Source organism: Corvus hawaiiensis, chromosome 4, assembly GCF_020740725.1.
Source record: "Corvus hawaiiensis isolate bCorHaw1 chromosome 4, bCorHaw1.pri.cur, whole genome shotgun sequence".
NCBI lineage: Eukaryota > Metazoa > Chordata > Aves > Passeriformes > Corvidae > Corvus > Corvus hawaiiensis.
In genome coordinates this window covers 17934705-18000185 of record NC_063216.1, presented here as the reverse complement: position 1 = coordinate 18000185, position 65481 = coordinate 17934705, and the positions used below count along the sequence as shown (strand labels likewise).

Sequence of the window (65481 nt, the reverse complement as noted above, 5' to 3'; positions counted from 1 at the left end):
GAGGTGAGTGGAATGAAAATAAACACTGAAGAACACCCTGCAAATTAGCAGAGGACATTTTAGATTAAAGCAAGTGCTTTAATTGTATTTGGGGAAGTGGGGAGGCAGGAAAAGGGAGGCCAACAAGAGTTTCAGCATTTCTGTGAGCCTACAAGAACAAAACCCCCAAAATCCAGTGTTTCTTCTGCTAATTAGCCACAGATGTCATGGTGCCACACTGGGAATTACACAAGAAACACATCCCACAGAGGAACCTCATCTTGTTTGTATTTTTATTATCTATTCTCCCAGGCAACATTCAAAAAAGACATTTCCTACAAGATAAGCATGTCTCTGTGTGACTAAGGCATGGGAGGTTCATTTTGCCAGGATAAATCCACATTCCAAGTGAGGTTTCCATGTCTACCCTGCACATTGCAACCACCTGAACCAATCAGCTGGGAGCTTTCAAGGGACAATGGGGACTCTGAGCTTCTCAACCCACCAAAGCAGCATCTGCTAAAACATCAGCACCAAGAATGTTCACTGGGGGAGGCCCTCAGCAGGCCTGGGACAGGCACCCACATCTTGGCTGAATCTTTGTCATTGGGAAGAAACAAGAGGTGAAACAATTCCAGTTGGAAGCAGCATTGAGATTATCAGGCTATATTATTAAATAATAATAACATACCAGATGAAGCTGGCTGAAGCTCCAAAGAATGAGATTTTAAGTGATTTTTTTAGGCAGAAAAATTAATTCCTTTCCCCAAAACCAGCATCAGGCTTCACTAGCACTTAACACTTGCATAATATTTTGAAGCAAGGAATAAAATCATATATAAGTATTTATTAATCTAGATTGAAATAAACATAAATACTAAGTACTTTATTTAAACTGGTTTATTACAAGCTGCCTGCATGGCAGCAACTTAGTTTTATATAAGCAGAGGCAAGGGCTCCAAGTTTATTTTTCTGATATTTCTAGAAGTAGCAATATTTATGTTAATGAACACATCTCTAGCCACAGGAATACTTCAGGAAAACCACAATAAGGAAAAGCTCAGAATAATTTTACAGAAGAGACTACTTTTTAATTATGGCTGTCTTAAAAGATTTCATCCTCAAATAAATGGCAGGAAGTTGAAGCAATCTTCTGTATTAGGATGCATTATTACAGATGCATTATCTTTAAAGAGATAGACAAATTAGCTTTAAATTAAAATTTTTAAAACACTGCAATTAGATTTAAGACTGTTCTTAAAGTGCACAAGTACCTTCAAGCAGATACAACTAAAACTCTATTAAAGGGTATTTCACCAGTAAAAAAAATAACCAAACAACAAAAAAACCCAGCCCAAGAGCTTATACTTACACTAGCATGTGGAAAAATAACTTCTCTTCCCTCTCTGAGGGAGCCAGCACAGCTATTTTAGCTGTTCCTCTGAGGAGCAGTAGCTGACTGAACTTCAGTGTTCAAATGAGCAGAGGGCTCATCTGCTGGAAAATCAGCTTTACAAGGTACAACTGCTGCCACTCAGCCCTCAGCTGAGAGGGTCCACCAGCTGCAACCAGGTTCTAATCTAGCATCAGGCTCCAGCTTTCTGGCCTTTTTACTTTCTTTTTTCCTCACATCTCTCCTACAACTGTTAAATTAATTGCCTGGGAATTCAGTGCAACTTGAAGTCTCCCTGATCTTCTACTTGTTTTTTAAAACAGCAAAGAACATTGTGATATAGGTTATTGTTGTGTCAAAACTTTGGTTCCTGGGATGTTTCTCACTTCTATTAGCAGTTCTTTTCTGCTTTTCACACCTACAGCAAAATTTCAGGCAGGAGCAGATCTCTCCTAATTTCTGACAGTTAGAACAGGGAATCCAGGAACTGTATGAATTTCATCACTCTCACCACTTTTGAAAGGAAGGAAGTGTTGAAGTCTCTTGAGCTGATAGTGTATTAAATAGTCTCTGTGTTAACTGTCTGCTCTGCCCTTGGTTTTGTGAAAAAAAAAAAAAGAAAAGGAGTATCTTGTCATTAGGACCCTTAACTAATTCTTCTTTTTTTGTGTTATATTATCAAGACATGTGCAGTAGGTCCTGTCTATCCAAAGAGCTCTACGGCTCCCGCTAAAGTCCCTTGTAAAAGCCTATGCTTAGATGGCCACATCTCCTTTCCAGCCTGCAAACTGGAGAAAATTGGTTTTCAGCTGGTCTTTTCACCTGGTGTTTGCCCCAGACTTGTCCATTGCTGGAAAAAAAAAATGGTTGTACCATCCCATAGCTTACTGAACTTCAGAAGTAACACCTCTTTCTGAGATGTTTACACGTTCCAAAAGTTTGTGGATTTCCACTCTTTCCTGATGCTTTCAAACATCTCTCACCCCACATAATATATTTAAATTTTACTTATAATTATCCCCTTCACAAACACACTTGTGAGAAAAGCAGAGCCTGGACCTGGTTGCAGCACTGCTCACATATTAGTCCTCAACAAAGTCCCTGTTACCTCTCTTGTGTGAGGGGCTTACAAGATCTCTAACAGACTGGATTTTCTACACCTTGTTCTCTTCCTCAAGCAGGTTTTATCACAGTTCTTCTCATACAGTCTAGAGAAAAGACAAAAAGCTTCTCCAGCAGATCTGCAGTGCTTGAAACACACCCACATTCAGACATTGAGGTGCTGAATGTGCAACAGAATAGTTCAATAAATTTGGGCCAGCGACTGATGGACTCTCTGATCATGCACCTGGTTTACACCAGAGGGTATCTCTTCCCTTCAGAGCTGCACCATGAAAATTCACCTTCCCAGAAAAGATAAAGACATCCCTACTTATTGCAGGGGGGTTGGACTAGGTGGCTTTTAAAGATATTCTATGGTTCTGTAAATTAGGGCCTATTATGAAAATAAATTACACTGAAAAACATGTTTGTGTGGCATAAAATGTATTGATGGATCCCAGATAGGATTGTCTTGGTCAATAGGTTTTACAAGGCAAATATGGAACTTGTACTCAAATTTCCCCCTAGTCTGAGTGGGATATATGAGGTTAAAGTCCACAGTCAGCTTTGAAGGATCACAGAAACACAAAAAAACCATCCAAAAGGAAGGTATTAGGAGGTCATACAGTTCATCACCATGTGTCTGGGCAGGATCAGTTGGGCAATGAGTCCTAAAAAGGGGTTGTCTAATCTGTTCTCAGAGTTTCTCAGTGATAACAAATCAACATCCTTCTAGGGCTATCTATATTTGACTTTGCTACTGGTAGGAAGCTTGCCTTACAATACAACTTACTGCAAATTAAATGCAAAATACTTCGTAATTTCCTACTTTGCAGGCTCTGCCATGACATTTTACAGCCTTTTAGGATGCTACAGTAGCACGTAGGAACCAGAAGTACTCTGAGCTAGGTGCTGTTCAGGTGCCAGACAGAAGTGGGATGTACTTCCCAGAGTTACCAAACTAGCAGAAAAAAAACCAAACCAAAACAAACCCAAAGGAAATGAGAGTAAGCACAAAGGAAAGATCACAAGTCCCAGGAGATTTATACCTTGACGGCACCAGTGTTTGCTGACGCACCCACTGACCACCTACACACACGACAGCTACACCTTTTACTCAGGAGCAAGCCACAGATCACTGGTGTCCCTGCCAGCAGTTAAAAATACACAGGCACAATGACTGTATCCTGTATTTTCAGGGAAATATTTGGGAAAGTTCACGGTCGTGACGTGAGTCACTGAGGTAAATTCGACCCCACTGGTTAAAACTCCAGCACACGAGAACATTTTTCTCTCACCTCAGCACTGAACTTCAATGCCAGAAATTGGCTTTTTATCACTTACAGTGCCAGGATATGCAGCCTGTGCCCTTTAGATCATCTCGAAGAATAGGAATAGGTTATTTTCTTTCTAATAAGGGGTCCTGCTGCTATAGCAAGCTTCCCTCTGCTTCCTTCACTCAGGGTATTGATTACATGCCAGAGCCACTTCCTCCTCCAGGTGAATCAGCTGAGAAATGGCAGCACTGGCAATGAGTGTTTCATGCACAGCTCATCCTCCTGAAGTGCCACAGTTTTTTAGTGTGTTATGATCCATAACCCAATTATAGGCTGCTTCATTTTTCAAGAGTAGGAGCTCACATGTGCCCATACACAACCACAGCTCTTTTGTGAATGCAAACACTCTCAGTACCTGCACTGCCTTCCCAAAACATTGCCTCCTGTCCCTGCTTGCAAATAAATTGTGTCCCATACACCATCCTAGAAGTCTCTGGGAAGGGTGAGGTGACCACCTTCTCATAGGATCATGGCAAGAAAAAGCTTTGAAGGGAGAAGCCGAACCTTTTAAATTTTGGTCCTTGAAGTAGAATTGACAAACCTGGAGTTCTTTGTTCTGCACGCAGGCTTCTTACAGATTTCCAAGATGATGATCTTGAAATACACTTTTGTTTGAAAACCAAAGCAACTTGAAGTCACTGGTCATAGTAAAAATAAATGGACTTAGAGCCAAGAGTCACAAAGGAACAGACAATTTAAGGGAAAAATACAAACCTTTTGAAATTAAAAAAATATCAAAGCCCCATGCCATTTTGGAAATAAAATTTGAAATTGGGTTCATTTCACCTGACGTGAAAGGTCAAGGTCAACTGTCTCTTGCTATAGTTTGCAACTAAATTCCTGACTTTTAGATACCTTGGTGCCACTGAGGCCTCTGATGGTACAGCAATAAAACCATTCAATTTAAGACGATGCTGTCAAGATCCTGCTTTTGTTCTGGACTGGTGGTCACCTGTCCCTCCAAGGCAGTTCAGATTTTGATCTGCTCAGTTCAGCTCCCTGCTGCCCTCCAGGCACCTTCAAAAAAGCCCCAATCTCCACAAGGTTCCAGTGGGACTCAGAATACACCCAGGTTTGGAAGAGAGACTGAGACTCCAGCACAACCAAGTCAGAGTAGTTCAGATTTTGCAAAATGGTCAAAAGACAAGAAAAACTGAAGCTGTTTTTCTACAGCGTGGTAACAACACAAATCTTTCTCCATGCCTCCCATTCTCCTCCTCTTCTCCCCAGTTGCAACAGGAGGGCTGAGCTGGTTGCCCCCCCTGTTTATTTTGTGTTATCTTGTCTCATTCCAGTGACAGGAAAAGCAGGGTTTATTTTCAATGCCAGACACATTCCGGTTTTCCTACCAGGAGGACAACCATCCTGAAGGGATTACACTTCACATTGCTCAATCCCAAAGGCAGGGGGTTAATTTTCACAGGCTCAGCTGAATATTTTGATTCCAGCCCTGTGGTCTGTGTGTAAAGGGGAGATCTAAAGTCACTCCAGAAGGGAATAGAGGAGTAGCTTTACCTTTTCCAAGCCTCTGCATGTTAAATGTCTCTGGGATGCAATGCACAGCCCCCTTCTAAGGCTAAGGGTTAAGCATCATCAAGAAATGTCTCTGATCTGTCAGAGCACAGGGAAAAGAGCAGGGAAAATGTAAGCTTCACAGTGAAGTAGATGCAAGTAGAATCCCTTCTGCTGGCTAGGATGCATCAGGGCATGGCCTTTTAAAAAGGATAAAGCTCTAACAGCAGCTCCCAGCCACCACAGGAGCTGCTTGAGACCAAAACCTGAACTGCCCTCTGATTTCTTGCCTCTACACCAGCATGAGCTGCAGCTGATGGCAGTTCTGTATACTCAGTGAGCAATTCTGCGCAGCATGAGCAGAGAAAAGAGCGATACCCCCCAAAAGCTGGACAGCAATTGCACCTTCACTTAATGATGTGCTTTGGAGCAGTGTCCACAGACACATAGTGCCAGGGAGGAGCTCACAGTGAGCAGCCTGTCTGCACATTCCTCCTTGGACTCCACATTCATGAGCCAGTGTCTGCCACAGGCACAGCCTGACCTGGATGTTTGTCACACCACAGGCTGGCCCTGTTCGTGAGGCTGCTGCAGTAAACTTTCCATTGGTCAATCTTCTAATCAGCAAATTTCTACCTGCCTGTTTGCTTTGCTTCTCCTTCTGCTTCCATCAAGTTTACAAAGGAAAAAGTGCAGGAGGAGAGACGATAACCCTGGCTATAGAGCAAGCAAGGCCAGGCATCAAGTGTGATTAGCTCTTTGCCTGAAGACCAAACCCACTCTCCATGACTGCAGTGAGCCCAACAATCACCCAGAAGTAGCTCATGGAAATGACTTCTCTGATCCCTGCCTTTTCTTCTGTTCACTGCTTCACTGTTTGACCTATTCAAGCCCATGATCTGGACTTTTACTCCAGCTAATCCATGACACAGAAAAGTTTTTCTGACTATGAGGAGTTCAAGGTCTATTGGTTTGGGTTTTGTTTGTTTGTTGGTTTTTTGCTTGTTGCTGTTGTTAAGCTTTGTACTTTTACTTGTGTGTAAGAAACCTAGATGCAAGAAATCGTTAGAGAATCACACCATAGACTACATCCTCTACATATATGCGAGGAATAACCTCAAGCTAGTGACACTGGGTAAGTCACTTTTTTCTTGATGCTGGCGAGTCATTTACCAGCTTTTCCAGCCCCTACAATGGATAGTAATCTGATATATGATAGATTATCCTGGGTAAACTCTCGCCATCCATATTAATACCCACCCTGGCTGTGATTATTGATCATCCAGCAGGAAGGTGATGCATTGCAAACACACAGGGCTGATGCTGATGTATTCAGGAGGTGTTCACCTGGTTAATGGGGTGCATCTCCAAGTGCATCCATCTTTCAATCATTTCAATCATGACTTCCTGCAAGACTGCAGGTTTCCCTCAGGAGTCATCAGACCTTCTGCTTTTTCATCTACAGGGCTGACAAGAGATCCCTTCAGATTCCTCCGCCCTGCCACGGAAGGGGAGGGCACCTCCACTCTGAAGATTTAAAAAGGGACCCCTGGACATGTAGGAGGGAGATCTTGTGACACATCATCCCGAGGAAAGAAGACTGAAGGTTTGTCACTGAGATAAGTATGAAGGTAAGTGAGAATTTTTTGGTGTGTAGGAAACATTTAGTTTGTAATTAATGTTTTTTGGGTTTTTTTCATGTGAGTGCAATGTTTAGGAACTGCAGGGAGGCTTAATAACTTTTCCTTAAAAATAACCTGAAAGAAATATACACACATATATATAATGTGTATTTAAAAAAACCACCAGTGGCACAACATGCTCTCAAGCCCAGGATGAAATAAACCACTGTGAAACATAAAGTTAGATGCTCTGCTGCCCATCACTGTTATCAATACGTGAATAACAACATGGTCTGTGTGAACAAGCAGAGATGCAACTTGTGCACAGAGGATTCATGCTCAATGCTTCCATTTGCATGTGCTGCATCAGTGAGCAAACTCAAAGAATTGAGAAAACCCATCTTCTGACTTGTGTTAATCATGGTTGATATTGATAGGATGCTAAATCTAAAACATTTTTTCCTTTTTTTCTTTTTTACCTGAGGAAGTAGAGATTTGGTCTCCTGGTTTGTTTGTTTGTTTGTTTGGAATGACAAACCCCCTACATTTGCTTGTTGTCTACAGTTTGGTAAAATCAAGGTAGATTTATACCATCCTTATCCTTGTACCTTATTCTCATTTCTGGAGGATTTGATATCCTTGCAAACAGGAACACAAAAGGTGCTTGCATGATGGCAGTTCTCACCAGGATGGAATGGATTTGAGAAAAAAGAATAAAGTTCTGTTTAACATTAATCCTCTGATCAGATCAGCGTGCACTGCAACACCCCTTGAGCAAGAGGAGGTTTGGCAGCAAGACAGGGACAAAGCAGCAGCTGGAAACACCCTCATATTTAGATGTGAAGTTGGGAGGATGTGCAGATGTGAAAGGCTTTTCCTGCACCTTGTGGTTCTCTGTTGTGCACAGGGGCTGCATAAACTCACAGCGTCTGCCCTGGCCCTGTTCCTGGCTGCATCCTTCGTCACCTTCTCCTGGAGTGCTCCTCAGGTGAGCTCAGGCTGGAGCTCATGAAGCTCAGAGGTTGGTGCCATTAAGTATTTGCACTAATTAGCAACAGCATGGAATGTTGACATGTCTCTTTTCCCTCCTATTTTTTTGCATAAAGACTCACTTCCAAAGGAGAAACTGGACTCCTCAGGCCATGCTCTATTTGAAGGGTGCACGTAAGTCCCGAGCTCTTTCCATTTTGAGGAGATAATTTTCTCCACCCCTGGATTATTCCTTGGTTCCACACAAGCAGGAGATCCTGAGGATGCTGTGGAGGTAGAAGTTCTGAGGCTTGCAGGGAGGTTGTGTTAATTGCATGGTGCTAATTATGTCAAGGTCACACCTTTGGTCCCTGTACAGGTAATCCACTTCAAAGTTGGACTCAGTGGTCCTTGTGGGTCCTTCCCACTCAGAATATTCTCTGATTCTGTACTTAGTTATTTCTTCTTGTCTCTGAAATTGTGGCATTGTCAATATTTTTTTTTAAAGAAATCAAATCAAAAAAGCAAGCGTTGAAAGAAGAAAAGGAAAAGAAAGGGCTGAAAATGTATAGGGTTTGACACTTGATTGTAAAACCTATTGCAAAAGCAGTTTCCTTATCTGAAATAATCCTAAAGGGGGTTTAAGACATCCTGGATATAGTTATCATTCCTTATTCCCACTCAGGCTTTAGTGAAACATCTTCTCAAGCAACAGAACACACATTCCTGTTTCAAGCATCTTGCAGCAAAGTTGGTGTCAAGACCACAAGCGACCTCTTCTAAGGAGAACTTAGATGTCAGTGCCACAAAATTATGGTGTTACAGTTGTGTGAATGAAATTTTGAGTTTCTACTGTTAGTCCAGAGTTAAAGAAGAATTAAATATGAAAGATAAAATTTAGAGCCAAAGAGAGATTTTTTCCTTCGATCCAAATCATCAAATTTAACAGAAATACTAACATGAAAAATTGTATTCTGAATTGTTGACTTAAAATTAAAAGCTATCAGGGAGGGCAGGTATTAAGGGAGGAAGAAAAAAGTTCCCTGTAAATTAGAAAAAAAAAAGTCATAATCCTGAGAGAGTGCAAAAGGGAGACAATACAAATAATAGTAAAACAAAATAAATACAGGCTCCAAACAACTGTAAATATAGCTGAAAGTTCTAGTGACTTTAATACAATTATTTCTAGTCAAAGCAAAGATTTTGACTCTTTTTTGTTTGTTTGTTTGTTTTAAATTTTTCTGACTGAAAAATGCACTGTGTTACTTCCCTACTGAGCTTTTTATCATTCTTTTTATGCATAAGAAGCAATGGGATTTTATTGTGTTAGTTTGGGATTTTGGTGGGTTTTTTTCAATTTATTACAATTTAAATTTTTTACAATTTAAAAGGCAGTACTCTATAGTCCAGTAAAGAGACTGAAGGCTCTTGACCATATAGAAAATTGAAAACAGGGGATTTAGGGATTTTGAGGTTGGAATTAGAACAAATTTGGAGGCTGTTTTCACCCTTCTCCCACTGCTTTTGTAGAGGGACGTCGCTTCATCTCAGATGAGAGCCAGAGGAAGGACCTGTATGACAGAGCGCAGCTCGGTGAGTCCATGAGCACAGGGGTGTGGAACCCATCCACCTTCCCTCAGGTTATGGGAGAAATCCATGGAAATGGGAGGGGATTTGTTTTCCTGGAATTATAACCAAGGAAACAACGAACTCCCCTTTTTTTAGTCCCTTCATTCCAACTAGCACATGACAAAGACTGACTTTCCTCTCTGGTGCATCTGTGTGATTTCATTTACATAATTTCCAGACTGACCTGGCTGCTAAGTGGGATTTTCATCAGTGCTTTTGACTTTCTTTAAAAACAATCAAATCAAGCTATTAATTGTGCTGAAGTGACAAATAACAGAAGCAGATGACATCAATCCACACTAGGCAATGTTTCTGGAGGGATCAGAATGTTGTAAAAACAGTTAGGAACAAACAAAAACGGAAAATGTTCTTTTTACCTTCCAAAGGATTTTGAAATAACCTCCCTTTAAAAAAAGATTGCTAATCTCTCTTTTGTTATTTATCAGGCTGGTTTTTAGCAGACACTGCTATAGAATGAAGGACACAACAGTATTTTCTTGTCTTTGGGTCCCTAGTTGTAGAAATAATAAAAAAGCAAAGAACAAAGTAAAGAAATGCCATCAGACACTAACAAACCATGCGCCTCTGGTTTTTTCATTCTAGAAACACGCAGCCAGAACACAAATCCTTTATCTCTTTCTGAAGCTGCTGCACTGTTCATTAGATCCTTACAGAAAGCACAAGAAGGTAAATGCACATTTTATCTTTCTCTAATCTTTTAAAAGTGGTTTTTCAGTATTTCATTTACTAACAATTTAGCAAATCAGTCTAAAAGGTCTGTTTTGAATGAAGATATTGTTCCACAGAGTGCATTGTATTGGAGTGGGCATTTACACAGATTAGAACGTGAGCCACATAATGATAGCAGGTAAATATTTGTATATCATGCTTTTAATTTTCTTTTCAGACATTTTCCTGGTTTGGATTCAAGGGAATGGCTATTTTTAATTGAATTTTCAAACCCAAATCTTTACTCAGGTTCCTTTTTCTCTGTAATATTGTTTGCTTGTGAAATTTTTATTCCTCCGCTGGATTTGGTGCAAAAGTTTAAAAGAATCCATAAGAGTCCCAGGAGAGGAGCTGTTGGTTTCACATCACCAGGCTGAGACCCTAAACCTTTGCTCTCCATGTCCTCTGTCCTTAAATCTTTCACCTCTTCAGCTACCACAGACTTTTTTTTTTTTTTTTTTTTTTTTGGAAACGGAGCTGGGGCTCTGTGCTCAGTCCTCTCTTCCCTACCCTGGCAGAACTCTGAACAAAAAAAAATTCAGTGGCATTTTGGAGAGAGAGAGAAAGGCAGAATTAAAAACAAGCATAGTGCTTTGGATAAAATATATGAGCAGTTCTAAAGTTAAAGCAGTGAAAGTGTCATTTGTATGCCCACAAAATCCTCTGAAGGTGGATTTTTACAAATTTTAGTGGTATTTTCCTGCCTGCTGCTGCTGTGGGAGAGGAGATGGTGGACAGCAACTGAGAAGAAAGGGTGAAATATCTGAGAGCAATAAGCAGAACTGGAAGCTTGTTTGGAAAATACTGTGTGGAATAACATTTCCATCACTGTAGTAGGGAATAACCAGTCAAACCTGGGTAAGCCATGCACTTTCAGATCAGCTGATTTTAGACTGAGGGCAGTGTGCAAATGAAGAACAAATCCATTATTTTCTTCAGCATGAAATTTCTTTGCTGTGTGCTAACTTACCCCTGCGGACATGGTTTGTATCTTTGTTCTTCAGCAAACAGAAAAATTCCTACATTTAAAAATGAGAGAAGACATGAATGTTTTTAGAGGTACTGCTTCTCTTAGCTGAGCAGTCACACTGCACTGAATCTGTGCCTGAGGCACATCTGAAAGCTGAAAACTTTGGCTGACTGAACTTTCCCTTATCTACAACTTACTTCTCCCCATTGTGTGCTGTCTTACAGCGGAGGAAGAAAACAGTGATCACCCTGGCTACTTGGCAGACAATCTATCGAATTGGTGAAATTATTTAAAACGTCTTTAACGTTTGTACAGCTGTGAGCCTGAAAGCATAACTTTTGTAAGTAGAGTGTTTCATCCATTCTCGCTGAAGTTCCCAAAGGGTGAGGTGTTTGCACATTGCAAAATTTTGAAGGCAAAGGGATTAAAAGGTATTAGTTCACATAAGGAAAGCATCTGTGAAGTTCCCTCTTTCTTTAGAGCATTTTGTATGTCCCATCCAAAATTTAAAATACGTGGTACCATCTAACCTGAAAAGATGATTAAAACTGTCTTTTTGGATGACCATTTCATTAAAAACAGTTTTTCAGTTATCATTGGGAAGCCTTTTACCACCTTCCACTCAGCTGAATATTGAAGCTTTTTAAAATGATAAAGATTCCTTCACCACTTCACTGGTGGCTCTGTAGGCTGCTGATGGTCAATAAATTCAGTGAGATGTAAAAACATTCCAACTATTTGTGACTGCAAAGCTGGTGACTTTTAAATTTTTTTTTTTTTTTTTTTGGCAGATATCTGTCAGCACAAAGAACAGGCAGCAGCACTTATTGCCCCAGTTCACTCCTGCAGAAATACTCTGCATAATCCTATTGAGCAAGCCCCACCACATAAAAACAGTTTGGGGACAGGTCTTGCATTATCAGGGCCTCGTTAATGACTGCATTGTGATTGTATTTTTTTTTTGTTGTTCTTTCTTTCTGAGTTGTAAAACTGGAATTATACATAAATTTGTTAATTACCATTCTGTGCTGATAAGGATGTATCTCACATTATTTATGTAGTTCTGTGGTCTTACTGGTAAGCCCTCTGTAGCTCTGAAGTAATTAAAGAGTAGCCACATGATTTCTGTGTCCAAGAAACTATGTTTTATTTTTTTAACCTTCTACCCTAGTCATGCTCTTCATCTTCTAATGTTAAGTTCCCCTGATCTTTCTCATAACACTGCTAATTAATTTTAACTCACACTATGATGTTGCATCTCCTCAACACAAAGAAACACAGCTGAAGGGACAGAGGAATTAAATTTTATCATGGGCTTAAAGGCACTTTTAATAATTATTTATAGTCTGTATCACTTCATGGAGGAACATAACTGGAGAAATCAAATGTCCTGCTTTGTTCATTTTTAAGCACTCATATATCTTCCAACAGCAGTGTTTGTTGTATGACAGAACACATTCAAGATGAACTTTACCTCAAGGCCAGTGCTATCCACCAGAATCCTTTCATTAATTTAATTGCCCTTTGTTTAGAGCATATTTGGAATATCTCAGGTGCATCTAAAGTGATTTTCCAGCATGTTTTACAGGATCATCAGTCAGTGCTCAGACAAGAAGTAGCATAGAATCAGGGAACAGAGTCCTAGAGTGGCCTGGTTTGGAAGGGACCCTAAAGATCCTCCAGTTCCAAATGCCCTGACATGAGCAGGGGGACCTTCCACTAGAAAAGTGAAAAGTAGAAGGGATTTACATCCTTTGGTTTATCAGTGTCTTGAAATTTATATGCCTCTGCCTGTCCCAGTGATACAGAAACTGTACTCACCCTATTCCCAGCTGACTGATTTTTGTACGTGTTCCTGATTTAAGGGCTCAAGCTTAAACAATTCTTCACAAATATTATGAAATGGAATAAACCTTCTGCCTCGCTGGTGAGCTGCTTGTGAAACCCCAGTATTTTCCATCTGGAAGACAATCCCTTATGTAACAGAGAGCTGCTACCAAGCTTGTCAGGTGTCAGTAACTGTTGGGAATGTGTGGCATTTAATTTAGGCAATCTGTCGCCGTGGCTGAATGAGAAGCCGTTCCCCCAGTGCTATAAATTCAACAGGCAGAAGTGTTCTGCTGTAGATAAATTGCCTTGTTACTAATGGTTAATCCTGGAATCAAGGCAGAACTAACATGAGCCCAAGGCATGGGGCAGAGGTCGCTTTGGCCACTGCAGGACCTGAATCTGAGAATTCAGACTAAACCTATCTCAAAAGCTGTGCACTCTTTAACACCAGGAGAGTGCTCAAAGCATGTGAGTGTGCTGAAACACACACAGCTTTCCTGCTCTACAACAGAGCTTTGAAATACAAGCCATAAAGATGGATTTATCGATTTATTTCTTTATGAAAACATTAACTTTCAATCAATATGCCCTTTAAATGTTCTTTCTTCAGGACTCTCAGCCATTACATCCTTTGACTCTGCAAGGGAACTCTGATTGAGAGCACTTTGTGGAAGAAACACAAAATGCAATTGTTCTCCCCTTAGTAAACTGTGTGAAGGAAAATATTTGCAGTATCTTTGCCTTCATCACTTTTATATGAAAAATTACTCATTGTTTTAATTACCTCTTAAATGGCTAAAGAAATAGTGACTCCTTTTAATTCCAAGTAAGATTTTACCATAAAAGCCTGGACCTGATTTCTGAGAATAGTTGTTCTTTCAGGTATCCAAATCAGCTCAAGAATGAAAGTCCAATTTTAAAACTGATTTTAAGTGGCCAAATATACAAATAGGCACATTGTCACTTTTATTCCAAATGTCCTTTACTAAGAACCATGTCATCAAGCATTGGTTAAGTGCTTGAAAGGTAGGAGCCTAACCAAAGTTGGACATCTAGGCTTCCCCTGGGATTGACAGGAAAGGTAAATACCTCCAAAGCTCACATTGTCCTACCTGCTGAAGGACAGGCTGAATAAATTCCTGGAAATGTCTTTTCTTGAACAGCATGAGAAATTTTTGATGCACAAACTTGCAAAACAAAAGATTGATCTCCTTCCTAACGTCTTCATGTCAAGATGTGCTTCTGAAGACCCTGTTCAGGCACTCTGCATCTCTAGGAGCTGAAATACTTCTAAAAGCTTTCTGTAAGGCAAATGAAATGTTTAGTTCTTGTTGTGAGGATCAGTTATTCCCCAAGAACTTTGATGTCTCAGGTGCTTTTCAAAAGCGTGTCTGGAATTTTTTTAGCTTTATTTATTAGGATTACATCTCTTCTAGAAGAAGTGAAATAGAGCATGGACTGATAGAAATTACTGATCTTTGAATGTTATCACATTGCTCTGTGGCATTTTGTCTGCAGGGGAAGGTGCTACTCAAGGAAATTTTGTCATTCACTTTAGCCAAGTTACATTAATTTCCTCCCAAACCAGTTTGTTAACAGACTTAGAATCTACAACAAGATGAAAATAAAAGAGACATACCAGAGGAATCAGAAAATAAACGGTCTGCTGTTTATTGTGGGTCTAAATGACCTCAGAAAGATGACTTCATTTGTCTCTCAAATTCAAATGGCCACTCCATAAGACTTTATATTGTTCCACAGGAAGCATGTTTTACCACTGGATCAAGACACTTCTGTGTGCTGTAAAAAAATGTTTTAAATTATGTAAGCTTACAATAAACAGCACCAGGAAAAAGAAAGACCATTTTCTTTTCAGTGCATCTTTTTAAACTCTTCCAACATTTCTCCAGAGTAACACTTTTTTTCTCTAATTTTTTGAGCTCTGGTTTAAAGTTCATGTTAATTTAGGAGGGGAAAAGGGGAAACATAAATGGAGCGGGAATTCCTTTGGGATACCCAAAATGTAGCTATTCATGTAAACTATGATTAATACAGATGATTCCATAGACAAAGGTATGATGTGCAGTTTGTATAAGCTCCTGAGGGGATTGTCTCATTCTCTAGTTTTATTGAGCTTGAAAAATCTCTTCTACCTCAAAGGGACACAGAAAAATTGTCATTTTAACTACTTTCAAGGTGAAATAATATTAGGCTTTCCAGCAGTGCAGCTCAAGTAACATTTGAGGTTCCTCTAATTATACCACACTGTCCTTAACACAAAGCTTGCCAAGCCTACAGGAGAAACTGTTGAGTGGAGGGGGAGACCACGGCAGGGTGAGAGCAACGAGTTCAGTTCCTGTATTCTCCGTGCTGCTTCTTTTTCCCTTGTGGCAAGGCTCCAAGGGTAAAGGGGGACTTGATGTTCTGCCTATCCCTTTCAGCTTCCTCATCCTCATCGTATCTCTCATCTTCATCTTCATCCTCAGCTTCACTGTGGTGAGGGCTGGAATGCTGGGAGGCAGAAGGCGATGGTGGCACTGATGAAGGCCTGGGGAACCTGAAACCTTCCGTCTGGCAGAGAGAGAAGCAAGTTGAATGAATTAATTGAGTTCCTTGGTTGGTTTTATACAGCAATTCAAGGCTATCATCACTTCACAGGAAGTCAGTGGTGGGATGTAAGCTAGACCTGCCCTGCACTCTAAAATTAAGCTTCCTTCAACCCAGGTCCCCTCAGTCCTCCTCTGCCAGTAAGTACACACTTGTATGACAGAGAACTTTACCCTGTGCCATAAACACCATCCTGCCCTTCCCAGCATCGCTTTTTTGCAAAGCATGACTATCTTTACTGAGCCTTAAAACAATCAGCACAACACAAAATCCTTCTGTACTTTGTAGTCAGAATATGCCTACTGAAATTCAGGCTTCAATCTGAACATTCAAAACAATTGTCTAGTTATAATGTCAGCATCTGCAAAACCCAGCAAGGGGTTTTCGTCTGAACCTCCTGTCTCCTTCTTATTAAAAAAAATTAGTTGCTCTTTGGAGATTTGGTTTCAAGTCACTTTGTTCTGACAGTGGGTCTGAGCAGCCTCTCTTCTCAAATTGGTGCTAATTTGGACTAGGCAAGAACTGTTTGAAGGTGTACCTTTAAAGCGACCCCTTGCAGCTGCAGCCAATGTACCATGTCTAGATGAAGGCAGTACCTTGCCTTGCTTTCCCTAGAACATCCTTTCCCAGCTGCCCCTCTATCTGGTTGATGCAGGGCATCTGGTTGATGCCATCTCCATGGCATTTAGCAGAAGCAAAAATTAGAAGCTGCCACTCTTCCCAGAGGAATTCAAGGGCTAGTTCCTCAGCTGGTCCAAACTGGCATAGTCCCATCCAGCTCAGTCTAAATCATATGAAGAGCTGCTCCTCTGTCACACCTGGTATCCTTTGTGTTTGAATCTGACCCCAGTAGGTTGTGGTTTAACTCCAGCCAGCAACTCAGTCCCACACGGCCTCAGCTTGCTCCCTCCTGGAGCAGTTGAGGAGAGAATCAAAGGGGGGAAAGTGAGAAAGCTCATGGGTTACATTAAGACAGTTTAGTAAGGAGAGCAAAAGCTGTGCACACAAGCAAAGCAAAGCAAGGAATTCATTCCCCACTTTCCATGGGCAGGCAGGGGTTCAGCCAACCCCAGGAGTGCAGGGCCCCATCACAGGTAACAGTGACTTGAAAAGACAAACACCAGCATTACAAACATCCCCCTTTTCTCCTTTTCCCCCCAGCTTTGTATACTGAACATTCCATAAAGTCTGGAATGTCCCTTTGGTCAGTTGGGGTCACCAGTCCCAGCCGTGTCCCCTCCCAACTCCCTGTGCACCCCCAGCCCCTCACTGGTGGGGTGGGAGAGGAGCAGAAAAGGCTTTGGCTCTTTGCAAGCCCTCCTCAGCAAGAACTAAACCATCCTTGTGTTATCAGCACTGCTTTCAGCACAAATCCAAAACACAGCCCAGCTACTGTGAGGAAAATTGACTCTGTCCCAGCCCAAACCAGCACACTTCTGACTGGAGACTGGGTCTATAACTTGTTAAGCTTTTAACTGGGAGTTCCTACTCCCTTTAGTTAAACCCAAACTTGCTAACTCTCTTCTCCCTCACACTCTTTCTTTCTCTCTCTTTGTAAAGCAGTTAAAATGAAGATGAACTCATCTCCAAAAGCAGACTTTACCTTTGGTGGAGCACTTGGTTCCATCTCAAATTTATCTGGGAATGCTCTGCTGAGGGCCAAGTGTCTGGCATGCATGTAATACTGCAACAAAACAGAGAAGCCATTACAAATCATAGAAATCTTGGGCAGATTAAAGCAAAGGGGGAGAAGAAACATAAAATGAGTATCTTCTAAAAGATGGTGCTGAAAAAAGTCTACACATGTTTTCAGATAAGCAGAATCCAGCTGATATCGCTGCTTGTAATGAACACAGGGCTGTGAAGTGATGAGCCATTCATGACAGATTCACATCAAAGAAGTCTGGAACAGAAGCTGAATAAGGTGCCCGTAAGACGTATTAAGATGGAAACTAGGACTTGTCTTGGTCAGTGTAATTCCTACTGAGTGACAAGTATGCTTTATCCCTCAGGAAAGACCTGGGGTTTTTTTAAGCAGGAAAATTTACATTTACAATTTCCAAGTGTGCATATGTATTACACATAAGCTTTAGACTTATCCAAAGTCACTTTGGACTGCACAGAAGCATGTGTAACAGTGACAGAGAAGTAACATTTATGAGTTTACTGATGCTTGGTATTTAAGAATTTGACAAAAATATTGATACATCCACTATATCCCTGAGTTTTCAGCACATGCACAGAAAAAATAGTTTGTTACATCCAGGTCTTATACTGTGTTGGGAACCACATAAATACTAAGGTTCTCACACAGGTATCAGAGCAGGACAAGGTCCAAAATAGTTACAAAGCTCATATATGTGCATCCACATCTTTAACCCTGTGGACTTGAGAACACTGCTTTGCTACAGTCTTCTTAGTAGGTGGTGCTGCCATGCTTTCTGTGTCAAATTAAAAGCACTATTTGCATTTAAGGCACAGAGGCAGTTTAGGAATGTTGAGGAGCCACAGGGCCCAGCGACATTTCATGAAGGACAGGCAGGATTTTTGAAAGTGTCCAGATAACTTCGGAGCACATCCTCCTTAGTGTAGGTGCTGCCAGCAACACCAGATTTTCACATTGTGTTTAGCATCAGAAAGAGCTCGGTGTGACTGGATTCTGCTCTAACCTATTCAGTCTCTCCTTGCCACTAGAGCGTGGAAGGATTACACTGAAACGTAAAAGCTCTGCCTTTAGCTCCTCTGAGAGGGGAATTTCAGCACAGGGCCGTGTCCTTGCATTGCAGCACTGTGCTGAAGGCTGCTGCCTAGGCCCATGAGCCTGGAATTTGTAATGCTTCTATCCCACACACCCTGCCCAGGTATCTCCAGTCCAGGAGGTCCGAGAGCCGCTCGGTGCGGTTCCTCTGGATGATCCTCTGGCGCCGGTTCTGCTGGCAGAAGCTGTACAGGAACTGGGTCAGCTGGTTGCACGACTCGTCTGGCGAGCGGAACCTCCTGTCCACGATGTAGATCCCTGAGGGACACAAGAAAGGGTGAGGTGAGGGGGACTGCAGATGGGATCTGACCTCTTGCACTTCCAATCCACCTTCTGTCACGTAGCCTTACAAATACTACATGCAGTATATCCTTTTTAATGTTAAAAGGCAGCTACAACTGGAACATTCGTTACCATTCTGATGGAATGGAGAGATGCAGAGCAATACGCATTTTTTTTTAACTTTAATTTTCTTTACTTTTTAGGCTGAAATTCAGCAAATTCTTCAAAACTCAGAGGCTTTGTTGTTGCTGTGTAAGTATGTCCAAAAGGGTTTCTGGATGAAGACGTATCATTTTTATCTCCCAAAATTTTTAAAATACTGACCTCTTAAAGAAATCATAACCTAGTGCTTTCCTAGCTTCACAAGTGTGGATGGCCAGAATCAGGCTGTAGGAGAGAGGCTCTGTTTTCTGTAGAAACACAAATGTTTCCATAGAGACAGCTAACTCACATGCATCACTTGACAGACAATTCTGGGAGAGAGAGGGCAGAGGTAACCTTTGACTCTACGTAGTTTGTTGAGATTAATCCTTTATTTTTGCCACCTTCCTTACACCAGGGTGCTGGGAAAAAGAGGGTACCAGACCTTGCAGCTCTCTTAATGGACATGACAGATGTAAAACTACCTTAATGAAGTGCCTGGTGCCAGCACAGTAATTTATGTCAACTCACATCTATGTTTTGGCAGAGAAGAGCAAGTGACCTGTGCTCTGTGTCTCTGAGGGTCTCAAAGATATGTCCACCCAGGCAGGTGTATCTATATATTGTACCTGGCTCTGCCCCTTGCCCCTAGGTCAGGCAAAGCTGGCACCAATGTGGGGTTGTCACTGCCTGACTGTGAAAACAAGCCAAGATGCTTGGAAAGAGGCCCTATTTTGGGAATATATTCAATACTCATGGAATCACAGAATTATAGAATGGTTCGGGTTGGAAGGGACCTTTAAGATCATCCAGTTCCAAGCCTCTGCCATGAGCAGGGACACCTGTCCCAGGTTGCTCAGAGCCCTGTCTAGCCTGGCCTTGGACACTTCCAGGGATGGGGCATCCAGTTAGCCCTGGCTAAGTAAGGAGGAAAGGACAGGGAGGGCCGTGTCTTGCTCTGTCCCTCGGGGAGGCTGTGGCTTTAGTGACAACAGCACCAGTTGGAAAACAAGGACAATCAGGCCAAAATGAAGCATCTGCTGAGGCAGAGGATGACTCAAGAGGCAGAATTGTCCTGACATACCAGGCATTGGCTTCCTTCCTCCTCACCACACTCCAGTCATGAACCATTTGTAAATCTTCCCAAGCAGATCATTATTTGAAGTAGATTCCTTGTATTTCCACAGCTCTCTTTTTTTTTTAGTGTACATGATAATTTACTGTTTGTTTGGTGAGGGACATGTTTCACTGGTCTCAAAGTCCCAGACTAGCCCAAGAGAAGCAGACTTTCCCTGCTTCCTTGGAAGGCTCAGAGTGTTATAGTGCAGAGGCACTAAAGGGATGTGCTGGAAGACTCTAGATGGGTATGAGCACTGATGGGTTTTGGAAGGATACAGCAGACAAAAAATTAAAGGGAGGCAAAAGATAAATAACCTGGAAAGGGTTTGGATAAATATGACAGCTGAAATTACTTGTCCAACTTAACAAGATATTCAGAGCCCTGAATATATTCCCCCAATGAATTCCCTTGTCCTAGAGAAACACCAAATTGAGGAGTAACAGCATGGTTGCTGTGCTTTTTGCTTTCCTAACTCAGAGATGATATTTGGATATGCTGTTAAAGTTTTTACCATAGGCTGCTGGGTCAGCAACATGTTCCTGCATGAAACAGCCAAATCCAGAGAGGTTTGTGGTTACACTGGGAATGCCCATCACAGTACACTCAGCTGCAGAAAGAAACAGGCAAAAAGGATTTCAGGGCAATATACCTGCAATGGTTTCACTTGAGAAAGAAAAAGAAAAAGAAACAGGCAATCAGAAGGTCCCATAACACTAGAGCTGCACTAAAAATATCAGTGAAAACTATGATAATGTTTTGTTGTGGATTCTGAGAGAAAAAAAAACATAAAAAGAAATTTTAAACACGAAATTCACACTGTGTTTGCAAACATATCTTTGAGTTTCAACGCAGACAAACTGAAAAGTTTCTGGGACTGCAGTTTTGAAACAGAAGACCCCAATATATGGTCAGGGCTATTTGGATTTTAAATTGGAGCCTGATGTACACCTATGTTAATTAGTTGTTCACAACTCTTTGCAAAGCTGAATCTCTTAGGAGCAGGAGCGTATCAAACTTTGGATTTTGATATTCATGGTTTGCAAACAGGTCTCTATAGCAAGAAAAAAAGAAAAAAGCCCACCCCAAAACAACAAACCCCATCATTAATTCAGGACTGCATTCACAGTGGATATGGAGCTAATTTTATAAAATCAGAAAATGTATGCATTTTTTGTAGTTTTTTTCTGTCACAGTCATGAGTAAGGATAACTGCTTATCCTCCTTAAAGAGGTTTTGCCAAGGAGCCTAAGCCTAACCTAAACCAGCATGCAGACTCTAGTCTTAGAAATGTGCAAAGCCATCTACATAGCCTTCATTCATGGGACAATAAAACTGGTGTCTACAAACTAATTATAAATCTACCTTTAAAAAGCACACTTTGTTTCTGGGAGACTGAAATGGGTAGCGACAGAATATTTGAAGGCAGAATCTATATGCTCTCTGCATATTTAGAAATTTCCAGTTAATTCAATGGGATTCACTACCAACACATGTATTTCTGCTAAATAACTTAGCTATGGTAGTACATAATTCTCTCAAACTTGTTATCTTGAATTAAATCCACTGAACTATGTCAGCTGGTAGCATCAGATTTCTTGCCCTGCTTTTTTTAATATGCACATTCCTGCACACCTTCTTCTAAAATCCTTGAACCAAGTCAAGAATTAAGTTTTAAAAATTAGTTTTTGTTCTAAAGCCATAGAAAATCAAAAGATTACACATTAGTATGGGAAAGAGTCCAGTGCAGGGACAATTTTGCCAGCAGTAAGACCTTTGCATGGTAAACAGGGCCTAAAGAGTTTTTTTAGCACTCCAGAAGGAACTGGATGCATCAACAGAATGGGTGTTCATCTTTCCACACTAGTTAAGGGTACAGAATTCCTACCTGGAGTGTAGCCCCAGGGCTCATAGTAAGATGGGAATACACCAAGGTGGCAGCCTCTAACAAACTCCTCATAGTCCAAGGGCAGCAAGGGGCTTGTTGAAGAAAGAAACTCTGGATGTAAGATCACCTGGATATTCAAAACTTATGTTAGAGGTGAAAGAAAACCATCATTGATACATTTTAATTATGAATAAGCTTAGGCAACTTATTCACCCTGGTCTTTTTCTAAGTATCTGGACAACACCTCCTTTGACCATCCATCTGTTATCCAACCCACTTCCCACACGGAAGTGCATCCTGCCTCTGTGAATTGTTTTCCTGGAAATAGAACTGATAATGAACCCGTTTTGTTTCTGGACAGGTATTCAGCTTTGCCCTTCTTCATCAAGGAGGCCCATGTGCACTGAGAATTAGGTCTAAGGCTGTGGAATTTAGCAAGATTTGGTCTGGTGTACAAAGGTACAGAGGATTTACAGGGACTGGAGTGACAGGACAAGGGGGAACGGCTTCACACTGACAGAGAGTGGATTTAGATGGGATATGAGGAAGAAATGGTTCCCTGTGAGGGTGGGGAGGCCCTGGCACAGGTTGCCCAGAGAAGCTGTGGCTGCCCCATCCCTGGCAGTGTCCAAGGCCAGGCTGGATGGGGCTCTGAGCAAGCTGGGATAGTGGAAGGTGTCCCTGCCCATGGAATGAGATGATCTCTAAGGTCCCTTCCAACTCAAGCCATTCTATGATTTTATTGGGATGTCTCAGTAGGAGGAGGCCTCAGGCAGACACAGCACTTCTGAGCTTCACAGCATTCCCTGAAATAATAAAGGAATGTTCACCGTACTCAACAGACCTCCCAAGAACAGAGCGAATATTGAAACCAGACACATTACAGCCCTGTCACCACAAATCTGTGCCTAGGCCAACTAATCTTGCTGAAAGACAGCTCTCAGGACTGAAGTTAATTTATCTGCACAACTCTGCAGGGCTTGGGGTCACTGCCTCATATCCACTGCTTAGTTGAGAAGTGCCTTGTACATGGTGCCCAGTCAGCTTCAGGAGGAAGAAATGTGAGGGAATGGTTTAAACTGCTCTGGGTTTATTTCCCTGCATGAACATACCACAGCCATTATTCCGTGCCCAGGATATGCTTTTATCCCTTCTTAATAAGATTGTCATGCTACTCACTTGAGTAAATAAGTGAATGTACTCAACCAGTAAATGTAAACTCATTTTGCAAGCTTAGTTGATCCCAGTGATTCCACTGGCATTGCTGAGGGTATTTTTCACAAGCCAGCTGTGTCTGCCTGGATATGTCATACCTCTGTCAAAATTACTTTCAATTTGAAGTTTACTGATTTTCTTTAATGATATTCAGCCCATTAAGTATTAAGCCTGTTCATGTAGGAGGCAATTTTTCAGTGGCAATAATAGTTCTTTATAAACTTGACATCTGCTGAGAAGCAGGAGATTTTTGCTGTGTTATACCCTATCTGCTCTCTAATACCTTCAAGCAGTTAATTCTGAGGCATTTTTTACTACTTTTGTACACAGTGCATCCTTCCCCCCTACTTTTGTCACACCTATTGTATTATTACCATGTTATGATCCCAGAATTCATTGGAGTTAATGTTCATATGTTAAGCCAGGAAGAAGTAACTAAGAAGTGTAAGAAAAGATTTGCTGAGGTATAAAGAAACCGAGGATAAGTGACATGCCATTGCTAGAGATACCTTGGATCTGTCTTTAAAGAAAAGGGTTGGAAGAGGAAGAATCTGCAACTTTATGTTCTACTTTGACTAGATAGATGTTGAGATAGTCATAGTTAGAATGTCAGAGATTGCCAGAAAAAACCCCAACTTTGGCAGACCTGTGAAAGCAGGAGCTGATAATGTCTGTGGTTTGACAAGGTAAACATGGAAATAAAGAAAGGATTTATTTGCATAAATTTAGTTTCAACAGGTGATGCAAACAGGAGCATGACATGAACAGGAATTCTTTCTGCTCAGAAAGAGCTCTGGTTACCTTCTACAGCAAGTGCTGACTATCAGGGTGCTGCTCTTAACAGATGAATCATTACTCCAGAAATATCTGTGCTCAAACCTTGGCCCTCCAGTTTTAAGCAAGTGAATCTATGACAGAATTTTACATCTGGGTGCAAATGACCCATGGCACTTTTTTGATTTCAGGAGTAGCAGCTCCTCATTCAGTGCAGGAGGCAGAAATGAAAACAATTCCCTAACATCAGATTTCTTGCTTGAAATTAACTTGGCTAAACAGCACCTGAGGATCTTTGTGCAGTGACAAGTTGTTATTCCTGGAAAGGGAAGGAGGAAGAGAGAAGTAGTACTCTAGGAGTATACCACCTATCAGGGATTTATTTCATGCCCCACACTAATGATCCAGACTGAGAATGTTTAAAGAAATCCCACTTTGTATCTGAAATGAGAAGGCTACAACGCACCTTCACGCGGTCTGTGCGGTTGTTGAACAGGCCAATGCGCCGGATGGTGTTGAGGATTGGGTCATTGCTGTCATCAATCATGTTGTGGGTGGTCACTGGAGGCAGAGAGTGTCTCTGAACATAGAAAAGGCAATCCATAAGTCAGGCAAACTCTTGGCAAACAGTCCTGTTGCCATTTCCTAAGGCTATTGGAAGACAGTGGCAGATTTTGTCATTGATGTGAATAGGTTTAGTTTACCTCAAAATAAATGAATTTGTACTAACTTTTAGAAGGGCCCACCATTTAATTTTGAAGACTTTTAGTCAATGTTGTATCTTCTTAGAATTTGATTTTACATATTTAATAAAATTGGAAGAATCCAGGCTTCAGGAACAACTCCAAGTTCACACTTAGTGCAGAACAAAAGAATTAGGAATGCATGTAACTGAAGGAATATCCATGGACTCCCTAAAACATTATTTTGGGTCATACTCATTAAAAACAATCAGAGCTGATTTTAAATGTTATTGATGAGAAGTATACTTACTGAAAACTTCTTCCCAAAGCACACATATCGCTGTATGTCATACACAATCCTTTTAGGTCATCACTTTTATTATTTAGATTAGATGTTCATATAAATAACACATTTTCTGACCTGAGTTGAAAAGATGGCTCTTTTCATAATGGTTATGTCATCTCGGTCAAGAATCTTGTTCAAGTCTGGGATTTCTCCTCTGCAAAGGAAACACAATCTATTTTACCAAATGACTCATTATCCTTTTCGTAAAGAAAATGAAGAAATAGCCAACAAGGTGTGAAGTTTGCTGATATCAGCATGAACCTTCCCTTTGTTTTCATGGCCCTTCTACATTCCCTATATTGTGCTCTCCCATATACTTGCTGACCTGCCAATTAGCTTCCAAAAAAAAAGCTAAAGAATTGGTTTCTTCTGGTTTTTGGACACAGCTTGTTTTTACTGTGCTTTGGGTCATGCACTTCCAACTGTCTTTTGAAATGATATGACTGAATCATTAACACATATTACTTGGTTTCTGGTGCTTTTTTAAGCTGAAGTAGCTCATTCTTGACAGTGGCTAAGCCTTTGTGTTACTTAGACATCCCTTGTGTCTCTTATGACTCTTTCCACTACAGGCTGCTAGTACCTTTAATTTTTTTCTCTGTGATTTGCCCATTAAACAAGTATCTTGTTTATAGTCCCATATCTTCCTCCCATGCCCTTCTGTGGATGTCAAAATTCCTTACACAAAGAGCAGAAGCACAGAAACAGCACAGGTAAAGCCACCTGAACATGTGGCTCTGCAAGGCAGAGCAAAGCAACCTCTTCACTCACTTCAGCAGGGCATTGTAGAGTTTCCTTCCAAACTTTTCTTTCACAGATTGTGCAGTGTCCCTAGGAAGATAAATAAATATACGTATAAAACAGGAGAATACAGGACAAAGACAGTATAGAAGAGATTCCTGCTGTTGGAAATTAAACTGATATATTGGTGGAACCAAGGATGCAGAGGCAGACAGAGGTCAGCATCACATCAGCCAGGAGCTGTGCTGATGGATTCCAGAGGAGCTGAGGATTTGACCTGCATCTACAGATGAGTGCACTGGGAAAGTCAGGGGCAAGCTTCACTAGGGATTCCTTCTAACCCTCTGCTCTGACCAGTAGGCCACATATCAGCTGTGAAAAAGTGAGCATATGTATGACCCTAGGTACTAAAACATGATCATTAATAATGGACAGAGAGACCTCCAGCTTCACTTGACCTAAAAGAGAGATGCACGGTATAAGAATTAAACAAATAAGGATTGTCAAGGCAAGCTTCCCCCTTCACTTTCTGCCCTATTTCCCAACCCAAAAACTTTTGGAAACAATTGTTAGACTAAAATTTTAATTTGTTTGCAAAACAAAAAACTTCAGACCAAGTTTTAAGCTATCAATGAGGCATGTGTCAGACAAATGTTATACTTCAGCTAAGGAAGAACTCCAGTGAACCACTGTTCTACCTACATGCAAGGAGTCATTTTTATTATTCTGCCCCTGGCTGAAAGTTCTGTTGTCAAAACAGCAAATGCACTCCAAAGTTGAGTAAATCCACTGTGAGTGAAGCTTCACTTCATGGAACTTTTCCTGCCTTTCTGATTTCCAATTATACTTTGGGCTAAGGCAAAACTTCTGAAGTGAAATCCTAAACTTTACCAAGCTGGGAATCCACACACCTGGTTTTAGGTACTCCCTCCCAACTCACACAGACACAAAAGTGGATGAATGAATTTTGGGTGAGTTGTAAACCATCTAAATGTCAAACCACACTGACCCAAACCCCAGAAGGATAGTTCCCACATGACTGTATTTTCATAGACTGCCATGCACAATATCTGTAATTTAACCCAGATGGGATAGACTGCTTTTTCAGAAGCTGAGGAAAAGAAGGATTTTACATCCTGAGTCAGCCATCACCTATTAATTTGTAAGTGCTACATTCCTTTATAAGTGCCAACCTCTTCTTGCCTTTAATTTCTGTGGCATCCTGAAAATCACCTGATATTATTATGTAATGCTACTAGCAGGTGGGCTTATCCTGGAGTTCAGATTATGACCATGATAATGCTGCATGCAGTGATGCAGAGAGTCTTTTGCTTTTCACAGAGAAGAGCAGCTGGAAGCAGCATTTTTTGCGTGATTTCACATTTTTAGTTTTAAGTTTACTGTTATTATTGTGCCTGCATTACTAAGCACCTGTCTTAGGTGACAATGTGAGATGTAACCAGAAGCATGTATTCTATCACCATCTGTTAGGACCAGGTGGGGCAGGGTTCCTTATCTCTTCCAGGACACATCCCTGATAACTCCCTCTGGGGGGCTATCTTTCTGCTAATGGGCCATCCAGCCTCACTGTGTGACTCATAAATTACATCATCCCATTGTGGGAGGCTCCACCCAGGGGGAGGAACCAAGCATCCCTACCTGGATATAATCTGAGGTTTGGAACACCACAGGCAGCCCTTTCCTGCTGGATTCCCAGAGGACAAGAGCTACATAACCACCACTGGACCTTCAGAGGAAGGCCAGACCCTTCTACAGGACCACCACTTCAGCAGAACAACATCTATCATCCCAAGAGGACTGCAGCCACCCCTTAATCAGACTGCAGCCACCACTCTGCCCAGCGGGCTGTCAGGTCGTATCCTGACTCTGGCAGTGTTTTTGTACTACTGCACTTATTTTTAATTTTCCTATTAAATTGTAGTTCTGATCTCGAGTCTCTCACTGGTTTGCTTTCAAACTAGTACAGTTCCAGAGAAATAATCATGCACTAGAGACATAACCTGGAAAAGCCTTTGCATATTTCATGTAATCTAAACCTTCCTTACATCCATATATTGTTTATTTCATTTGTACCTCTAGTATTCTATTCAAAGATGACATCCCTTATATCAAACACAAAGCAGAGGCCAAAAGCATTTCAGAGAATTATTCCTGTGACTCATCACACTTCCAGAATGGGACAGGATAAAACATCATTTGGACTGAACCATACTGTCCACTGGCAGTGAAGGCAGCTCAGACACATTATTTTTAGGAAGCCAGAGATGGACAATTAATTCCAGTCTCGACTGGAATTATTTGTGGTTAATTAATTAAAAATTAATAAATTAAGCTGTTGTGGTACCGGCTTCCAGAGTAGCAGCCAGGCTGAATGTTTCCCGTAAATCCTAAGAAGGTGCTAAATTATCCAGAGATAATTCAGACAGCAGAAAGATTTCTCGTATCTACCTTCTTTTCCAGACTTGGCAAAAGCTACATGATTTTAGTGACCCTTGTTAAATTATTTCTGTCACTGATTTTGTAGAAGTTTAATATCCATTAGTCAAGGACTTCAATATCCATTAGTCAATTACTTCAGCTTGATTACTGATGTCCAGAAAACTGAGTCAGAGATCGTCTGCTGGAGGCATTAATGAGATGACACAAAAAATTTTATCTTTCTCTTACACCAGTGCCTTTCATCTACAGATCTCTAAATGGGTTAGACTTCTATCCTTTCACAAATATAGAACTGGCATCACAGAGAGGTTAAACACAGTGAGAGATGGGCATAAAAGCAGCAGCTAGGTCCTGTGGGGTTTTGTCCCTCAGTTTTAACACCAGTTTCCTTACTTCTGCACAGAGTTTAACCACTGTAGCCACCTGATAAAGTGCACACTTCCATTTCCCTGCTTAGAGAATTAATCTGTAAATATATTGTGTGGACTGGCATTTTTCACTTTTTAAAACAAAATTCCTCCTTGATAACCCACCACTGATTTTCTCCATGAATTTGAAGTTTCAGTTTTGCCGCGTCACTTAGTTCAGAACCCCCTCACAACAGACTTCTTCTCCTATACAGGATCACACAGGAGTTAAAGTGATGGTTAATTCTGCTCCTGCTTTGCTTTTTTGTTTGGAACATTGCAAAGTAGCAAGGGCTGTGACAATCTTCCCTTTACAGCTGTAAGTTTCACTGCTTGGTTATGGCCACTGCTTGTTGCAGTCCGTAGAGAAAATTACAGACAATTGTTATCAACTGCTGTTCTGCTGGACCACAGAGAGCAATTTCCATATTTCTAAATAAAAGAGGATGTGCAATTAATTTCTTTTTCCCACAGAGTAGCTCACTGTGATAAATGAGCAGTTTGTCTTTATTTTGTGGGAGCTCTATGGCACATCCAGAAACAGCCAGAAGACATCCAGAACAGTGGATTTTCAAGAACATTTGACTTTGTTACTGCAAAACAAGTACTGCTTGCTAATAGAATGGCAAGGCAAGTTAACTAAAAATAACTTTGGACAAAAAAACCCCCAAAAAACTAAAAGGAGAAATATTTGACCTTATTTATCTTTCCCATCTCTTTCATCCCTGAAATGCATTCTAGTTACCCACAATCCTCAGTTTTCGCAGAGCAAAAAGAAGGAGCATTATTCCCCAGCTGAGACTTTTGCAAGTATCCACAACAGATTGTACCAGGGTGGGAATGGCAATTACCAGAGCTGCTTCCGGACTGCTTGTCCCTTCAGGGTTTCCACATTGAAATTGTTGGTCTTTGCTGGCATGATGAAGAACACAACAACTGTAACATCAGTCTTGTGAACCTACGTGACAAGAAACGGAGAGGAATTAAAAAAAAAAAAAAAATCTCACACAGTGTATCACAGCCAACTTTAAGAATTAGTCACAGGAAACACCAAATACACTTTAGTTTTCCAGGCAGGCTCTGATCTAGTAGCTCTTGCTACAAATGAAGTTTTGTCAAATCAGAGATCAAGACAAAGATGTCCCCCAGTTTCAGTTCGGGCAATCAGATCTTCCTGAGCTCTCATGGTTTAGAGAACATGGCTTTGGATGTGCACTTAAACTGCAAAAAAATTCAAATCCTACACGCTTTCTCACCCGACACAAACTGCACTGGCAGGAGTGAGTGATTGGTTTACTAGCTGAGGTATGCCTAGGCATGAGATGAGGGATTCCCTACAGCAGCAGGTGTATGGGCAGGAAAAGAGTAACCATTTTCTACCTGAACCCCTGGCAAAGAACTGCCAGACAACAAAAAGCCACAAGTAACTTCTTGCTCCTCTCTCCCATCCAGCTGCTTCAAAGGCAGAAAGCACTTGCTGTAAATTCTGACCCTTTATTTCCAGATGGTTTCACTTGCTAGTTTCTCCTGTGCACGAACAAGGTTCAAAATACCAGGTCCATTCCTTGCTGCACAGATGAGGTTTTACTCCTGTCAGCAACTGTTTAAAGAACAGCTAAGGGTGAACTCTGTTCAGAGCTGTAAAAATTCAATCACTTTGAATTGCCTCCATTTCAAATTTTAGACACATGAACATGCTGTTAGTGTGCCTTCTCTCAGACTGAAATAGAGGGAAATGTACATTATAAAATAACCTATGGGAGTCATCTATCATGTTAATATTAATTAATGTTCTTCCCTTCCCTCTCTTCAAAGCAGGTTCCAAGTCCATCATGCCATGATCCCAGTGCTCATTAACAATTTCTCCCAACATTCCTATTTTATTTCCAAAATTCAAGCAGCAAAGGAAAAAATCTCTATAAAATGAAATAATTCCATGCAACAATGTATATTTTTTAGGTTCAGGCCCACCACTGGGACTTGTTTAGAAAGCACCATCATTTCCAGATTTTTAAGTAGTACAGGTAGTCTGCTATTCCCAATGGAGTTACTTCTTGAAATAATTACAGAATAAGTGTTTGAACAGCTAATCAGATGCTGGCATCCACATTGGAAGAATAATGCAATAAATCCAGGCTGCTCAGCTTATGGGAGAAGCAACAGTACACTGTTCTACAGAGCTTGGGAAAACTAGCTCCAGTTGCCTTTAATTTCCACCAGCTTTGCTTGCCATGGATGTCATCAGCAAGAATTTCTTCAGAGAAAGGTTGATCAGGGAGTGGAAGGGGCTGCCCACGGAGGTGGTGGAGTCACTGTCCCTGGAAGTGTTCAATAAACAGCTGGACATGGCTCTTAGTGCCATGGTCTAATCCACAAGGTGGTGTTTGGACAAAGGTTGGACTCAGTGACCTTGGGGGTCTTTTCCGACCTTAAGGGTTTTGTGATTCTATGATTTAAATCATTAACTGCAACAAGAGATTGCTGCAATATTGCTCAGCCAATTCTTTCCCTCTTATCACACAAGACCTTCCATGTTATCAGCATTCACAGATAACAGCCATGTAAACGCCACTAACACTGCCCAGCACTGCCAAACAACCGACTTCTGTTGTGGAAGAAATACTTCAGTTCTGTGAATGAAGGGATTAAGAATTTCCAGAAAACCCAGAGGCTCTAATGGTGTATTAATAGAAGGTGGTGGTAGAACAAGTGTACTCAGGGCTTTGAACATTAGTGATTCTTTTATCCCTGCTGGCAGTGCAGTACCAAAATTTTTATCCAGATTTTCCATATCATTCAGCTGATAAGAGTACAAAAGACAGAGTCTGGGATGACAGCTAATTGACCCTTGCCAGATGACTGAAAACCAATTAGCGTTTTTTCTGGGTTTTATTTTCAATATACCAGTCTTTGGGACACGTCTGGAGACATTTTCAATGCCCTCACTGTAGGTGGTAAGGGCTCTGCTCTGTGATATAACAAGGCCTTGCTCTTATCTGCGTTGAAGTACTGCATAAAGGCATTTAGAAACATTGCACTCATTTTGTAGCTGAGGAAACGGGACCATGGAGAACTGCATGGCTTCCCACTGCTTTACACCAGGCCACTGTCACTGTGAATCTTAATACAAGATTCCCATCCAATGGGGCAGAAGTACTCAGAGATTTAAAAGATCATGACCAAGTCCTAATGAATTAAGCAATTTGCTTAAAAGGATGTTTTCAAAATGCAGCATTAAAGGCTTACGTTTATTTCCATTATTATATGTAAGCCATCAGGGCAAACTCTAGAATACTATTTTCATTACTTCTCTCTAAAAACCAGGGAGGTAACCATGGATTAACTTCTTGAACTATTTTTAAATTGTCTGAAATCATGATATATTCTGATGGTTCAGGGAGAGAGCTCTATGAAAACTGTGAATATCCCATAATTACTTTCCTATAAACCAGAGTATTGAAAGGGAATTTTTGCAGGTGACTTCCACAGTATGGTAAATTTGAGCATAAGCTCTATGCTTTCAACAGCTGTGTAAGCTTTCTTACCCTCAGCAAAAAGTTTAATCTTGATAAGGCTTCTAGAAACATATCAGCTCCTTTGTTGGAAAACTCATATCTCCCAGCAATGAAGAAAAACAAGGTTTTGTCAAGATTGAAGTCGAGGTGGCTGAAAGCAAGAAAACAGACAAGAACAAAGTATGTCTCAAGATATAATCAAACAAAACACACAACAGCTTTCTGCTCTGGAGGAACTTACTATCTCAAGAGGAAAATGAAAGTGAGGCTTTTCTGCCATGCTTTAAATTGACTATCTTAATCTGACAAACTGCATCTTGGGTAAATAACAAACAGATCAAGATCTGTTATCTGATATCATAATCTGTTAAGCAGAGTTAGATCTGGTGTCTAAAATTCCCTTAGCTTCTGACTGAGAAATCCCAGACAGATATTTGAATAAGCTGGTTTCAACATTTCCACTCCTCTATGAAGTACTTGTTAGTCCTCCTGCTTTGGTTCTTGCTTTAAATAGTGTTGGACAAGCGTTGCTAATTTTTGAAAAGTAAAAGCATACCCATAGAAATGACCTCGAATGAACTCTTGGATCCTAGCCTTGTACATGGAATGCAAATTCTGAAACTCATGCATTGCTGAAAATTTCTTAATGTTCAAGCCATTTGGTGTGACAACATCTGGAAAAGCAGAGAAAAGGCAGAGGTAGACATCTTCAGAGTCAGAGAAATTAGTCTTTAAGGAAAGAACCAATGTGTCTCTCAGCTTTATGTGAACAGGTTACGTCTTCACGTTACTCATGGGGAGGGAACAGCACTGCCTCCACAAAGCTCTCGCACGTGGTTCTCCACTGTCTGCAGCATCAGAGCAGCTTTCACCTGTCCTCAACACTGGGTAGACCCTGCCCTTTTGTCCTGTCAAGACTCCAGTAATGTCTCCATTGAGCCATATGTTTGTTGTGCAATTTGTCCTTTACCTCTTGATCCTTGGTATCACTGTTGCCTGCTCTATCACTATAGACTGAGAGCCCTGGAAGCAGAAACTGTGCCTTTGTTTAGTGCATGGCACAAGAGATATCCATTCTATCAAAACTTCTGAGGATTTATCAAAAAAGGGAGCATATTAGAAACCTTTTTAAAACACCCTATTTCCAGTAATCTGTTGCATTTCTCCTAAAAACAGCCACAGAACAGTACACTTCACATTTTTACTGCTGCTCTCCTCCAAGATCCTATAGGATCTTATGATTAAAATTTGTTCATTTCCAGCATTTTGAAGGTAGAGTTATAGGATATACACAAAGGACAGACACTGAAATTCAGTCACTCTTAGCCTTTCTGGTAGGTCACAGCAGCTTTTCAAAGGCTTGCCCTAAATCCAGTCCAAGTAGATGGAAAGAATGCCATTTTCTGTCCTTTGAGCTGGGTTATGAATGGAAATGAAAGGGAAGGCCAGTTCCTGAGCAGACGTATTTCATGGCATCACAACTGACTGAAACAGACCTATACTCATTTATGATGCCAGAGATTCTTCAAATACAAACCATCTCCAAAGAAACAAGAAGCACTAATTGTTAGGGGATGCAGTGAGGCAGATTCCATCCTTGTTCTCCTGAAAAGCGTCACAACCCATGAACTGCAGTTACTTTAAAGGTCCTGTGCAGCATTCAAAGGTCCTTCCGTAAGATATGATTCCCTACAACATGTGGTTCCTGCAAACCAAACAGCTCCTCCTGTGATCTCAGTGCTCGTGGTTAATCCTCCCATACACCAGGGTTACTCCTGGGAGTACAGCCTCGTGCTTGGCACTGATACACGTCCTGGACATCCCTGCTATCGTGGTCCTTCAGCCACAGGTGCCTGACATTCACTGTCCCCATCCATTCCCCCATCAGCAGAGGTTTGCCTGCCTAGCATTAACATTCTGACAACATAAAACTGTCTCCTATTTCTGGGCAGACTTATAGGGACTTCTTTAAAACACCTCTGGCTCCTCTGGTTGATTCCATATCCAGGTGATCTTAAAATAAGTACAATCAGTTCTCTATATGCTATCCAGGCTATTTGCCTGACATTATGCAAATGTCACAGCCATTTTTAATTACTTTCGTGAAAATTACAGTCTGCTTCAGCAATATATGTGTTTTCCTGCCATGTAAGTGATCTCTGATTAAACCTTCACCTGTAAAATATCCTGAAACACTCTAGGTTAAACAGCAATAGATAAAAATATAACCTTTAGTGGTAACCATGAAATAGCAAAAGTCTTGATGGATCTGTTTCTGGAATACAACATTTGAGACTAAAGACCAGGAAATCTTTACTTGTTAGGTACTTAAGATATGGGTTTCAATGACAAAACAGTCTTGGTGGACCTGCTTTTACCTTCTCCTGCCCAGCACTTAAAACTTCTCTGAACAAAGACCTCTGGGGAGAGGCAACAGAGCAGAAACATCCTTCATTGTCTTAACAACCTTCTCCTTTCTGTGGCCTGCTTCTTGTTCTGCATGGAAGAACTGGCTCGTGCAGGACATGAGACTGCAACCATTTCAAAGTCTTCCCAAAAAAGGAAGAATCCCTGCCTAGGTACTTGTGGCTGGCTTCCTTCCACTCTCACACTTATTTATCCAGGAGTTTTAGACACCTTCACACATCAGCAGCAGCCTGTGTATAACCTATTCCCATGTACTTTTGTTGAATCCTTTCATGAGGATTGGGGCTCAATCCATCTCTTGTTTAAGGCTTTGAGATGCATGACAGACGTGGTGACCCACAGAACCCAGTTCACTGTTTCTGCTCAACCTACAGGATTATTTTGAACATGTGTGAGGGATGAAGTGATGAAACAGAGCTTGGTCCCTATGTTAACTGGTTTGGGTTTATTTTATTGTTGTTGTTTAGTGAATTAATGACATTTTTGTTTGAAAAATTGTCCCAAGTAGGTCAAATCAGAATGTTTTTACTTCTGTATTAATACAAAAGAAACTTCCATTGATTTAAGTAATATTAGCACAGTATGAAGTTTTCTGTTGATAGATTACTAACATTCAGGGTTGACTCATACTTTTTCAGAGTTTCCTTCTATGATTTGGATCAAATATATACAGGCAGGAAGCCTAGATCTAGAATTCAAACGATACCTGAGTCTCTTGGAATTTTGATTCAAAGTCTTCTCTACTGCTAATGAGAAATATGTTTCATACCTGAGTGAAAGCATTAGAAATCCCGTAACATCAGTTTTCAAATCACAAGAATATAACTTATGATCATTGACAGAATCTTGCTGGATACATCAAAGATACTCAAGCTTTTGACAAATATGGTTTGATAAATTGTTGATCACGTAACAACTGCAGCAAGTGGGATCAGCATAATGCAAGCAGTCATTCTGCCAGGTTTAGAGTGGCAAATTGGCCTTTGTCCTGCTGCACAAGTTCTTTATGTAATCAGGTTTACTAAATTTTAAAGGGACTTTTCCAAGTGATGAGATTTATAATTTAAATCATAATCCAAGTTTGATGTTAAAGAGGAGTAGCAGAGACAGCTCAACAAAGCATATTTCTGAGTTATTTTTAGCTAACAATTTGGTTACAAAGTTTATGTCTCAATAAATGTAAATAAAAGTTAATTGTGCCAATTCTGCATCCCCCCTTTTAAAGGTTTATTTTTAAAGTGGATGGAGAAATGTACACATGCTTTCAGTATTCATGTTCCTTTGCAGAATTCAAGCTCAATGACCTACTGAAGGATTGCTGGACTTTCCAAACAATCAATGTCTGTGCAGATTTCACAGCATCAGAGAGAATAAATAGTGTGAGAATAGGCTCCTCCACAGTTTATTTGTGTTCTTGGATTCAGAGAAACTATTGAAGTACTTCTTCCCATCAGAACATAACTTTCCACTTACAGTTGTCTCTTAGGATTTGGGGTGGCAATTCCTACTGAATTTCTTTCTAGCTGTGTCAACATGAAGCATGACACGTGTCAGTAATTTTTTAACCCAAACATTAAGTATATTTACTTGGTTTCTTCAAAGTTGCAAGAATAATCACAAAAAGCTCAGGCCTGTGAATCTCTGTGCATGGAATTCTCTTCAGCTCCAACTGATGTTTTATCTCTGAGCAGTCTGGAGATTTTCTTCCCCAAATTAAACTGGATTCAGACTCATTTCAATCTCCTAAAATCCCAAAACAGAGACTATGATTTTCAAGGGTAGCTGTTGTGGGGAGAAGCCTCATGCCGACATAAAACAGCTTCAAAAGTCTTATTTTCAGAGTGCTCCACACTTTGTAAAAATCAAGACCTTTCAGAGATATCCCAGTTTAAATGACTGAACTTAAGTGACTTTTAAGACGTGGCTTTCATGCTGAAAATAAAATGAAAAAAATAATCTAAGTTCACCATCCTATTGACAGCTAGTCAGCAACAAGGCAAAGGATTCAATGAACAGCTTTTTTGTTCTGGTTCAGGAACCACAATGTGGCTTGAAGCATTGAAGTTAACCAGGATAAAAATAAAGAACTATAATTAGCACTGCAAACCAGCTAAAAGCTCTACAAAAAATAAGCAAAAAAAAAAACCTATAAACAAACCCAAACAAACAAACAAACAAAAATTAATTTGAGCACTGTTATATTTAAAATAACCAAGATATGAACACACCTGCTAAATAGTCTCCAAAACTGTTGTGCCGTTTTCCCCTCATGCTGCTTACCTGCAGATGGAGTATTGGGGTTTGTCCCTATAAAGCACTGAGATGATTTAAAAGAGAACTTTAATGACACATCAAACCGGGATCATGACCTTACTCAAAATCCATGCATGGAACAGGACAAGGTTTCTAAGTTTCAAATTTTATGAGACTAATATCAAGGGGAAAAACAGACAAATTATTGGGGGCACAACTATTTTTCAAACTCTACTTCTAGGCCTAATAGAAAATATTTTATCTATATGAAGCTTATCATGGTTCAGTTCTAAAAGCATGGAAACCCTGTCACAGACAAAATTCCTGAAGTTGAGGAGTCCTGGCAAAAAAAGCCCAACATCCATGGAAAATTGGTTAATCCCTGTAGCATAGCCAGACACACCTGTGCATGTGTCCTTTCTCCTCATGTTTGCATACCTGTCTCTGTTATGTTCATTCAGTCTAAAGAAATTCAGGCATTTGGAGGAAATACAGTAGAAAAATTTTTCAGGTCTTACCAGGGCTTTTTTTAAGCATATGTTCTGCTTCTGTAGCTGTGATCTGGGACACTGTGGTGAACACGTGGGCACAATGCACAGATGCCCGTTCCATACAGTACCGATGGTAAATCTGCCTCTCTCCAGCCTCCTTGTCAATGTCAAACTGTTATATAACAAAACAAACAAAGAACATGCCTGTGTGATGTGACCATCAGACTGTCTCCCTCAGGGAAGGTTGCTCCTGCTAGGCTCGGTTTCCCCAGGGAATGAGAACCATGTGAACATGCTGCTGTTTAGTCATTCTGGTTTTTGAACTATTTTATCAACTTCAAAGAGCTTGAAAGAGTGAGAGAGCTCTCAGTTCCTGCTTTTTTCCTGAAAAAATGGCAGTTCTGCCATGGAAGGAAACCTAAATTAACGATCCCATGAAAGGTAAGGGTCTGTGGAATTTGGCCTGCTGGCTGGCAATATATCATGTTGCAGCTTCCCTGGGCTTGTTGGAAAACTTGGGAGAGCAGGGAGGTTGCTGGTAGCTGAAGGGGAGAGAAGAAAAAAAAGAATGGGGATGAGGACAGAACCTGGGGACTGGGTAGAATGGTAGAAATCACAGGCAAGAGAGAAATGTGGTGTGGTGGAAAGGCAGGATGTAAAGACTCAGTAACAAATCCCAAGGGAACAAAGAAAATAGAAAATGAGATATTTTCTGACACTCAGAGATGTTCTTCCTCCAAATCCAACTGTTATTTGCTGCTTCTTATATTTCAATTTGAACTCCCTTAATTTTTAGAGGCAGATGTAAGTTAAACTGCTAGATAAGACATTCCAAACACCAAAGTATTTCTAAATCACCTTTAAACCTTGCAGCTACCCTTTTTTAAACTGAGCTTATGTTATCCTGGTGCAAAGAAAATGCACAATTCCCTTGAGCCCACGCTTAAAGGTTCAAATGTTCACTAACAGTGTCCAGTGCAAAATCGTTACAACGTAGTCTAAAAAAGGTGTCAATGCTTTCAACTAAATCACAATCCTCTTAGTCTTCCATGATGTTTCACCTCTGGAAACAGAAATCTTGACCCTCTAAGGTCAACAGCATGGGCACCCAATGGACTGTGTGAGTTTCACGGAGGGTGACAACGACTCTCAATGAGCTCTGTCGTGATCGCTGCCTAATGCTGGCTGCACAGACTGATTTTGATTGCATTTGACTGTGTAACTTCATGGACTGTAATAGATTTAACTCTTATCACAGGCAGGGCAGACAGCACTTTCTATAGTTAGGATCGTGTGACCCCTGCCATGGCCAGTTGTTTTTAGCAACTTGGACAGAAATAAAGCTATTTAGACCATGACCTGTCCTGCCAAGTAGATGCTTAATGTTGGTACAGAACATACTGTAAGAAATTTGACCCAGTGTGAACCATTTCAAATTGAAGCAAAAAACTTCTTGTTTTCACTTAGATAGGTGCAGACACAGATGTAGATATAGATATCTTATAACTGCTTTGCTAACAAAGTTAGTTGCTTTTATCTGCTCTAATTCTGCAGCAGTGCTCCACTACTTGTGGGAAAGTAGATTCCACTGTATTAGCTGAAAGTGCCACTCTACTCACCCTTGCGTGACCAAAAAAAAAGGACTCTAGTAAAATCTCAGCTGAAAACTTCCAAAGAAACTAGATGCTTTATTTTGGTATTGACGATCCTCTATATCAAGAGCTTTTTCACGTTTGCCAAATACACTCTACCACATTACGTGCTAAATACCATGATACCATTTCTCAGTTGTATCATCATGTATCGTATTTTCCACATTCCCCGTAAGAATCTTAGAGCTTGAAATACAAAAGATTATATTTCCTCTGGAACATATATCTCATTTGCCACAGAAGCCGAGTGGCAGAAAGAGCATGGAGAAGAGAAAAATAGAGGGGAACTCATCTGACTCCTTATAGTGCCACACGTCTCAGCATCGTGCTTGGTTTACACTAAACTGATTCACAAGCAGCTCTTAACTGCATTTTTGATTGTTCAAACACACTGTGCAAAAATATACAAAATGGGGTGGTTCTTTAGCATGCTGAACAAACACATGAATGGGATGGGCACCACTGCACAGTCACAACTATGCAAATCTTTTCAAACACATTTGGCTTTCTATTAAAAATAATTTTTAAATTTCTAGCAAACAAATAGCTGGTCAGACTTCAAAGGGTTTTCTTTCTCTTTTCCCTTTCTCAGCAAGAATGGGTTTTAATTATAAAATGTGATTAAAAACTGACATATTCACTAACTGTAGATAAACACTCCCTGTAACCTTACTGGGAGAAAAGTTAAAAAAAAGATTAAGTGCTATGACTTATTTCTAGTTAACTTTTATTTCTGTGATTGCATGAAAGGACTTTACATATTTAACACATATCAATGTGTATTTCTTCATTGCTTTTCATTTTTCCATCTTTTGGAAAAGGGAAGTATTTTATCTTGCATATGCTTGTGTGACTTTTGGCATGTTTTTGCAAAGGTACACAATTCCACATCTACTAGGAAGTACAAACAAAGGTCATGGGGTTCTTACATTTCATTTGCTCTCACTCTCCAGCAGCTTCCAGCACTGATCAGTAAAGCAAGACCTTGACTTTTGACCTCACTTATAATGTGGAGTAAGAACTGTGCGCTTCTGAGCAGGCTAGACAAGAGACTTCAGAAAAGAGCCTTAGCCAAGTTGAAGGGCAGGTTAAATGAAAATTAATTGATGAGACAGTGCAGGCGACAAATTTAACCCACCCAGTCCTGTACAAAGACAGCTGAGCCTGCTGTGACAATCTTAGCTCCAGAACTAGAGGCACTGGGGGGCATGGGGCAATATGCTGAAACCAGCAGGACAGCCGGGCAGCTCCTCACGCCCAGCCTAATGTTCCTCTCAGCATTCAGCCCTGCTCTCTGTCCAGCCCAGCTCAGGCTCCCGTGAACTCTGTTCCATATCCTTCATGTTCAGCGAGAGCAAAGCGAGATACCCGTGAAGTGCGTCATACCCGCTTTTGTTTGTTTGCTGTTATCAGCAAATGGGAACACTAGCACAGCCACAGATGACAGCTGCATCAAGAGAAAACAGATCGAAGTCAGATGAACTGTTTACAGAACCCTTTAGGGTGGAAAAGGTTCTTAAGATCCTTAAGTCCAACCATTTCTTCCCTCAGTGATATTTAAAGACTAACAACTTCAAAATCCACCTCCCTGTAAATTTATTGGAGGATCCCCTCCTTCCCTGACTGGTAGAAACCAAGCCGATTATTAGAATTTACAAGATGGCATGGATTAGAAGGGGAAATGACTCATTTATAAGTCCACTCTAATTTCAAAGCAAAACAGGAAGATGTTCCACAGGTATAATGCTTTGGAATAAAATTTGCATTTTCTGCAGTGCAATTCTGAGGGAAAATTTCAGCTTGTTTCTGTCCTTTATGTGGATCCATGTAATGAGCACAACATCTCATTCATGTCTTAAAATTCAACATGTTAGGGGGCACAGCAGGTAATCACTGAGCCTCCCAGCATGACATTCTGTTTAAGACAGCTACGGTGAACTAGGAGTGAAAAAAGAAGAGAATATTGAGCAGTTATGGAATACTGGCATTATGTTTCTTCTGGAAACAGTTGCTGAAGTACTAAATCCAAATCAGCCATTCCTACTTCAAAATTTTAAAGACAAATAGCAAAGTGTTTCCAAACCACAAAAATCATTTGAGAGTGGAAAAGGAGGAAGGACTATATTAGCTATGTAAATACTTTTCTGAAAGACAGATAAATTATTTGTTACAGTCTGCATAGAATCTCTAGATACTGATATTAGGCTATGCCTTCCTAAAGAAAAAAAAGTATGGTGAAAACCAACAGAAGTTGAACCAATACAAATTCAAACTGGAATTAAAATGTGCAATTTTCCTAAATAAAACTGTGACACCTTTGCAGAAATAATACATACTACCCTCAGCATTTAAACCTTACCTCAAGAATGGATAATATCTCTGTAAATATTTCATAATTCAAATGAAAGGTACAGGTTTGATGCATGAGGATTTTAAACACAGAATGAAATAATCTCTCTTGGTCTTTTAAAACAGTGGTACACTCAAGTTCAAAGTGATTCTGCAGGACCAAGGAACAGAGACTGGTTTGAAGTTCAGATTCCTTACCTACTAAAAGGTAGAATGGAAACATTTTTGCTTCCAGCATAATCTCACTGGCTGCCAATGTCTGAATTAGGTAACAACTACTCTTTTAAAATCCAGCTTACATCAAATTTACCTCCAGTTGACTGTTACCTTGTGCAAAGAGAACATCCACTCTGGTATAGCTCTGCCAGGCCAAAAGAGAATGAAATTTACGCTTCCTGGCTTAAATCAGATTTCCATCAGCTGCTCTGCTGACAAAGAGGATTAGCTTTGTGTAACAGTGAGCTCAGTGACAAACTGGACAGTACAGCACTAAGTGGAGTGAGATATTGTCAGCAAAAAAGCTCTTGGCTATTAATTTTCATTGGAATTTTTAGTACTTTTCCATTTAGACTTCTTGGAACAGGATTTTCTACCACTTTGCAAAGTGGATTCAGCTGCACCTGCGTGAGCTGAATGAAAATGTTCCAAGTTCTAAACAGAAGTTTTACACATTGGCAGGGCAACCTAAGGAAAAAGGCAATGAAGAATATGACTAGCCTTTTTTTCCTTCTCCTTGGAACATTTCTCCCATTAAACTCAAAGTGGTTTTTTAGTAAGAAGCATCAGAGGCTAAAGCATACAAACCTCTCCATTATGCCAGGCCAGTGGTCCCAAAAATCATTTCAGATGATGGCCTCTCAGATGAAATTCCAGGTTAAATAATTTCCCAAAATGAGCTGCCTATTCACCTAGGAACTTGTCTGGATCAGTCAATTTATGGAAAGTGCTGGTCTATTTAAAACTCTAGAGGGATGAAAGGATACCAAAACATCCCCAACCCAACTAAACAAAGAAACAAACAAAAAACTGAATCGGTCCCTTTAAACAATGGGAAAAACAATAAAAAAGTAACATTCTCGATTTTCAGCTGAGAAGTCAATTCCTCCTGAAGAGAGAAAGGCTCCACAGACTCAGAGATCTTTTTCACAGAAATTCCTAACTTTTACCTAGGAGTTAGCTAGGAATAACTGGTTCAGTTTATCATGGCAACAAAAAAGCCTTACACTCACCAGTGTAAAAACGACACTGGACATTGGGACAATAGGAAAAATGCCCTGCTGGTTGGACTAATTAGACATACAAAAGTTCTTAAACTTCTTTTGGGAATTAAACTCATAACAAACCCTGCTTGTTATTGAAATTAGGAAGTGTTGAGTTTGGAAGAGTTCAAGCCAGTAATCCATAGGTTTGGTTAGCAGTCCCCAGCCCAGTCATCTACCCAGAGTTCTTCAAATGTTTAAAAGCAGATAAAAATAAAGACACTGCCAGTTACTGTACAAGTCACCCTCTGTTTTGCGCTTTTGGTTTTCCCTCCCTTCCTTTCTCAGAGGTGAGAGTGAATTAAATGTGAATCTAGGAACTAAAATATGCACTAAATAGTAACACAACAGTGTTACTTCTGGTGGTCACTGTGTTTCTGGGCACCTGCTAAGGGTTTAACAGCCAGGTTCTCACTGGAGCAGAGGCAGGTAAATTCCAGCCAGTCCAGATGAACTGGGTTAAAACTGTAAGAACAGAATTGTATAAGCTCAAACAGTAACCACAGAACCATTAAGGTTGGAAAAGACCTCCAAGATCACCGAGTCCAACCTTTGACCACTCACCACCTTGTCAATTAAAGCACAGCCCTGAGTGCCATGTCCAGTCGTTAAGCTGTAATGCTGCCTAAGAACCAGGATCCCATCTCTGACTGAGGCAAAGAGCAGATGGCTCAGGAAGAGGTCAGGACTCGCACAACATTACAGTCTTACATCCATAATGCACCCTCCCATCATCCAACCATCCACAGCTCTCCTCTACTACGCTGACTGGGCTTGCAGCCTCCCAGAAAATGTCCTCTTACAGATTACAGGCTGACATGTGCCCTGAGCTCATGAAAGAAGGAGTTTTGGTAGCCTACAGTTCACAACTCTACTGATCTTGCATCTTCTGGCCCTGCTTATCTACTGGGATGATTTGACACTGCAGTGGGAGAGTCCTGCACTGTGTGGGTGGTGTAGAACTGCCTACCAGGCGTCCTAACTCAGCATTTTGTGGACTGTGTAGGGGACTAGAAACAGAGACATGAGGTTTCCTCTTTTCTCTGTATGAGCTGTACATGCCAGATTGTGTCTAGGCACAATAAAGCCACGCACTTCCATTCTGTGCTGCAACCATTTTGCTGTGACGTCTGGCACAACACATCCTGCAGCTGCATCTTTCTCCCCATCTCAGCTGCTGCCTGGTGGGAACTGTGTTCTAACTGTGAAACACTGGCCAAACGTAATTATACTTCAAAAGAAAACATTTATGCAATAGCACTGAAACAGGAAACCCAGCTATTTTACTTTGGGGTGGAAGGGGATGATGTGCTCTAACAAAATATTATTTCCTCCAAAGATTAAACATTAGGAAGCCCTAAAGAATCTTCTTCACTGACATATTGCTTGTTTGACCTAAATAGTTTCCTGCTAGAAGGCAGCAACAAGAATAGGTCTGAAGATTTAGCTCTCTCTTATTTAATTATGGTACTCTAGATCAACCTCTTGTGTCTCAACTGACTTTTGGGCCAAGATGACCTTTTCACAGCCAAAGGAGCCCTCACTAAGATAGTTAACTTTTCCAGGAAGAGTTTTAGCACCCTATAGGAATGTTAAACAATGGTATAACAGCTTGATATCATTTCCTCTATTGGTAGATTTAAATATCAGCCCACAGAGGGTATAAAGCATGATGGCCGAGAAATCCACAGTTTTCTTCCCTTAAATATTATTTACAGCAATTGAGAATAATATTTTAAATTTATACTTATGTTTCATTCCACATATTCTTGGAATAAAATCTGAACAGACATTTCTGTATTTGTGACATAGCTGATGGTTGCCTATGGGACTTCTGAGGCTTTGCAGGATGGACAGTGCCTTCTTGCATAAAGGTGCCCATGCCACGTGTGAACAGAAAAAATTATTTTAATACTGTGGCTAGTTTATAAATATATTAAAAATCTGTAGGTTCACTCAGATGTGAGATCATTAGTTTTTCTTTTGAGTACACAGAGAGGGGCGAGACCCCCAAAAGTTATCATGAAGAGAAAAAAACAATAGCTTTGAGAAAAACAGACTCTATTCTGGACTGCTTGCAGCTCACTGAATTAACCAAAATCAAACCAAACCATTCTATATTATGCATATATACACATGAAGAGACCATGAGGGAGCAGGAATGTCTGGACTCCTACACAACAGGACTGTGGTATTCATGCTGCCTCATTAATGCACCCAACAGCCATAACTAATTTAGGAGACTAGGCGAGATGATTTACAAGGGCTTGGAGTGACAGGACAAGGGGCAATGGCTTCACACTGACAGAGAGCAGGTTTAGATTGGATATGAGGAAGAAATGGTTCCCTGTGAGGGTGGGGAGGCCCTGGCACAGGTTGCTCAGAGAAGCTGTGGCTGCCCCATCCCTGGCAGTGTCCAAGGCCAGGCTGGATGGGGCTCTGAGCAAGCTGGGATAGTGGAAGGTGTCCCTGCCTAGGGCAGGGGTTGGAAAGAGATGATGTTTACCACCCAACCCAGACCATTCCATGTTTCTATGATCTCTGTTTCTGAGTCAGGCCAGTAGCACACAAATGCTTAGGCCTTGTCTTTGGAAGACACAGTTCCCCAGCGTGGCAAGTTTCAAATACCCAGCTGAAAATTACCAACTAAGTAATTTTCTTCACAGATTTCAGCCAAGGAAGTGTCTGAACAATGAATAAGGTGATTCTTTTAACTACCTCTAGCTTCACTAAGTGCTGGAATGCAAAAACCTCTTCAATTAAAGTTTGCCTGCGAGCATATGAGAAATCCCAGATGATGCAAAGTACCCCTGATGAGGGCAGTGCTAAAGACATTTGAGTCCTTGCAACACTGTTTGTGTCACACTTTGAGTGGAAAGAGAACAGTGAAAACCAAACCACTAGACAGTTTACACAGATTCCAAGAAACAAATGTGGGTCTTTTGAACTCAGAAAATACTTCCTACATTTGCCAGTTACAAATTAGGCCCAACCTGAAATGCTTGAATTAGAAGGACTCTTTATGGTTTGTTAAAATTAAGAAGCGGGCTGGGGGAAAAAACCGAAAGCAACCATCATCCACTGCAATTCCAGGGAATTTTTATCAAGAGAAGGGTTATTGGTTATTTTTTCTACTGTGTTACATTAAGAAAGAGTGCTGTGATGGTTAGATGTTGGCTAGAGCTGAATAGGTTTTACTAGTTTCCCACTGAGCTTTCAGACCTGTCAGATGACACAGAGGCATTCATGCCTGGACACCTCATGGTCTTACAAGTACCATTTCTCATGCTCTAGAATCAACATCCAGCTGTGGGTCAGTCATAAGTGATCACACAAAAGAGAAAATACAATAAATGGTATAACACAGTAAACAGAAAGGGAGCCAGGAGATGATTTGCTGAAAAAGAAAAACCAGGGAAGAATAAGGACAATGTCTCCTACCTGGTCCAGATTGTTGTAGAAGTCAATACTGGCTGCACAGAGGTATCTCCCAAGCAGAGTTGCATGTGTAGTAAAAATTGTGGCGACGGGAAGTTTCTGCGATCGAGACAGGATTAAACCCACTCCTGCCTGCCACTCGTGGAAGTGGGCAATTATACTGGGCTTGTCATCAAACTGACAGGAAAGCTGAAAATAGAAAGAAATATATGAAACATGCATTATCCTATCAACCATCCCAGCTCCAGAAACCCCCTTTTTTTTTTTTGTGAAGCCTTCTGTATGCTTGCTCTCCTTCTTGTGACAAAACCGTACAATTTTAAGTGGTCATTGCCTTGATTCCCGTCAGGCCTAATCCTTAGCCCAGGAAAAACCTGTGCCTTTCCAGTGTCTCAGAAGAGACTCCTTTCTAGAGTGTCAGAGGGTTCTGACAAGCACAGTCACTCAGACTCCACATTGGGCAGCTCCACTGCCCTTCTTCTGGAAAAATATAATTAAATGACCACTTAACATTTAAGTTTTAAATACAAATTTGATCTACATCAAGATCAACTTCCTTAAAATCATAGTTTTCTGTCTGGAGAATAGGAACCACATGTCAAAGCAGTTTTGGTCTGCAAAGCTCTAGATTTAAAAACTGTACCTCTTTTAAAAACCAGGCTGTTAATGATCCAAAAATCACAGCATCATTGGCTTCTCGGTCATGAAAAGGGATTCCTATGTTGCTGACTTCCCAAAATTCACCTTTCCACTTGTCCAGGTTCCAAGCTGCTGATCCTATATCAAACAGTAAGACATATGGGCTGCCCTCTATCAGCCATCTTCCAAAAAAGGCCTATGGAAAAGAGGCAAGGATATAGAAAGAAAATGTTAAAGTGAATGTAAAGGCCAGTTAGCACAATGATTTTCATCCATCACATCTGAAGTATTCCACACAAAGAACATGTGTGTTCACAGTCCTACACACCCAGGACTTGTGGTTTTCCTTGCAAAATACATGGAGTAATACTGGAACAAAGGAAACTGCAGTCTTTAGGAACATTTTATTTTTAAGACTATCATTTTAGATTTTCATTGCAATATTAACTTTTTTCCCATGGGGGGGGGGGGGGGGGGGGAACGTTAGGAAGACTGCACTTGCTTGAATAATGAGGTCTTCTGTTCTTATTGAACTATGCCACTTTTATTCTTATTTCAAAATTATTGTTTTCTTTCGTTCATATTTGTCTCCAGTCTTTTGCCATTTATGCTAGATTACTAGGGAGAGGTTTTGTAGGACTGATGCTTGGCACCTGTACATACTATGACATTTCTTCCTTCTTCTCAAGCAGCACAGAGAGGAAGGATTTCCACTTCCAGTTGGAAGAGTGGAAAGATCAATCAGAAGGTACCTCAATACCTAAAATCACATCAGGCTAAAAATGCAGCTTTCCTACTTTATCTGCATTGCTGTAGCTAAACATTTCTAAGACTATTTACAACTTCACTGCCCTCACCTGCCCTCCCAACCCAGCTGGGTCCACACTACAGTCTGCAAAGTCGAATTATTTCACATTAAATCCACCATCAAAACGGCTGGGACCTCAGGGATTGAACCCAGCCCTGACGCGCCAATGAGCTGAAGAGAGGTCAGGTCTTGAAAACAAATGAGATAAAAACTCTTGGCCTATTTTCACAGAAAGCACAAGGCGTAAAAAAAGACAGGTTTGTTCCTTTTCACTCCTCATGTATTTATTTCAGACTGTCCAGATTTGCTATTCAGGAAAATGAGGTTAAAAAGCAGGGAACCCAGACTTCATCTAAATATGTGGTCAGGTTGTGGCAAGGAACATACCTGACCTGAGAAGTTTGGAAGCATTCCTAGGCCCCCCAGTTTAAAACCATCCATTGTGATGCATAAGCAAAATCCAGACATAAATGTTAATAGGATAAGTGCAGCTCCTGGAAACTAGAGCGTCATTATTGGAGATCAAAGCTATATTTGACGTCCCTGGGACAGATTTGCTGCTGTATATGAATACTCCAGCAGCACAATGCACATGTTGGGCTGGCAGAGGTGGCTGATTAAATGGGATTTCTTGCTGGAATAACATAAAGCATTGCAATCAATCTGCCCCACAAGACTTCAGCTGTTTTCCAGACAAAGGAGTGTTGCACAGCTTGCAGAGGCAACATGGGAAACTTGATCAATCACCTATGAAAATCTGATGAAAATAAGAAATGGCAGATTGGACCTTTCAGTTTGAGCCTGAACAATACAAGCATCATGTCAGTGTCCCCAGCAGACACTTTCCTAGCTGTGGCACATACTCATCCAACAAAAACCATCTGCATAACAGGGCACTAGATCCTAAGAACAGCAGAACTGCTCTTACAAAGGAGACAACACAGTGCCAGTGCCACAGCTGGTGGCAGCCCAAGAACTTTAGGAATCTCTACACTGAAGTGTGTCAGTCCCCCCAGCAACAGGAAGTATGCTTCCTTGCTTCTGCCTCTCAGTGCTCTCCACCTCTGTTCAGCACACATTATGAGCAGACAATTTTTCCTCCTGCAAACTGGCATCTCTGAGGGGCTCAACACTGAGCCAGAGTGCAGGTGAGTTCTACATCTCTGATGAGGGCTTCAAGAAAGGAGGTCAAATTTAGCACGAGTTACCCTCCACCCATTTTCAGCCAAAGCTGCTTGCAGCTTAATAACTGCCCATCAACACAACAGGTTCCATTTCTTTTAGCAGATAATCTTTATAGGAAGAAGTTTATTCCTATTTTATTGTTGGAGAAACTGAGTCTCAGAAAGGCTATGAGATCACACAGAAAACACTGGTTAAAATCATGTTGGAAAGGGAGATGAATCCACTCCCTGTGTTGTAGTTTAACCTCTCTTCCCAGGGAACTGACAGCTGGTTGCACTGAGCTGAGGAAGTGGATTCTTTATCAGGTGGGTGCTTTTCTCAAGTTCCTTTCTGGCTTTCAGCTCAATATTATGATACATAAGAAAAATTGAGAGCTACTGGAATGCTCTTCTCACTCCCATGCAAGAATGTGAAATGTAAGGGCTCAGTCAAAGTAAGGTCATATTATATCTACTAAAATCTCACCGTGCTTAGAGACCAGATAAATAACTCATTAATCCAATTAAGCAGCCTTGCAGATAAATGACTGTTAAAACCCATAATTGGATGAACTGGTTCTTCCTCAAAAATAACCTTTAATGAATTGACTCTGCTGTTCTAACAGTGGATTCCGAGCCTTTCCCGTTGTGACATTGACCAGGACTGCTGTGTCAAGTGGAACGACAAGAGCATTAACCCAAACTTTAATCTCCTCAGAGTCAGATTTGTTGCCCTGGGAAGCAGCAGCACATCTGATTTACCTGACACCCTTGGCTTTTCATGGTGTCCATCGCCTTCTTAATTGCAGGGTTTGGAGGCTCACAGAATTCCACCTGAGTCTTCACATTCTGCTCAAAATAGGGGCCAATCAGGAAATAGTTTTCGCCCCATTCATCTGCTGTAGTTTTGGCTTTTGTCTGGATCACAGTGTAAATGCCTCCCACTGCAAAAGAAGATCACAAAGAACAGAAAGTAAAAAGGGCCACAAGCCACAAATCTCTGTACTAAGCTCCACCCCACCTGTGGATCAGATACACTGCTGGTTAAATCCCTTCACATACAGAGATTTTAAGTGAAATGCAGACTCAATCAAATAAACAGAAGTTCAGTCTCTTAAATGGTGTCAAAGCTTCACTGTTCAGTTGAGGGATTAAAACCCTGGGCCTCACACTTCCACTCTCCCATGTCTGACCTTGATTCTGCTGCATCCCAAGCACAGCCTTCTGCTTTTGTTTTATTGCTGCAGTTACAATTTTCAAACATATTTTTCATCATGTGGTAAGAACTGAGCTTGTTTGACACAAATCACTAAGAGAAGTTGAGGAACTGATGGATTTCATTGACTACTGACTATAAAAATGGGTTTAAACCAATATCCCCAAAGCATAAGGAGTTCTACAAAAAACCAGTGTTTTCTGTGTGATCTCATAGCCTTTCTGAGACTCAGTTTCTCCAACTGAGTTGGAGACTTGTTCCATCATCAGTCTTGAAGAGCTGTTAAAGTTGGAATGACTGTAGCCTACACTGACAGTATAAATGTCTGTAGCACCTTTCACCAAAATATTGTCTGCTTTAAAAACAAATGCAGCATTCAAATAATGCATAAAGAGAATACAGCACATCCCCTGCCAAGTCAGTACAGATCTATCTAGTCTTGCACATGGTGTGCAAGAGTCCCTTAGCTGCTCTTCCTCACAGTTTTCCATAGCCAGCCCCGGAATTCACGCATTGGCAGGGCAAACCTCCCTTTGCCACAGTCCCCAGGGTGCCAGGCAGTGGACATTGCACCACCACCAACTCAGAAGAACAACAGTGCCTGCTGGAATCCAGCAAGGGGGAGGGATGGCAAGGGAAAAGAAAACCCAAAGGCAAGCAGCTGCTGCACACCAGAGAGAGTGAGCGTAGCTCCAGCGTGGTGGGGGAGAGGAAGCACAACAGGTACAAAGAGCAAAAGAAACACTAGGGAAGGGATTGCTGTTCATTTCTTCCTCCACTGAATGTTGAAGCTTTGGAAATCCTTGGCAGCACTCCAGGCAAGGAGGCAGTGCTACATCTTCCTGCAGTGACATCAAAATTACCTATGGAGTCAGCACTGAGAGCTGCCAGGGTCTGAGAGCTGGCACTCCAGGCTCACCCTTTTAAAGCTATTGGGATATCCAGAGCGGCCAATGCACCACATCCAATTGAATTAAAAACATTGAGAAGTTACCTAATTCTCCTTAAAAAATCTGCCACCACTAGGTACAATATGGCAGCTGAAGTTGCTCAGCACTTTGGGAGATTAGTTCCCAGATTAATTAAACTGTATCCCCTGACAACTACAGAAAGCCTTCTGCAAAGCCTGGTGTCTTGCAGCCCTGAGGAGCTGAATGGAGCTACAGTTTTAATTATGCTCCTAGAAAATAAATTGTTCACTTAGATTCTTTTTCCCTACAAATATCCCATTTGTTTTGAATGCTGGAAGGATCCCTAGTCTTAATATTTTCATGTCTCAGGATTCTAGGTATTTACAAAGAAAAAAAAAATGCAGTTCCAATCTACCAGCTTGCTAAGTAGAATTAGTACAATAAATTATAACCCTGAATAATTCAAGACCTAAGAAGACAAGAATCTTACAGATGTCTGTTCCTAAATCAAGCTCTAGGTTCAAGAGTTTCACATCATGTAGACATGGAACTGCAGAAGGAAACCTATGCATAAGACTATTATTCTCCCCTTCAGCAGGACAAGGAATTCATTTACAGTCATCGTATTCTTTCATGGCTGCTTTGGACAGGGATTTAGAGAAATCTTAGATAAATAACACTGTATTTTCCCTCCAAGTTCCTCTGCTCACAAGCTGAGAGAGTCTGTTTGAATAGCTTGGATTCAGATAAACATAAAATTTTAATTATATGAAACAACTCAGGACATTCAACCTATAAAGCAATAGTTACGATGATACATCTGTTTTTATGGGGTGGTAAATTCATCATAGGAGCATAAGGGGCTTCAATCCAACATGGATAAATATGAGGCTTGGTAGAAATCTTAGTCATGCAACTGGCTGGTTTGAATTGGCAGGGATACAGAGCTCAGAATGAGGAAGATTTTAGTGCAAAGCAGCCTGGTGATCCAGGGAAAAGCGAAAATATGACTTGCAAGATGAAAGACACTAAATAACATGATAAAGTATATGCCTAGAGTGAAGCAAAGCTCCTTCCCCCATCACAGGAGCATGGATCAGCCTCTTCCATACTGCAAGGGGTTCAACACTGGGATTGGCAACGTAGCTGAGTTTCCACAGCCACGGATTTGAAGAGGAAGCTACAGCTCACAGGCTGGGTAGAGCCTGGACCTTTGTTTTGCACAGCCAACAGCTGAGTATTTCTTTCCACAGGGTTATCCTTAGGACCCCTGTGTGCCCTATAGGGCCAAAGATGTATGGAAGGCCTCTTATGGGGGAAAGAATGGAGAGTGTGCTGTGCTCTGCTGGCGTAATCTGCTGCACAGCAAGGTAAAAAAACAAATCAGGGCACTGATTTGCCTGAAATGCAATGATAAAATCCAAAGAGTACATTTTACAGGCTGTAAAAACTCCTTAGAAGCTAACTGTGATAAAAGCAGTCTTACCTGGCCCCCAAACTGGCTTTTGTCTTCCCTGTTACTGTGGCAATATGACTCACAAAACATGTCTGTGCATAAGCTTTAATTGACAGCGGAGGGAAACTGCAAGTGAAACTATGTATGTGGGAAGTGTTGGGTATAACTTAAAAAAGACATCTTGAGAAGAACAGAGCAATGTCTAGAATAATGTATTGACTTTGGAAATTACACTTCTCCATAGCAAGCTCAAGGAACACATTATACATCTTTAAGAGATAGCTTCTATATGCTCAGTTGCTTTGAATTCCCTGGAAATATCTGTGCCAGTAAGCAAAACATTACATATCCTACTGAGTAACAGAGTAGGGGTTTACATATTCACCTCACAGAATTCTCAAATTGCTTCAACAGTTTGGTAAACCCTCTTTTTCTTCTCTAATACAATGTTTTAAGGCCATACTAGAAACAGAAAACCTTTCCAAACAAGAGGGATGTACCGAAATGTTGCAAGTTTCTCTATGCTGCCTCTGAAGTTCTGTACTTTGAAACAGGCTTAAAACAAACAAGAAATGACAAAATGAGAAAGAGAGAATCAGCAGAGATCAGAACAAGAGAATTGGTTTGGAGCCTCACAAACATGGGGAATTAGCAGTAAAATGTTGATACAGGGATAGTGTTCTGATCTTCAACAAAATGCTTTATTCAAATATATTAAGTTTTAGTCATTTTAAAACATCCTTGAAAGAAAAATATTTCCATTATTTCTTTTTAAAACGTGATTTTAACCTTTCCACCAATAAATGAAATCAAGTTTAGAAGGAAATAAACAACAATTTTTTTCCCCATTTATTTCCTTTCCATTCTTCCTCTTTTTTTTTTTTTTTTTTAAGGGAAAAATTAAACTGGCACAGAAAGGGGAACTAAGATGTTTGGGAAAGAAGGATTTTTTTAATTTAAGACATGTTTGACCTCTTTTTAGTGACCTCTCCAAAAAATAGAAGATGAAACCAAAATACTTTCTCAGAAAATATTCCATAGAATTATTTAAAAAGTCTGAACGTTTTTATCTACGTTACCACTACTATGAATTTGTCTAAAGGAGTTCTCTGCATCACTCCAGCATTTTCTTCTTTCCTTGTTTCAAGTCCTGCTGCATTATTTCTTTTGTGTATTTAAAATCCAAGCAGCAATTAGAGCTTGTCCTCCCACCCACCTCACACTGCAGAAGGACAGAGGGAAGGAGCAGCAGAAACCAAAAATGAGGGAGAGAAATAGGAAGTGAACTATGGAAGTGAGACAGAGGTAAGTGGAGATTGTCACTGTTCAGAGTCCTTTCCCACACACCTTTGCTACACAGAGAGAGGATCAGGATGACTCCAGGGCTCTGCAGCTTCTTTGTTATGTCCTGAGCAGGCCACTCTGAAGGCACTAAAGCTTCCCAGAGAACCATGACAGCCACAGGATCCATGGGAGCAGTGTGAGCCCAGGCTCAGGATTCAAACTGACTTCACTGCCACAACCACTCATTACAACAACTGTTTCACCCTTCTCCTCAGAATGTGTCTCTGATCTGCACAGGTGTGATAGAAGTTGGGATTGAACTTATTTTTTCCTAACTTTTGATTGGAATCTTATTGATTGATTGATTGCCCGTTGAGGTACCATTAATAAAATCAGGCAGTAAAACATGGCAGGTGAAAAACAACCAGCATCTTCAGCTGGCAGATATTTTTCATGTGGTTTTTGGGCTGCGTTTGTGGCCAGGACTCCTCAGAAGATAGATCTCCACATTCTTTGAAATTCTGACATTCCAAACATATTCTGAAATAATACTGAACCGCTGAAATTTATGACAGATGTCCACAATTGAGAAGCTATTTCTGTGTGCATCATGCCCAGTGCACAGGATTTCATTTGGAATTGATTTGACATTGATATTCCACCCCACTCTATAAATGCACAGAGCTCTGAGGCTGTGCTTATGCCAAGTTTATGCCAGCACATCCCCACTCCCCAAAGGGTGTTACTTCAGCTGTGTCACTAATTACAGCAATCACCTTCCCCCAAGGAACTTTCATCATGGGAAGATGTTGAACACAGAGGAGGTAAAATGATGGTCCCACTGACCTCAGTGGATTCAGGACTGAATTTCCAAAAATCCAGTTTTTCACCAGAGGAACTGTACTGAGATCTCTGCTCCAGGGAGAGCTGAACCAAGTTTTGTTTTTAGCACAGTCTTCATTCCAATGGGGATGGAAAAAAAATATTTGAGATTCATCTACCAATGACTCTTGAGCTAAGCTGTTCACAGCTGAATGATGATACAAGCTGGCTGTTTGCCCAGCATTTTTAAGCATCCTTCTATTTTCTCTCTAAAAGCTGTGAGTGGTACAGCAGGGGATACTAATCTAAATATCACTGGAATTATTTTCAAGACATCTTTCCAGAGAAAAGAGCAGATCTTGAACATTCTCAACCCTTCTCACTAATGTGTCAGAAAACCCACCAGAGAGAAACCCAACCCAGGCACTAAATCTTCATAGCTTGGTAGCCACTTTTTTGTACTCCTGTACTTAAAGCTTTTATTGATCTTCATGCTATGGAGGAAAGAAAGCAGTTCCTTTTTTTCCACAGATACATGACCAGACCTGGCTTTACTGGAGCATGATGGCCAGGAGAGAAAGGAAGAGGTAAAAATGCTGATCTCCCCCACTATTACCACCAGGTTTGTGGCACTGCAGTGCATTGGGAGCCTTCACTGCTTACATTTTCCCCCTTCTGCCACAGAAACTGTAGATCCACCTCACATAGGGTTATGCCCATCAGTGAAAAGGCAACTAAAGTGAGGGAAATCTCACAAAACAAACTACACATTTCTCATTTCTTTGGCAGAGGACTTTCAATGCCAGAGGATTTCAATATTGTGTTTGGTTTAGGTGGCAAGTTCCCTCTCATGTGACTTGAGGGAAGGGTAAGGCAGAGTGACACTGGCAGATGAGCCTTTTTTATTTCCCATTCTCTCCTACAGCTACCTTATCTTTGCTTGCTGCAGACAGAGAAGAGGAAGAAGAGCAGTAACTGAGAGGCCAATGTTTTCCATGTCAGAAGTTGTAACTTAGCACAGGCTGCAGCCAGGACAGAAAATCCAAAAAGGAAACATGGAGAAGTAGAAAGCTCTGCCTTATTAGAGCATGTGTTAAATGATCTATATTTAAAACAAAAAGAGAGACAACTTCCCTGTTCCAGCTGTTGACAAAGAAGAGATGAGACTCTGGAAATAATGGATACTTGTAGATCTCTGAGCCCTCAGTTCATACAACCATCTTGTTCTTGCCACAGCTGCACCTCATGCCTCAGTACCAACCAGCACCATCAGGGAAATCCCAGGGAATGCTTGCTCCCCGTGAGCAGCCTGGCACGTGAAGACCCTCTCCCACTACAGAATCACATATTCTCCAATTTGTAGGACCCCCTCACCATCCTCTGGCTCTGAAGAGGTTCAGCTCAGCACCTGCAGAGGTCATTGGTTACAGGGGTGGATATCCACCTGTGAGCTCTGCTATCACCTTCCTCACAGGAAAGAAGACAATTCAGCCTGATTGTCAGTGCCACAAGAGAAATGGAGGAACTACTAAGAAGCAGCACTGGCCAAGGAGGAAATGTACCCAAGCACCTGGTGATGCACACAAAATTAACACAAAGGCTGGGGCTCGCTCCTGTGGGCAGCAGCAGCTTTACACCACCTCGGCAGTGCAGACCAACTTCAGGCTGAGCTACTCTGACCTTTGCATTGCCAGAAAGGAAGAAAGAGACCGTCATATTAAATGCTCAAAATTAGCTTGTCAGGCAATAAATCCAGCTAATTCTTATCTTGCCTTCTATGTTAGGAATATATACAGCAGCACAAACACTAAAACATGCAGCAGAACTAAATCTCTGTACGGCCAGCTTACTTCATCAAATAAACAACTCCTCCTGCTAAAGGAGGTAGGAAATATACAGTACAAGGTATTATTTCCTAAGCTTATATATCTTCTGTGATGACTCTCGTGTATTTTGCTGGCTACTCTCTCTCACAGTGCCCTAACATTTTCCCAGAACTGTTTACAAAAGTTAGGTCACCAGGGAACAGTTCTCACCACGTGACTTAGACATCCAATTGCCTGGAAGATACAGAAAAAAAGCTCCCAAACCCTCAGTATCAAGAATTTACCAGAAAAATAGGCTGAAACAGGCTTATAAAAGGGGTTTTGCAAAGATGCTTCTAGTCGAGGTTGGTTAATGGAAGCTTTGCACAAGGTCAGATTCTAATGAAAATTGTTTTCCATGCCATGTTCTTTCAGCCCTGTTTGAATATATGGGCTTGGAAAGTGGTGTAAGTAAAGGCACCTGATTTTTAAACATACTGAATAAAATTGACTTATATTAATATTAATTCTCTCATAAAATGTGTGAATAGTAAATTTTAGCTGTGTCGGTTGATTTGGCTCCAGTGAAGTCAACCAGAGCTCTAGGGAAGATTAAATGATTCACTCAATTTTGTACCTGCACAGGTAGAATCTAATGGGTTACCTTTTCTTAAATGTCTTGTGTGATATCTACAACCACTGGGTCCAGATGACTCAGAAAACACATGTACTGTGGAGTTCAGAGAATTTAGTGAGAACTCCTGAATTTCCTAGATTTCTGCTGCCATCTGCTTGCCAGAGCCTTACTTATCATGCACACTGCAAAAGTGAATGCTGCATGCTCCAAGTTCTGGCTTTAGCAAATTAACTCTAAAAGCTTCACTGAAGCTACTGAAAAATAAGCCCCCAGGGATTCAAAGTGCCAAAGCTACTCTGTCCCACTTCTGGGTATTGATAGGGCTCACCATCCGAAAAAGAGCAATGTAAACCAGCAGAAATTGTCACAGAACAGGAATTCCAGTTTCCCCATGGTGATAAACTCCAGCACTGCCTGTTCCTCTCATACACATTTCCCCTTCAAAGTTAAATTCCTAACAGACTACAGATCCCCTCTCCTGATTAATCTCTGTGTATCTGCCAGGACAATAACACACATGAAGTCAATCATTTACTCATACTAACACTAACTCGCTCTTGTGTTGAAAATGGACCCTTGCAGAACTACACCTACCTGAAAGGGGATTATTTGATGGGTGAATTAGAAATGGAGGAAGGATTTTTGCCCAGCAAGCAGCGTGCCCATTGCCTGACCAGCTGCAACCAATGAACAAATGAAGCCCCTGTCTGGCACCACTTGTGTTTGCAAAGACCAGCCCAAAGGAGTTTCAGCTGGCACACAAAGGCTGCTGGTCATTGACTCCTGGGTTTTGTTCAGTGGCTGTAACACAGCTCTATTTATTTGTACCTCTTCCAAGCCTGCCCTCCTCTCCACACTGCTCTAGAAGGCTGAGGGGGGACTGCTAAACTGCTCTGCATCTGATCTCTGTTGTACAGCTCATTTCCATGCATCACATTCCCAAGTGAATTTGCATGGAAGGCAGAACATAAATATGTACAAAGAAATATAAATAAATAAATCAATAAATAAATATGTATCTGCACACTCAGACTTATCACTTAGATGTTCAAACCCCCTCTCCCTGGTGGTGGAACACAAAAAGACACAGCAGCATCCTGGCTCTGCCCATCCCACACAAGTCCAGGTAGGTGCAGCCCACACTCAGCATGCACGATTACACACCTACACTTCTTCCAATCCAGCAGCTCTGCAGCCTTCTCCAATCTCCCTGTTAATGCCTTTCTTCTCCAACTCTTCAACCTTCCCTCCACTCCTGAGAAAACAGCAATACTAACCCCCAAGTGTGGTACAAACCTTTGTTGGTAACTTCCCAAGAAATTTCAAAGAGTAACAAATCCTCCACGGGCAGGTCTTCATCCTCCCACTGAGGAAGCCCGTTCAGAGATGTCATGGACAGGGATCTTGCCAGTGGCATTTTCTTCAGCCCTTGAGTGCTCACCACACAGGCCACAGCAGTCAGCAAAGGTCCAGGTCCCGTGGCAGTGCTCTGCAGTTCTGGTTAGAGCAGTCTGCCCATGTGCTGGGATCCCAGGAGAAAATTATTCAGATAGCTGGGAGCTAATGGGTTTAAACTGTCTGACCACCAGCATTAAATTGGCTCAGTGAAATCCTCAGGGCTTGAGAAGCAGCTGCTGGGAGAGGTAAGAATTTAAGACTGACCTGAGAAAGGTCTTGACTGTTTTGGGGCCAGAGCTCTTTCTTTTTCTTCTCTCAGAGGGAGGTAAAAAAATGGGTTTGAGCTCCTGAGTCAGAGCATTCAGTATCCAGCAGCACCTCAGGGACAGTTGACACTGGACGGTTGTAAATTCAGCACCGCCCTGAGCAAACTCCACCAGGGCGGACACTTGGAGTTCACCACCTGATTTGAGTCCAGCCCCTGAGTCCTCCCCTCGAGACACACCCTCCCCTTGCACGAGTGGAGCTTCCCTACCTGCTGGCCATCCACAAAGGGGTTAGAATACACTCATTGGACATGATGTCTCTTGGGTTCCTTGCCAGGTTAAACGCTGTGTCCTCTTCTTCAGTTCAGCAGTCTGTAAGCCCCAGTTTACCTCATCTCCTGCCTCCACAATTATCTCCAGCTCTGTTCCCAGGACTCTGCACCAGCTGTTGGCTGCTTTAGCAGCTCTGCAGCCCTGCCAGCTTTTACAGAGCTAAAAAGGCTTTACCCCTGTCTTGGCATGCACTCTGCCCCTCCTTGCAGTCCTGTCCCTGATTTTCCACCTGCTGTCCTTTGTTCTATGCCTCAGCTCTTCCCTGGCCTCTGGGCCCTTGTCCTCCACCCAGGGAGCTTAGTGAGTACTAAGTCAGGGCACAGCATGCCCCTGTCTTCTCCAGCACAGAGCTGGGATGCTGCAAGCAGCGAACACACATCTGCAGAGATGCTGATCCCTAACTCACAGCCTGAGATCCCCAAAGCTTCCCAGAGCAGCTGCTTGCTTGCTAGATGCTTATGTTACACATCTGGTTGAGAAGCCAGTGAGTCTGGAACAGCTGTGCAAGCTGAATCCCATGCTGAGCTTAGAGCACAACCTGCCCAAACCCCCCAGTTCAGCAGGGAGCAAATCTCCAGGTGAGATCCAGGATGTCTCTGGCACTGTGGAGAATTACACTGCACCAGAAGGCATAGAGGGAAAGGCTCTGAGCTCACCTAAGGTAAAACAAGGCCAAGACAATTGGTTCAGGAGACAGGCAGCCCATCTGCATAGGAGTCTCTTAGACATAATACATAATGCATGGCACATCTGAGCCTCCCTTAATGACTAACTATTCCCCAAAAAGACTTGCTCTTCCACTTCCACTGCCTGTGCCCTCTCTGCATGCATGGCAGTCAGACCCATCCCTGAGCTGGTGGATACAGCTCACTGAAAAAACCTAAGGGTACAGAAAACTTGTTTGCAGAGTTGAGAACTTGAGCTGTCTCAGAAAAGAGCCTGGTAAGAGGCCAGGGAAAGATTCAAGGGTTTATGGGCTGAGTGTCATTTTGTCTCAATGGTTTGAGTTGCCCTATTTACCAGTTCATGAAAAAAAAAAGGCCTGGCCAAAATCATTATTTTTGGAGCAGCTCTGGCTTTTACTACCTGGAGTAGGTAGGAAACCAGATCATCCCAAAGCTAAAAAATCATGTTATTTAAAAGAAAAACCAGTAATATATTAGGGCTCACTTCATTTCTGAACATCAAATCTGCCCAAGTCACACTTTCATACTTTTTCTGGGACATTCACGCTGAGGGTGAGGCTTAAAGCTGCCAGGTGCACAAAGGCCATCTCAGGTGAGGAGTGGAGAACAGAGAACAAAGCAGCTGACAAGTCCATCCTCACCCCACAGGTTTTCCTCACCCTGTGCAAATGATTACACGGCAAAACTTCTCATTTTAAAGGAGACAGGGGGTGCAGTGAGCCCCCAACACCCCTCACTGACCACATCGAGTGTGATCACCTTCACTGTGAGTAATGCCAGGAGCTGCAGCACTCCAGAGGGAATCCTGACAGATTTGTGGTTGTGTGGGCCCCATTCCCCACTGCTGGCTGGGTACCACTGTGCTCTGCAGGTCTTCAAACAGCTCTCAAGGTGCTTAAATCAAAACTGTTCACATCAGTTACCTCTCCAGGGACCACAGAATCACAGAATGGTTTGGGTTGGAAGAGACCTTAAAGATCATCAATTTCCATCACCCTTGCCATGGGCAGGGACACCTTCCACTATCCCAGCTTGCTCCAAGCCCCATCCAACCTGGCCTTGGACACTGCCAGGGATGGGGCAGCCACAGCTGCTCTGGGCAACCTGTGCCAGGGCCTTTCATCTTGAAGCCACCACCCCTTGTCCTGTCACTCCAGGCCATTGTAAAAAGTCCCTTTCCAGCTCTCTTGTAGCATCCCTTCAGACTGTAATGAAGTCACCCCAGAGCCTCCTCCAGGCTGAACATCCCCAGTTCTCTCAGCCTTTCATCATAGGAGAAGTGTTCCATCCCTCTAAAGAAAACCTCTAGGTGATGCCAGATAACCAGTGGCACTGGTTCACTGACATACCACTGTCCCTAAGCATTCAAAAGCCTGAAAAACATGTAAATAATTTTACAACAATGAAGTTGTAACAGCAAAATTTTCAAGCTCCTTACACAGTCTGTGGTTTTCAGGCTCTTGAGTGTCATGTTTTTCCAGCTTCTGTTTGTAATAAGATGAAAATTCTTTTACTTTTTGAATTTGACAAAAGATTATATAATTCCCTAAACCTTGGCAAATGAGTTAGAAAGAATGGTCAGATACCATGAGATAATTTCACAGGCACTGTCAATGCCATCCTTGGGTGAACCTGGGAGTAACTCACCTTTGGCAGCTTGGAGATAATGGAGGTTTAACTGATAAAAAGTGCTCAACGGCACAGTGAACACCAGCACTCCTTTGTATCCTGAGCACAGCTCATTTTATCCAATCTGCATGTCTTAAAGAAGGTTGGGTTTTGGTTTTTTTTCACACAATGCCATCCCAAAGTCCTGCTTTTTTATTATTAGCAAGAAAAAAAAATTTGAATTTTCCAGAAAGGGCAAGCTCCAACAGATAGTCCAGAAACTTTCATCCCTGCAAATGTTCTTTACTGCTAGAGGGCAAAGGGCCCTATTCGTTATATTTATGGCCTGCAAGGATTAACTGTGGGATATATGGGGTTCAGCTGGAGTTACCTGGGTTTAGGGCCATAAAGGAGGTTGTGTGTGTTGCTGTGCACATATAGTAAGACAAAATAAAAGCTCTTCAGAAGAAAAGCTATATTCTGACATGAAGAAGGGCATTAATTTAGCTGTCCTCCATGTGAAGTGCAGTAAGGTGCAAGTGCTGAAAGGGATGCTCTGCTGACACTAGAACAATGTGTCATTTTTGTCACAGAGGCAGGGAAAGGTTGTGACTATGATTGTGCAGTTCACTCCTTTTTCACCAAACAGAGACCAGCTGCTGAAGTGGGGAGGTGGAAACATACCAGAAAGGCTAGTTTTTAAAATATAACACTGATTAAAATATTTCCCAGAAATCTGGAAACCAGTGAGACTGGTTTTGAGTCCAGCCTAGCTTCTCATATAGTTCTTATCACAAACGATAGAAATGCCCTTTGGTAATGCATTTTTCATTGTGTTGCTATTCTGCCAGACACCAGTTGTTACCGAACCAAATTCTTTTTCAGCCCACAGAAGTGAAATAATCTTGTTTGCAAGAATACTGGGCCAAAAGAAGACTAAGTTTGCAAGGTCTTTGAACAGAAATGTACAAAGTGTGTATTGTTTTTCCCAAATTTCCTAGAGTTCTCTGCAGAGAGCAATCCAGGGACAATGCTGTGCATTCTGCCTACCTAAATCTCATTTGCAACTGTTACCTCTAGGATGTTGTCTTGTCTGCACACTTTGATCCAATTCCTATTTGGGGAGAGCAAAGTTTTCTGCAAAAAACTCAGTACATCACTCCAAGAAGTGAGTCGTGGATGTTGTCTTCACACCACAGTCCTTCCAGCAGAACCACTCCAGACAAGCTTTTTTTCTTGGAATATCAACCTCAGTCTCCCTGGCTGCAAGTGAGAAGGTGCCTGTAAGGAAAGAAGCACTCCACATGTGTGGAAGTTTATGAGGAAAGACCTATCTAGGACTGGCTTGCTCTGAACAGAACTGTGCTTCCAAGGTTTGCCTAAATTAACTGTGGGAAAACAACCAGGCATGGATGTTAAAAATGCTTGTAGCTATTGAGCCAAATTAGAGAGGAGGACAGGACAGAGGTTTGTAGGGTTTGTAGCAGTCAGTGATGCACACACACTGTACTTGTGATACAGAGCAGTAGGTGGCACTGACGGTATTCGCATGAGTTCTCCAGTGTCGCTGTCGTTCTGTCATTGCAGAGTTTAGGGAAGATCAGGGAGGGGCCCAGACGTGCTCTAGGGCCAGCCCTCCTTCCCCGGCCTGGCAGCAAGCTCACGGCATTCCAGCTGTGAAGTGACGGCCGTCACTCCTGCCCTGTGCAAGGTCAACAAATGCTCCAAAGCTCCCACGAGTGGAGAATTTTCCTTCCAGTTAGAGGACAGCCATGTTCAGTAATCCTGTGAAATGGCCAGGAGGGAGAAGGGGCTACAAAACATTTGAGGAGACACAATGGATTTTTCTCAGTGACACCTGGTATGTTTTGTCCCAAATTAGGAATTTGGGAGTGCATGGACTCCAGGAGACACCAAACAAAAGACATTCCCATCAGCTGGTCTGAGAGGCTTACATTCCCAGCTCTGCAGAATGTTTCAGCCTCTGCTGTTTCATCCAGAAGTGACAATAAGAATTAGACATACCAGCTTGCCATGGGCAAGTTTAAGGTTAGTCTTTTTGGAGTTGGCTTTGGAAAATCATGCCAGAGTAGCTTGGCCACTAAGAGAGATCTGCAACTTGGATAAGCATCAGAATGCCACCATCCTATTTAAAGTTTAAAATAAATGCTGTGATTAGCAGGGATCCTTCTGAGGGACAGGACTGCTCAAAAAAAGCTGTGCTACAATTCATGTATGCCATGATTCCCGTGTGAGCAGAGATTTGGGAATGTTCCCTTTTGACCCCAGGCACCTGGAGTGATCTCCTGACAAAGGAAGGACATACAGCTCACATGCTCTGAGAGGGAGCAGTGTCCCTTTCTGTATCTCCAGAGAGGAACTAAGCTTCAGAGACTGAAAAAATCCCACTAATTCTACTGGCAAATAAACGTACAGCCACATGGCACATGCAAAAAACTTAGGAGAGGCACCAGGATTTCCTATATGATGCCTGATATGGCTCTAACTTGAAAAAGTAAAATGTAAGACTAATCCAGTGTTTTGCCTCTTTTCTACTGTTCAGTGTCATGCCCTTGCCTATAATTCAGACTCATGTACAAAGACACAAACACTTTCATAGATATACACACACATATTTGCTTTGGTAATTTGTTTTCTGAGCTCAGCACAGTGTTTGTGTCATATTTAGCATGGGAATTTGTCAGTATGTTGGTGTAACTTGTGGTATTTTCTCCTTAACTAAACGTTGCAATCATGGAGAGATCGAAGCCTCACTTGCTTAATATCATAAAATCACAGAATGGAACAGAGCTTAAAGATCATCCAGGTTCCACCCCCTGCCATGGCAGGGACACCTTCCACTATCCCAGATTGCTCAGAGCCCCGTCCAACCTGGCCTTGGACACTGCCAGGGATCCAGGGGCAGCCACAGCTTCTCTGGGCAACCTGTGCCAGGGCCTCCCCACCCTCACAGGGAACAATTTCTTCCTCATATCCAATCTAACCCTGCTCTCTGACATTGTGAAACCATTCCATTCCCCCTTATCCTGCCACTATTTGCTCTTGTAACTATACTCTCCGGAAGTTTCTGGTTTTGTCCTGAGTCCTTTGCTTACAATAGGTTTTTTTCCTTTCTGTTACATCAAAGTCAACTCTTTTCAGATTTGCTTTTTGTTGTGATTTTTGGGGTTTGGTTTTTTTGGTTTTTTTTTGGGGGTTTTTTTGGGTTTTTTTTGGTTTTTTTTTTTTTGGTTGGGTTGGGGTTTTTTTCCCTGTTAAAAGACACAGGCTAGGTGTGACTTCTTAGTATCTTTCTTATCTGGTATGACCTTGGAAGAATTGTTGCCAGGGCTGGCAGCAAGTGGCCACTACATGATTTTTTACCTCTCTGGTTGCAAAGGTTTCCATGCTTTGAAAGACTATGCTGCAGACAGAGGTGCAGTGCTGAAAGAGGCATTTCCATTCATTCAGCTATGGAAGTATAGTGAGGATTTTATAAAAAATAGATTATGCCATGATAACCCTTCAGATTAACATACTGAAATGTAACCCCATTCAATAAAGCACTTAAGCATAAATCCTACTCTGTGGAATAGAGGCACTTGAGCTAAGGTCAGTGTGCTCTTAACTTCTATTCTGCCTCTTTGAGAGCCCCTCTACTGACCTGAATGCCCTTGAAGCATATAAAAAAAAGATATTTCTGCTTATTCTTCTGTCTTTTATCTTTAACAAACCAAATCAACCAAACAAAACCCTACAGTGTGCAGAATCAAACCAGTACAAAAGTAATTTTTAAATTATTTATTTCCTTCTGCACAGCAATTTGCTATGGGAAAAACAAACTCAGTAAAATGGACTGAAGTTCAACACATACTTTTCTAGACTGATCTTCAGTCAGAGTATCAGAGACTCCTCTACTGTCATATGTGGGTAGGAAAATGAGTTTGATATGGTTCTTAGACATGCCTGATTCCCAGTGATACTGGGAGAGTATTGCAGTATCTGCTACTGGTGGAGACTGCTGAGTGAACAGAGACTTTGGAAATCATTGTATTTCTGTCTTATTGCCCAAAATACAGAATTAGCATCACAGAGAAAACAATATCTCAAGCAAAATGGTTTTTTTGCTTCCCTTTGTATATTCATTTAGCGTATCTCACAGAGCAAGAATTATCAAAATTCCCTTCCAGAAATCAGTATTGCTAGGAATCCACCTTTGTGCTATTTTGACAAATTTTCTGGATTTTTAACCTCAGGTATTAAATATGTAAACACACCTAAATAACGTTGGAGAGCTATTAAAGAGAAGACCATAGAGAAGAAAGTATTTACTCAGAAATCTTACTTTGCATAGCCACTGCCTGGTCCTTGTTGCTTATGGTTGCAGGTAAATTATTCATTTCAGATACTGAGCAAATCCAGCCCTCCCAAGCCCGACCTCTCCAACAGACTATTCTAAAGTTAATTATTTCCACAACTCCCTTGCTGGCACAGAATAACAACTCACACAGCAATGGTATCTCAGGAGCAGTTTATAAAAATGTAGTACACCACAGGGACTGGTGTGGATTTTAG

General features: G+C 41.4%; 2 protein-coding genes across 3 annotated transcripts; one reads left to right on the top strand and one right to left on the bottom strand.

Annotated features, from left to right (window-relative positions):
- The first annotated feature begins 6818 nt into the window (after positions 1-6818).
- SPX (spexin hormone) lies at positions 6819-12363 on the top strand. Of its 2 annotated transcripts, XR_007203278.1 has the most exons (7): positions 6819-6953; positions 7852-7932; positions 8051-8108; positions 9444-9506; positions 10146-10229; positions 11466-11581; positions 12033-12363. XR_007203278.1 is itself a non-coding variant. In XM_048302225.1 (6 exons), exons 1-6 carry the CDS (start codon positions 6948-6950, stop codon positions 11522-11524), a joined length of 351 nt encoding a protein of 116 aa, XP_048158182.1. In that variant the 5' UTR covers positions 6819-6947; the 3' UTR covers positions 11525-12363. The 2 variants fall into 2 exon arrangements, 1 of the variants encoding a protein (XP_048158182.1); XM_048302225.1 differs by having other exon boundaries at positions 11466-12363.
- Positions 12364-14718: 2355 nt separating this feature from the next.
- On the bottom strand, positions 14719-58432 carry GYS2 (glycogen synthase 2). The gene is made up of 16 exons (XM_048302224.1): positions 57912-58432; positions 49247-49428; positions 46518-46709; positions 45878-46063; positions 37204-37348; positions 32562-32679; positions 32036-32156; positions 29342-29448; positions 25654-25713; positions 24958-25036; positions 24320-24433; positions 21865-21991; positions 20491-20586; positions 18531-18694; positions 17282-17362; positions 14719-15642 (listed from the first exon to the last, which is right to left on the bottom strand). The coding sequence occupies exons 1-16, from the start codon at positions 58030-58032 to the stop codon at positions 15421-15423; spliced, it is 2115 nt and encodes a 704-aa protein (XP_048158181.1). The 5' UTR covers positions 58033-58432; the 3' UTR covers positions 14719-15420.
- Positions 58433-65481: the final 7049 nt, after the last annotated feature.

Excerpts from the sequence above, each read along its gene's own strand:
- GYS2 (XM_048302224.1), bottom strand. The coding sequence starts at position 58,032 with ATGCCACTGGCAAGATCCCTGTCCATGACATCTCTGAACGGGCTTCCT. Across the intron at positions 20,587-21,864 it reads GCCCTGGGGCTACACTCCAG|CTGAGTGTACTGTGATGGGC; the intron begins GTAGGAATTCTG and ends TTCTTTCTGCAG. Across the intron at positions 17,363-18,530 it reads ACTGGAGATACCTGGGCAGG|TATTACATGCATGCCAGACA; the intron begins GTGTGTGGGATA and ends GTTTTGTTGCAG.
- SPX (XM_048302225.1), top strand. Across the intron at positions 9,507-10,145 it reads GTATGACAGAGCGCAGCTCG|AAACACGCAGCCAGAACACA; the intron begins GTGAGTCCATGA and ends TTTTCATTCTAG. Across the intron at positions 10,230-11,465 it reads CTTACAGAAAGCACAAGAAG|CGGAGGAAGAAAACAGTGAT; the intron begins GTAAATGCACAT and ends GCTGTCTTACAG.